Genomic DNA, 72,089 nt, shown 5'->3' with positions numbered 1-72,089 from the left:
ATCTCAAGTTTCCTTCATGATCTCATCCAGGTCCATGGTTTCATCTATCTACTATAGGCTGATACTACCAAATCTGCATCTTCAGCCCAGAGTTTTTTTCTAAGTTCCAGAAGTGCTCTACTGGACAGCTTCACTTGGATGTCCACAAGTGGTCCAAAATAAACAAGTCTTAAATAGAATTATTATTTACCCTAAATTTGTTCTCCTTTGCACTCCTTAATTTAGTGAATGGTACCTAGTCATCATAGCCTTAAACCTTGGCATCATCCTTGATGTCTCTGTCCTTCAAAATCTCATATCCAGTTGGTCACCAAACTGTATTTATTTGCTCCTAGGCATTTCTCGGATGGGTCTTCTCTCTATTCCTACAGCCAGTGCCTTAATTCAATCTTATAATTTCTTTTTGGATTCATTAGTCATACCTCCCTGATTCTGGTCTTGGTTTCTTTCAGTCAGGTCCATGCAACAAAAAGTGACCTTTCCAAAGTAGAACACAAGTGTGTCACTTCCATGTTTAATATCTTTTTCTTTTTGTGATACGTGGGCCTCTCACTGTTGTGGCCTCTCCCGTTGTGGAGCACAGGCTCCAGACGCGCAGGCTTAGCGGCCATGGCTCACGGGCCCAGCCGCTCCGCGGCATGTGGGATCTTCCCAGACCAGGGGACGAACCTGTGTCCCCTGCATCGGCAGGTGGACTCTCAACCACTGTGCCACCAGGGAAGCCCCATGTTTAATCTTTTGATAGTTCTCCATAGACTTCCAGATAAAATTCAAACTCCACATCATGGCCCATAATGCCCCAATCTGCCCACCTCCTCTCTCTCCTCACACTGAATTACTCAGTTCCTTGGATGCCCCACAGTGTCTCAAACATCCTGGTATTTATACATGCTGCTCCTTCTGCTGATCTTGCCCCCTCCTTTCTATTAATGCCCCTTCATGGCATTCTTTAATACTCATATCAGACACTGCTCTATCTAAACAACTTCCCTGATATTCCCCTTCTCCAAGGTGAGATTAGATGCCCCTCCTTGGTCCATCCATAAAATATTCCATATATATTCTTTTTTTTTAATAAATTAATTTTATTTGTTTATTTTTGTCTGTGTTTGGTCTTTGTTGCTGCATGTGGGTTTTCTCTAGTTGTGGCGAGCGGGGGCTACTCGTGGCGGTGCGCAGGCTTCTCATTGCGGTGGCTTCTCTTGCTGCGTAGCATGGGCTCCAGGCGCACGGGCTTCAGTAGTTGTGGCACATGGGCTCAGTAGTTGTGGCTCATGGGCTCTAGAGCACAGGCTCGGTAGTTGTGGTGCAGGGCTTGAACCCGTGTCCCCTGCATTGGCAGGCAGATTCTTAACCACCACGCCACCAGGGAAGTCCCATATATATTCTTTGTGGAACATTCATCTTGATTTTTAAGAAGTATCTGTTTATGTCTTTCCCATCACTAGATTGTGAATCCCTCCCCACACTCTCTACTAGCTAACCTCTTTCCTTGCTTAATTTTTCTTCAAGCACTTATTACCATCTGTCATACAGTACATTTTACTTGTTTCTCTCTACTCCGATAAGGTAAGCTACATGAAGGTGGGGACATTTGTCTGTTTTATTCAGTGCAATATCCTTGACACCTAGAACAGTACTGGCACAGAACAAAAGTACTTAGTAGTCATTTGTTATATAAACAAATAAATCTTTGCCCTGAGCACTTAGAGCCAGTATCTAGCACATGGTATTGGTTGTTACATTCCACTGCAACCTTGTTTACTCATCTGTGCCCCCTATGAGGGGTATTAGATTTTTAAGGACAGTCTCGTGGAAACTATATTTCCTAATTAGGTTCCTAGGTTCTCGCATGATCATAATAGTGGTTTTTATTGTGATAAAATATACATAAAATTTAACATTTAATCATTTTAAAGTGTACAGTTCAGTGGCATTAGGTACATTCACACTGCTGAGCAAACATCGCCACTATCCATCTCCAGAACTTTTTCATCTTCAACTGAAACTCCGTACCCATTAAACAATAACTCCCTATTCCCCCTCTCCCTCAAGCCAATGGTAACTACCATTATACTTTCTGTCTCTGTGAATTTGACTACTCCAGGTAACTCATACATATGGAATCATACAATATTTGTCCTTTTGTGTCTGGCTTGTTTCATTTATCATATCTTCAAGGGTTGTCAATGTTGTAGCCTGTAACAGAATTTCCTTTAAGGCTGAATAATATTTCATTGTATGTATATACTACATTTTGTTCATCCATTCATCTATGGATGGGCAATTGAGGTGCTTCCACCTTTGGGCTATTGTGAATAATGCTGTTTGAGTCCTTGCTTTAACTTCTTTTGGATATATGCCCAGGAGTGGAACCACTGGATCATATGGTAATTATATGCTTAATTTTTTTTTGAGGAACTGCTATACTGCTTTCCACAGCAACTGCACAATTCTACATTCCCACCAGCATTATAGAAGGGTTCCAATTTCTCCACATCCTCACCAACACTTGCTATTTCTGTTATTTTGTTTTATAATAGCCATCCTAATGGGTGTGAGGGGTTATCTCATTGTTGTTTTTATTTGCATTTCCCTAATGATTAGTGATGTTGGGCATCTTTTCATGTGCTTATTGGCCATTTGTATATCTTCTTTGGGGAGGATACATATTCAAGTCCTATGCCAATTTTTAAAATTGGGTTGTTTGTTTTGTTGAGTTCCAGGATTAAGAGTTTGACTGTATGTTTATATTTGAAGTTCAAATTTATATCCAGTTTGGGACTTCCCTCGTGGTGCTGTGGTTAAAAATCCTCCTGTCAATGCAGGGGACACGGGTTCTAGCCCTGGTCTAGGAAGATCCCACATGCCGTAGAGCAACTAAGCCCATGTGTCACAGCTGCTGAGCCTGCGCTCTAGAGCCCACGAGCCACAACTACTGAGCCCATGTGCCACAACTACTGAAGCCCGCATGCCTAGAGCTCGTGCTCTGCAACAAGACAAGCTGCCACAATGAGAAGCCCACACACCGCAACGAAGAGAAGCCCCCGCTGGCTGCTACTAGAGAAAGTCTGTGCACAGCAATGAAGACCCAACGAAGCAAATAAAATAAAATAAAATATTTTTTAAAAATTTATATCCAGTTTGCCTGGATGTAAAATCTTTAGCTCACATTTTCTTTCTTTGGGTATTTTATTTATTTTTAAAATAAATTTATTTATTTATTTATTTTTGGCCGCTTGGGTCTTTGTTGCTGTGCGCGGGCTTTCTCTAGTTGTGGAGGGTGGGGGCTACTCTTCATTGTGGTGCGCGGGCTTCTCATTGCAGTGACTTCTCTTGTTGTGGAGCACGGGCTCTAGGCACGCGGGCTTCAGTAGTTGCGGCACATGGGCTCAGTAGTTGTGGCTCGCGGGCTCTAGAGTGCAGGCTCAGCAGCTGTGGTGCACGGGCTTAGCTGCTCTACGGCATGTGGGATCTTCCCAGACCAGGGCTCGAACCTGTGTCCCCTACATCGGCAGGTGGATGAGCCACCAAGGAAGACTCTTTGGGTATTTTAAATATATTATGCCATTGTTTTTCAGCATAAACTATTGCTATTAAAAAGTTTTATGACAATCTAATGTTATTTCATATAGAAGTGACTTGGTCATTTTTGGCTAGAAGCCCAAAGAATTTTCTTCTTTCTTTTTATTGTCCAATAGGTTTAATGAAATATATCTCGATATTTATTAGCTGTTCTGGGTCTACTTTCTCAGATACATATAGTGTGCCTTCTCAATATACAATTTCAATATACAATCCTTTTTATTTTAGGAACATTTTCTTGAATTGTACTTTTTGTAATTTGTCACACTGCATGGTTTTCCCTTCTTGAACTCCTATTATATGTATGTAGAATCTTCACTGATTTTATTTATTTATGTATAAACTTTCCCTCAAATCCTCCACATCCTCACCAATGCTTGGTATTGTCAGGATTTCAAATTTTAGCCACTCTAATAGGTGTATAGTAATATCTTGATGTGGTTTTAATTTGCATTTTCCTAATGACTTATGTTGTGTGTATCTTTTCATGCGCTTTCGTCATCTGTATCCTGGTTTTTTTTTTTTTTACATCTTCATTGGAGTATAATTGCTTTACAATGGTGTGTTCGTTTCTGCTTTATAACAAAGTGAATCAGTTATACATATACATATGTTCCCATATCTCTTCCCTCTTGCGTCTCCCTCCCTCCCACCCTCCCTATCCCACCCCTCTAGGTGGTCACAAAGCACCGAGCTGATCGCCCTGTGCTATGCGGCTGCTTCCCAGTAGCTATCTATTTTACGTTTGGTAGTGTGTCCATGCCACTCTCTCACTTTGTCACAGCTTACCCTTCCCCCTCCCTATGTCCTCAAGTCCATTCTCTAGTAGGTCTGTGTCTTTATTACTGTCTTACCCCTAGGTTCTTCATGACATTTTTTCTTAAATTCCATATATATGTGTTAGCATACAGTATTTGTCTTTCTCTTTCTGACTTACTTCACTCTGTTGTATCCTTTTTTTTGATGAAGTATCTGATCAAATCTTTTGCTCATCTTTTTAAGTTGGATTTTTTTTTTTTTTTCGGGTATGCGGGCCTCTCACTGTTGTGGCCTCTCCCGTTGTGGAGCACAGGCTCCGGACGCGCAGGCTCAGCGGCCATGGCTCACAGGCCCAGCTGCTCCGCGGCATGTGGGATCTTCCCGGACCGGGGCACGAACCCGTGTCCCCTGCATCAGCAGGCGGACTCTCAACCACTGCGCCACCAGGGACTCCTCAACCTTGTTCTTTTTAAAGTTGTTCTGGATATTCTAGGTTTTGTGCATTTCCAAATGAATTTTAGAATCGGTCAATTTTTATTTAAAAGAAAGCTTTGGGGGATTTTTTTATGGGATTGCTTTTAAGATATTGATCAGTTTGGTAAGACCTGACATCTTAACAACACAGTCTTCCAATCCATGGACGCAGTAAATCACTTTATTTATTTAGGTCTTCTTTAGTTTCTCTCAGCAATGTTTTGTAGTTTTCAGTATACCTGTATTTCATATATTTGGGTAGATTTATCCCTAAGGATTTCATGGTTTTTGATGCTATTGTAAATGGTAATTTAAAATTGTTCATTGATAGTATATAATAATACAATTGATTTTTGTATATTGATCTTGTATCCTTCAACCTTGTTAAACTCACTTATTAGCTCTGGTAGCTGTTTTTATATATTCCAATGGATTGTCTACACAGATAATAATGTCATCTGTGAGTAAAAATAGTTTTACTTCTTTACAATCTGTATGACTTTTATTTCCTTTCTTGCCTTATCTTATTGGTTAGAATCTCCAGTAGCATGTTGAATAGAAGCGGTAAGAGTAGACATTGTTGTCTTGTTCCCTAATCTTAGGGGAAAAGTATTCAGCCTTTCACCATTAAGTCGTGTTAGCTGTCGGGTTTTTGTAGACACTTTTTATCAGGTTGAGGAAGTTCATTTTTATTATGTTGAGAATTTTTATCAGGAATGGATGTTGAATTTTGTCAAATGTGCTTTCTGTTGAGATGATTATATGGTTTTTCTTTTAGTTTGTTAATATGATAAATTGCATTAATTGATTTTTTACTGTTAATCCAGCCTTGCATTCCTGGGATAAATTCCACTTGGACATAATGTATTGTTTTTGTTTGTTTGTTTGAATTTACTTAATTTTGGCTGTGTTGGGTCTTCATTGCTGCATGCGGGCTTTCTCTAGTTGCTGTGAGTGGGGGCTACTCTTCCTTGCGGTGCGTGGGCTTCTCTTGTTGCAGTTCACGGGCTCTAGGCGCATGGGCTTCAGTAGTTGTGGCGTGCAGGCTCAGTAGTTGTGGCTCGTGGGCTCTAGAGCACAGGCCCAGTAGTTGTGGCGCACGGGCTTAGTTGCTCTGCGGCATGTGGGATCTTCCCGGACCAGGGCTCTAACCTGTGTCCCCTGCATTGGCAGGCAGATTCTTAACCACTGCACCCCCAGAGAAGTCCAATGTATTGTTTTTTAAAAAATATTTTTTTAGTACAATTTTACATTTATAGAATACCTGAGCGAACAGTATAGAAATTTCAGATACATACTCCACTTCACAACCCACCCTCTCGGTTTCCCCTATTATTACCATCTTGCATTAAAGTGACTCATTTGTTATAATTAACAAAACAATTTTTTGTTACAATTAATGAACCAGTATTGATATATTATCATTAACTAGTCCATAGTTTATATTAAGTTCACTCTATGTTATATAGTTCTATGGATTTTGAGAAATAAATAATGGTATGTGTCCATCATCACAGTTTCATACCTAATAGTTTAATTACCCTAAGAATGCCCTGTGCTTCACCTGTTCAGTCCTACCTTCCCTCCCCTCACATCCTGACAACTAATGATCTTTTACTATCTTTGTAATTTTGCCTTCTCCAAAATGTCATATAGTTTAAATCACATAACATGTAGTGTTTTTAGACTGGCTTTCTTTCACTTAGAAACATACATTTAAGGTTCCTCTGTGTCTTTCCATGGTTTGGTAATTCACTTCTTATGTACTGCCAAATAATATTCCATTGTATAAATATATTAGAGTTTGTTTATTCATTTACCTATTGAAAGAAACCTTGGTTACTTCCAGTTTGGGGAATTATGAATAAAGCTGCTATAAACATTCATGGGTAAATACCTAGCAGCATGCTTGCTGTCTGATAAAACTACGTTTAGCTTTGTAAGAAAATGCCAAGCTGTTTTTCAAAGGGGTTGTACTATACTGCATTCTCATCAGCAATGAATGAGGGTTACTGTTAATCTGCATCCTTTCCAGAAATTAGTGTTATCAGTATTTTGGATTTTAGTCATTCTAATAGGTATGTGGTATAATCACATTGTTGTTTTAATTTGCAATTCCCTAATGATACATGATGATGAGCAATTTTCATATTTTTATTGGACATCTGTACATCTTCTATGATGTCAGATTCAATTTGTTAAGACATTTTAAAGAATATTTACTTCTGTTTTCATGAAAGATATTAGTCTATAATTTTCTTTTATTGTCATGTCTGTCTGCTTTTGGTATCCTATTAATGTTGTCCTCATAGAGGTAGTTTTCCCTTTTCAGTGTTCTGGAAGAGTTTGTGTAGAACTGGCATTATTTCTTCCTTAAATGTTTGGTAGGATTCACCAATGAATCCATGTGGGTGTCCAGTTTTCTTTATGGGAATGTTTTTAACTGTAAGTTCAATTTCTTCTGTAAATATAAGGCTGTTCAAATTATTTATTTCTTTTGGAGTGATTTTTGATAGTTTGTATCTTTCATGGAATTTTGTTATAGATTTTACCCTTGGGGTTTTAAAAATTTTGCTATCTAGGTACTGTGTGTTTACATAGGCCATTTAAAAACTATGCTGCCAGGACTTCCCTGGTGGCACAGTGGTTGAGAGTCCGCCTGCCAATGCAGGGGTCTCGGGTTCGATCCCTGGTCTGGGAAGATCCCACATGCCGCGGAGCAACTAAGCCCATGCGCCACAACTACTGAGCCTGTGCTTTAGAGCCTGCGAGCCACAACTACTGAGCCCACGAGCCACAACTACTGAAGCCCGTGCACCTAGAGCCCGTGCTCCGCAATGAGAAGCCACCGCAATGAGAAGCCCGTGCACCGCAACAAAGAGTAGCCCCTGCTCACCGCAACTAGAGAAAGCCCACGCACAGCAATGAAGACCCAATGCAGCCAAAAATAAATAAATTTATGAAAAAAAAGAAAACTATACTGCCAGGTTCTTAGAATTTTCTAAGGTTTGATTTGGGAAACTAGAATGACAGTATAGCAATGTATAAACCAGTATGGTTAAGATGTCCCTAAGAAAATGTAGAAGTAGCTTTATTTGATTGCCACAGGGTCACATATTTTAATATAAGTGAAAAAATTGAAATATTGAAGTTAGAATATCCTTAAGTATAAAATTTGTTTCACAACTCTATTTTGAAGATTACAATGTGAAATTTTAATAAGATTACTGAAATTTTAAGTAATTTGCTTTTGTATGAATAACTAATAGTATTAATATTTAAGATAAGAATATTACTGATAGATTAAGCACTTTTGTTTATATGAATAAACCTCTTTTCTTTCTTACATTTGAGGGAATCATTCGACTCCTCTGGGCTTCAATTCATTCACTGGTAAAAATGAGGCAATCAGACTAGACATTTTGCTAAGATTTCTTCTAGAATGCTATTATTCCAATACTTAGGACTTACTGTGAAAAAAAAGTTTACGATGTTAACTGTGAAACAAAGTATTTACTTTTAAGGTGCTTTAATCTAATTATATTAATTTAAACATAAGTATACCCAGATGCCTAGTAAATAATTTGTAGATATTTTAAAATGAGTTTTTTCCAAATTTATTTACTTGTAAGCTGCCAATTGAAAGTAATACTGTTTGGGGAAGCGAAGAAATGGAGTCACAGATAAAATCTTTACACTCCATGTTCCAAAGGAAGATAAATGTTTTATTTAAAGCTATCTATCTGAAATCAAAGTCAGAGTGACACTTGCTTTAGTATCATTCCTACTGTTTATTAATCTTACTAACAAGAAAGGTAAAATTGAATGTTTTTGAAAAGACACCTTGGCATCATTGCAGCAGCTGTTTAAAGCACAGGATTAAATTATGGAATTTAAGCTCTTCACGAATTCTGGAAATCAAGCTTGTTTTGGGGAAGAACTTGATCAGAAACAAAGCAGTTTTACTGAACGTTATGTTGTCTGGGCACTCTTCACCAGCACACGGACACAATTTATTCTTTAATGGGAGCCATGCTCTAGTTCAGATATAAAAGTTTCACAGAGGAACTCTGTGGGGTATGTTTAAAAGGAAACCTTTAAAAATCATATTATAATTACAACATACTATAAAGATATAGATTTAGCCATTGTTTATCCTTTGCTCATTCTTGGAAGACTTTTAAAACTAAAAATTTTGATGAAAATGTTCTGGAAATCTTGAGTGTGGCTTACCATCCACTTTGTCTTTATATCCAAGAAGAAAATTATACATTTTAAATAAAGGTAAGTTCAGGTAAGTTTGGTGTTTTGGAACCTGTAGCTAATGCTTCTAGTGGTGCCCTGCAACTCTTTCCTAGAACCATCTTGGATTTCAGCCACAGCTGTGGTCGACAGTTCACCTCAATCTCAGACTCACCTTTTAGTGACAATAACTCACCTCAGATGAGTGCCCCATCTCTCCACTTACTGACAAAGTGTCCTTTTCTAGGTCATGGGAGCCCCCGAGGCCTAAATGCAAATGTATCCCCTAAATGTAGATGAGAAATGTCCTCAACCAATGGGTCCAGGGATAGTGGACATGTGATCTAGCCTCTAGTCCTTCTGGTGGACAGTTCTGAGAAGCACCTGCTCATTTCTAAAGAGGTGCTGGTCCTGGAATCAACTCCCAAGCATTCACAATGGCAATCTTGATAATATCCTTGTGTTACATTTTCTTCCCTCTCTCATTCTTCCTGCTCTCTTACTCCTGCTTCCTGGGATTAGTTCACAAATCATCTACTTGCACCCAAATGTTTGTCTCAAGGTCTGTTTTAGGAGGAATATAACATATGACTTTGGTATGAGAGCGATCCTTGAAAGCAGATCATTAGGATGGGATTCTGCAATGGAATCACTTACCTTATTGCTAGGATAAGCAGGATGGTGGTAATCCCTGGTCTGCATCACAATGCCTAGGAATCTCACCTGTGATGGAATGGGATAAGAAGAAATGGGTTATCCAGTAGTTCTGTCACTAGAATGGTTTGGGGGGCAAAGGATTGTGGAATTGGTTAGCATTTGTTATCTGCCTTGGAAGCCTTGAAAAAAGGAAGTAAGTAACAAACTCAGATCAGCCAACTATCATCTTAGGGCACAATGAAAGCCAAAAGGTCACCTTGGCAGTATTTAAAGAGACGATTATCTCCATAGCCATAGGACTTCTGTAGTGAAAATCAGGCTCAGAGGGCAATTGTAAGGGTGGCAGAGCTGCAAAGGAGATAAAATGTGCAACCTCCACAAGTCTCCTTTGCTAGTGTCACAGCCCTGGTATCAGAGGAGACTGAGACTTGCGATGAGAAAATTTGGGTGGATATGCTTGAGGAGCTTGAATTCCTGGTTTTCTCTGAACCTTCCACACCAGCCAAAGCAGCTTTCTCCCTCTCTAGAGGAGAGCAGCCTCCCCTTACCTGGAGACCACACACAGTGTTCACCTAAAGTAGATGTTTTGTAAGATGACTCTTACTACCTCAAGATTGAACTTGTTTCCTCCCATTGCCATGAGAAGAATAACTAATGTCAAGTTTAGCTGAGAGAGAAAATATAGTTCTTGATCTGGGAAGAGATAGCTTTACTGAAAGAATTTTAGGAACTGGCTAATCATTACTGGCAGGAATTTAAAGAATATGTGTGGGAATAGATCTTGAATGTGCTGGACCAGAGTGGCAGAATATTAGACTGGATAGAGGAGAGTTTATTGACATGGGAGCACTCTCTTATGACTCAAGATTTAACATCCTGGCAAGGACACTTGGTGTTAACAGGCTGTTGGGATGGCTTCTTGAATCTTCATGGCCTACACCAAATGAGATGGAGACGCTGGAATTGCCTTGTCAAAGTAATGAAGAAGAGGTCAGTGGCTCAGAGAGGTGGGAATGTTAGAATGGATTTATGTCATGTGTCAAGAGAACCAACCTATTATTTTCCCAGGAAGAGCCCAGAGAACATTCTCTTTACTAAGGCAGTAAAGATTGTACTAATGAGAATGGCAACGATATATTTGAGAAAATTAGTGGTATCTAGACCAGGATTCACAGTAGGAAATGATGCCACAGAATTGGGCTCTCTTATATTAATTGAGATGATAGAATTCTATAATGGCAGGAGGCAGGTAGTGGTATTCCAACCATCACTGGCAAAGTAGCAGCAAGGCTGAAGTGGCAACCAAGGTTCCTTGGTGTTCAGGGAGTACAGTGTAGCTCATGTTCAAGGTAGAAGGCAGTAGACTAGGGTGCAGTTTTATCCAAAAAAGCAAGAGCCAGAGAGCAAAAAGTTGATGTCAACTGCTATAATGCAGAAGTGTTACCCTGTGACTATCATTTCATCAATTGAAAAGGGGGCCAATGCCCTTTGAAAAATGCTACTTATGCCACTACAAGCATATAGAATAAATATCTGCCCACTCTTTCTCTAAAGTACCATAAGCCACTTATTAAAGTAACTGTACAATGCAATCCTTTCAAAGGTAGTTGGGTAAGAGCACGCTGAATAGACTTGATATCGAGTGATCTAAAATGTCATCACTGTCCCTCAGTTAAAGTGGGAGGATGGAAGATTTGGACCCCTGTGGATTTTAGGGGTCCAATGGTCTGGAGGATGCTGGGACATGCCTCCAAGTGAAGGACAAGTTATTGAACTTGCACCCTCTACCATTAAGAAAAAGGTACAGTGTTGGGGACTTTGACTTTTGAAGCTAAATGCTGCTCTCATCCATTTATGGGGAGAGTTAGAGGGCTGCTAGTTTCAAGTGGGGCCCAGGGCAAGAGAGAGGACTCTGCTGCAGGCTCAGGCTGTGATATGAGCTGCCCTCCTGCTCAGACTATATGACTGATTATCCATTGATGCTACAAGTATCTCTGGTAGAACATTGTATAACATCTCTGGCAAGCTCCAACAGAAGATTAACAGTACAGACATTAGGTTCTGGAACAAAGGCCTGCCTCATCATTGTTTGAAAAGCAACCCTTGGTATGCCTCTGTGCCTGGCAGAAAGTGAGAATCTGCTTATATATGACATCAAGTTATTAATTGGAGCTGCCCGTCATGAGCTAGGTGTTATCAGGTTCATCATATCATAGGGCCAGACAGTAACAGTAAAAATCCATTATTTTGATGGAAATGATACATTTGGGATCAAGCCTGAGCCTGTCCAGAGGGCACATGTAAGTTACATGGACAAGTAGACTAGATTCCCGTATCATTTACCTCTCATGGACTAATGCATCTCCTTCAACCTACTCCTATGATCCAGGGGGAATCCCCTATGGTCAGTTTTATCAGTATTTATTGCTACAATAATGCTATGTAATAAATAACCAAAAAACCTTTGAGACTCAACAGTGAGCATTTATTATTCAGGCATCTAGGGCCAGCTGGGAATTGGTTAGGCAGATTTTCTGATCTTGGCTGGGCTCGCTCACATCTTGGGTTTGGCTGCTATGTGACTAGAACAGCTTAGCTCTGCTCCACACACCTCTCATTCTCCATCAGACTATCCCAGTCATGTTTCTATATCAGAGGCACAAGAGAAGGCAAGACCAATTACTCAAGTATTTTTCAAGCTTCTGCTTGGATCAAATTTGCTAACATTCCATTGACCCAAAGAAAATCACACGGCTAAGTTCAGAGTCCAAAGGTGAGGCAGAATAACTCCACGCAGAGTGGGAAGGCATTGAAAATCTTATGGGAAATGGCATGGAGACAGGGAGAAGTGAAGAAGTAAGGCTATTTCTGCAATATTAACATACCAGATGACAGAGAAGGAAAATGTGGGTCTTGTTCATGGGTAGACCAGCTTGCTATCTCGGTGTGAGCCAGAAATGGCTGGCTTCCACACTGTCTCCTCTCAGAGGTGCCTGGAAGGATCAGTGGTAAGGGAAAAATGAAAAATCTTCCTGATAGAGCTTCAAACAGTACACTTGGTCATTCAGAGTGATGGAGAAAGATGTGGCCTGAGTTAAGGATAAACACAGTCTTGATTATGGAAAAGTTTGTAGGTTTTTGTATCATGGAATGTCAATAAAAGAGCACTAACCTGAGGAGGCAAAGATGAGGTGGACAGGATGATTCTTCAGTAGGTTTATACCAGCCTTGCTCTTCACCACTCCAGGCTTACACAACAACCCGTAAGTGAAGTAATCATGGTGGCAGAGATAGAGGCTAGGCATAGACCTGAGAGCTTGAGCTTTGTCTAAGGCTGATTTAGTTATGTCACTGTTGAACATGTGATCTGTCAGCAGCAGAAACCAATGACTCGTAACACTCCTTCAGGAGATAAATCAGCCACATGGGAGCAAGTTGTTTAATTTCCTCCACCTTGGAGGAGGAAGCAATTCTTTTCTATTGTAATTAATCTGTATTCTTAATTCAGGCTTGTTTTCCCTTCCATCAGTACCTCAGTCATCATTACTATCTGATAGTCTACAGAATGCCCCCCAAAAATGCTTATTACAAATAAGGTATCTTGAATTATATTACCTCAGATTGAGGAACTATTTTGTAGTAAATGAAGAGCAACATGAATTACTGGATCCATGATCCTATCATATGGAGCATTATCCAGAAGCAGTCAATCTAACACAACAGTGAAATGGACTATTACAGCATCTGCTTAGACACCAGCTGAGAGATACAGCCTGCAGGGCTGGGGTGCTGTTTTCTAGGAAGTGATACATGCACTATACCAAAGGCCAGTATGTAATTCCATGTCCCCAACTGCTAGAATTTATGGGTCTAGGAGCCAAGAGGATAGAAATAGAACTGGCCCTTCCTACCACCATTCTCAGTAACCTACTTGCAGAATTGTGCTTCCCATCCCCCCTACCACCTTTGGCTCTGCTGAATTGGAGGTCCTGTTTCCTAGACAGGGGAAGAGGAAAAAGCTAGAACATTTCTATCAAGAAGCACAGTAAGATTTCTACAGAACTGAAGCTACTGCTGCCAAACTGATTCTGTTGGGCTGCTCATGTCTGTGGGACAACAGGCAAAAAAAGGGAGTTAATATGTTGGTTAACATGGAGAGCTAGGATTACAATTACAAAATGAAACAAGGAGGATGTGTCTGGAACTCAGGCGATTCATTGGGGTGATTCTTGATGCTTCTATGCCTGGTGTGAACAGCAAACAGACAAATGTGATAATCACAGCCTAAAAGGGGCAAAGTAACCAAGGCCCATCTCTGAAGGGATGAAGGTCTGGGTCACTCAACCAAACTAGACCTGCTGAATTTCTGGAAGAGAGCAAGGAAAGTCCCAAATGGGTGATGCAGGAAAGAGATGATGGATATGAGTTCTGGTCTTGAGTTCAGTTGTAGCACAAGGAACTACAGCTTGTCTCACTAATCCTCCTGTGTAGTCTTCTACAGACTGTGGCTGGTCATCATTTTGAAGATCTGGTAATGGAGTAGACTTAACACTGGACTCAATTCTGAATAGGCAAGGGGTATACAGCAGCAAACACCTCTTTTGCCCCACATCACATCCCTTTGTCAACTTCTGCTATCAGCTCACTCTGAACCACACTGAAACTACTTTCAGTTCAATTTCTATTTGACGATAAATATAATAAGAATATCTGACTTTGATAGTATATGAACTAATGGCCAAGTTGTGAAAAGCTTAACATGCTAATAAATACTACCAATAAGTTCCAGATCCACAATAAATATGATATATAAGCTTCCAGCTGTCACAGAAAATTTCAATCCAGTATTACTTTCTGCCAGAAATTTCTTTAACAACTCTTAAGATACAAATGTACATACTTTTCATGCTAAATACTTTTCGTGCTAAAATATTCACAAAAATTGAATAATTCATTTAGCCAAATTCACTTTTTTGTTTTGCATTGAGTCTATTTTTGATCGCTAAACTCACATTGACTTCATTTTAGATGCTCATTGCATCCCTCAAATATTGAGTACTTTATTTAGGCTATTCTATTTTTCAGTTCAGGGTCCTTTATTTTGGTAACAAGACATACTGCCAGCTTATTATAAATGCTTTATTTATTTATTTTTTAACATAGAGGAAGCTTGGTGGTGGATATGTAGCCATTTGATGTTTTTATGACTAAGAGTTAAAGTTCAGGTTCTCTTTCTTATAGAATGTAAATATGCACCAACACATGTATATATAATTGTTATCAACATTAAGCCTAGTCACTAAAAGAAGATTCGCTGTCTGAACTTTCTTCTATATTTTTTTCACCTTCACCATCAGGCACTGGAGCATCTGGCCTCCTAAAAGATAAGGAAAAAAAATTTAATGTTTTTTCCAGTTGAAAAAAAGCACTAACTGTAAATTAGGTTCATCTTAGAATACTGCTGCTAATAAATCTGCCAAATCTGCATCCTTAACCGACAGTCTCCCGCTCTCCGCCACAGCGTGCTTCTTGCTGGCTTCTCCAGCACCATGGGGATTCAGTGCTATTCCTGTACAGGCCACGGCACTGTTTTCTCCTGCCAGTCCTTACACAGTGTGCTACTTCAGCACTTTCTGCTTCTCATTACCATGGAGACCCAACTACAGACAGAGATGCGATCTGAAGAGGCTGGCATGACCAGTGCTAAATCCTTGCAGCCTCCAAGTGTCCACAAGGTACAGAGAAAGGAAAGCTAGAAGTGGAAAGAAAAAGAAAATCTTCATGTTCAGGAAAGCTGCAGGGAGCAGTTTTAAAATGGAAGAGAGTTCAAGAATGGCCATTAAGAAACACAGGCAATACGGAAATTTTGCAGGGGAAGTGAGTGCCTGTCAAAGAAGGTTCTTAACGTCTGCTGAATGTTTTCACTTACATGTTTTATCATCAGAGAAAGAATATAAGAATGAGTTGGTATAAATAATGTCTTGAAGGTTCCCTAAGCACAACAAGAAAATGTGAGAATGGTTAAACTCCAGCTTTGCATAGATGTGCTATAATAAACTACATGAAATTTAATGGTGTCATTAAAACAGTCAACTAGATAGGCTCCATGGAGTTTGTCAGTAAATCATTTAATCAGTATGGCAGCACTAACACTCAGGCCCTATTCAATCTATCCAAGGAAGTAAATTAAGCCAATAAAGTATACTTGGGGAAACTAAGAGGGAAAGGAAGAATAATATACCTGCTCTGTTTTAATAAAAAAGCTGCAAGACTTATTTCTCCCTCAGGCTCCTTGATTCTTATTAAAGATTTAGGACACCAACAAATGAAATTCTTCTTTGCCACAAATATAATTACTATTACTAAAGTAAGAAAATGTAGTCTCCTATTTACCTTTAGTTACAAATTATGGCTGAGTTTTGACGTATACTTTTTAACATCACATCTGCCATGCTACGAAACAGAAGAAATGCTGGCAATGCTCCCTAGCAATGGGTCAAACATAACCCCGTCTGCTCTGCTGCACAATTTTAGATTACGCCTACGAGGAAGTCACCTGTCCTCAGTACAATAAAACTTTAAAGCCGGGTACAGCATTTATAGGTTTTGTTTGTATGTATGTACGTACATACTTACTTATTTATTTATTTTGGCTGCACCAGGTCTTAGTTGTGGCACGCGGGATCTTAGTTGCAGCACGTGGACTTCTCAGTTGTGGCATGCGGACTCTTTTTTTTTTATAAATTTATTTATTTATTTATTATTTTATTTTTGGCTGTGTTGGGTCTTCAGTGCTGTATGCGGGCTTTCTCAGTTACGGCGAGTGGGGGTTACTCTTCGTTGCGGTGTGCAGGCTTCTTATCTCAGTGCTTCTCTTGTTACGGAGCACCAGCTCTAGGCACGCAGGCTTCAGTAGTGGTTCACGGGCTCTAGAGCACAGGCTCAGTAGTTGTGGTGCACGGGCTTAGCTGGTCTGTGACATGTGGGATCTTCCCGGACCAGGGCTCGAACCCATGTTCCCTGCATTGGCAGGCAGATTCTTAACCACTGCGCCACCAGGGAAGCCCCGGCATGCGGGCTCTTAGTTGCAGCATGCATGTGGGATCTAGTTCTCCCACCAGGGATTGAACCTGGGCCCCCTGCATTGGGAGCACAGAGTTGTGTACCCACTGGACCACCAGGGAAGTCCCAGCATTTATAGGTTTTGACTGATGCTCCATCTGCCTAAAATACTAACACAGAACCACAGTCTTCATCATTCTCCATAGAAGCAAGAACTCTGAAAGTAGTGGGCATGAATACTGGGCACATAGTCCCCAGCAAACTTCTCTTTGCTATATACATGATTCCTTACTGTGTTCATTTTACTAAAAAGGAAAACATTACCAGAGGAAATTATTTGAATACTACTTCAAAATTATATTAGTATCTAAGGCAACTCAAACAAATAAAACAATGTACATAACTCCCCTAACATAAATGCTACTTAAGAAAATGATAAAAGCAGCTTAGGCCTAGAACGGAGTGAGATTATAAAATTAATTTTTGTGTGCAACCACTTTTTAATATATGTGATGCTATATAGCATAGTGGTTAAGAACCCAGACTCTGGAGCTAGATTGCTTGGGTTTAAATCCTAGCCTTACTATGTACTTGTTGAGCAACTCTGGGGAAGCTATTTAAGCACACTGTGAACCCAACTCACCGATGGGATCGTTGTGATGATTAAGATGAATTATTAAATGTAAAGTATACTAGTAATATGCGGCACATAGTAAGTATATTAAATAAAGATTATCTATTATTATTATTCTCATCTGTCATGCACCTACTACTTGCCAAGAACTGTGTTAGGTGCTGGAGGTACAGAGATGAATAACAAGCACTTACTGCTCTGAGGAAGCTGGTAATTTAGTGGGGGAGACAGAAATGCAAACAAATTATTGTTATACAGGTGACACACAAAAATATAGTTGTACTAACTACACTTGTTTGAAAAGAAAAGGTAATTCACTCTACTAGGGTCGGTCACAGAAGACTCCAGAGAGGTGGAGACACTTGTGAAGGGGTGTGGGATGGGTATGAATTTGGCAGAAACAGAGAATGTGGGAGTAAGTGGGGATGAGAGTATCCTGAGTAAAGAAAAAAATGGGAGTGGTGCAGCACAGTACATTTGGGACCTGTAAGTTTTTCAGTAGCTAGGGTGTAAAGTAACTGGGGTACAACAGCAGATGAGATTAGGTCATGCAGGGGCAATAGGTGGAGGGTGGGGAAAATTTATATGAAATGTAAGCTTTCACTGAAATTACACAACTAAGTTTGGGAATCTTAAGTAGTCATTTTGGGTTTTTTTTGTTTTTGTTGTTTTTTGCAGTATGTGGGCCTCTCACTGTTGTGGCCTCTCCCGTTGCGGAGCACAGGCTCTGGACACGCAGGCTCAGTGGCCATGGCGCACGGGCCCAGCCGCTCCATGGCATGTGGGATCTTCCCGGACCGGGGCATGAACCTGTGTCCCCTGCATCGGCAGGCGGACTCTCAACCACTGCGCCACCAGGGAAGCCCTCGTTTTTTTTGAAGTATAGTTTATGTACAGTATTATATAAGTTACAGGTGTACAACAGAGTGATGCACAATTTTTAAAGGTTATACTCCATTTATAGCTATTGTAAAATATTGGCTATATACCCTGTGCTGTACAATATATCCTTGTAGCTTATTTATATTATATGTAATAGTTTGTACCTTTTAATCCCCTACCTCTATATTGTCCCTCCCCCTTCTCTCTCTCCACTGGTAACTACTAGTTTGTTCTCTATAACTGTGTTTGCTTCTTTATTGTTATACTCACTAGTTTGTTGTGTTTTTTAGATTCCAGGTATAAGTGATATCATACAGTATTTGTCATTCTCTGCCTGACTTATTTCACTTATAGCATAATACCCTCCAAGTCCATCTAAATGGCAAAATTTCATTCTTTTGTACGGCTTAGTAGTATTCCATTGGACATATATACCACATCTTCTTTAACCATTCTTCTGTTGATGGACACTTAAGTAGTCACTTATTTTTTAATTGAGGTATAATCCACATACCATAAAATTCACCATTTAAAATTGTACAAATTAGTATATTCACAAGGTTGTGAAAACATTACCACTATCTAATTTCAGAACATTTTCATTACTCCAAAAAGAAACCCAAAACCAATTAGCAGACACTCTCCATTTCCTTATACCCTCATCCTCTGACAACCATGGATCAACTTTTCTGTGTCTATGGATTTGCCTATTCAGGACATTTCGTATAAATAGGATCAAGGATATTCAGCCTTTGTGTCTGGCTTCTTTCACTTAGCATAATGTTTTCAAGGTTCACCCGTGTTGTAGCATTTATCAGTACTTCATTCCTTTTTATGGCTGAATATTATTCCATTGCATGGATATACCACATTTTGCTTATCCATTCATCAGCTGATGAACATTTAGGTTATTTCTACTTTTTGGATGTTATGAATAATGCTGCTAGGAACATCCATGTACAAGTTTTTTTTTTTTTTTTGGCGGTACACGGGCCTCTCACTGCTGTGGCCTCTCCCGTTGCACAGCACAGGTGCCAGACATGCAGGCTCAGCGGCCATGGCTCACAGGCCCGGCCGCTCCATGGCATATGGGATCCTCCCGGACCGGGGCATGAACCCGTGTCTCCTGCATCGGCAGGTGGACTCTCAACCACTGCGCCACCAGGGAAGCCGTGTGTACAAGTTTTTGTGTGAATGTATGTTTTCAATACTCAAGTATAAACCTAGGAGTGGAACTGCTGGGTCATATGGTAGCTCCATGTTCAACTTTTGAACTGTCAAACTTTAACTGTCAAACTTTTTACCACAGTGGATGCACCATTTTACATTTCCACCAGCAGAATATGAGGGTTAAAATTTCTCCATATCCTTGTCAACACTTGTTATTCTCTGTCCTCATTCATTTTTTTCTTTTATTGTGGTATGATAGACATAACATAAAATTTACCATCTTAACCATTTTAAAGTGTACAGTTCAGTAGTGTTGAGTATACTCACAGTGTTGTGCAATCATCACCACTATCCACCTACAGAATTCTTTTCATCTTGCAAAACTGAAACTCTGTACCAATTAAATGATAACTCCTCATTTCTCTTTCCTTCCAGCCCCTGACAACCACTCCATTACTTTCTGTCTCTATGAATTTGTCTGAGTACCTCATATAAGTGGAATCATGTAATATTTGTCTTTTTGTGACTGGCTTATTTCATTTATCATGTCTTCAAGATTCATCCATGTTGCAGCATGTATCAGAATTTCCTTCCAGTTTAAGGATGACTAATACTCCATTGTATGCACATACTACGTTTTGTTTACCCATTCACTTGTGGATGGACATTTGGGTTGTTTCCACCTTTGGGCAATTGTGGAAAATGCTGCTATGAACACGAGTATACAAGTATCTGTTTGAGTCCCTGCTTTCACTTCTTTTGGGTATATAACCAGAAGTGGAATTGCTGAATCATATGGTAATTCTATGCTTAATTTTTGGAGAAATTGCCATACTGTTTTCCATAGCAGTTACATCATTTTACACTCCCACCCACAGTGCACAAGGTTCATATTCTCACCAATACTTTTGTTTGCCCTCACTCATTTTAAAATAAATTTAGGGCTTCCCTGGTGGCACAGTGGTTAAGAATCCGTCTGCCAATGCAGGGAACACGGGTTCGACCCCTGGTCCGGGAAGATCCCACATGCCGTGGAGCAACTAAGCCCGTGTGCCACAACTACTGAGCCTGTGCACCACAACTACTGAAGCCCACACACCTAGAGTCCGTGCTCTGCAACAAGAGAAGCCACCACAATGAGAAGCCCATGCACCACGATGAAGAGCAGCCCCCACTCACCGCAACTAGAGAAAGCCCGTGCACAGCAACGAAGACCCAAAGCAGCCAAAAATAAATAAATAAAAGAAATTTAAAGCTGTTTTGAATTGGAATTGCTATGAAAACAAAAGAAAAGCTACACACTAGAGTTCCTTTTGTACATAAAAGAGAAAAACTTCAAAAATCATGAGACTCAAATGAGGTAATACATGAAAGCATTTTATAACTTATAAAAGCTTTACAGGGCTTCCCTGGTGGCTCAGTGGTTGAGAGTCCGCCTGCCAATGCAGGGGACACGGGTTCGAGCCCTGGTCTGGGAAGATCCCACATGCCACGGAGCAACTGGGCCCGTGAGCCACAATTACTGAGCCTGCGCGTCTGGAGCCTGTGCTCCGCAACAACAGAGGCCGCGATAGTGAGAGGCCTGCGCACCGCGATGAAGAGTGACCCCCGCCTGCCACAACTAGAGAAAGCCCTTGCACAGAAACGAAGACCCAACATGGCCATAAATAAATACATTAAAAAAAAAAAAGCTTTACAAATGTTAATGTAATTATAGAACTCACAACATCATTTCCAGACTGGATATTCATATTCTTAAGGGGAACAGAAATTTGGCTTTTTATATTATGATCAGAATTGCTCTTGCTTGACCATATATATATATATATATATATATATAATATATATATATGAAACGTTTGTTGTAAATTTCTTCATAGAAAGACGTTTTAAAGATATGTTTAAAAAGGTTGCTACTTTAAACTACTGGCTACACTTCATTACTAAAATCTGAAAATGAAGACTGCATAATCCTCTCAATAGTTTAAACATATAAATGAATCACTAAAAAAGAGTACATCAGCAAAATGCAGAAAAATATATAAAGTCATAAGTATATTCATGATTTATCATGTATATTTTTCTAAAATCTCAACCTTTAGTAGTTACAATAGAAAACACTAGCTTGGTAGCTACATTTTAATAAGCATACTTATATAATTTGTGGCATCCAGATTATCAATAAAAGTCTTAGTAAAAGCAAAATTTTTTAAAGTTTAACTTTAAACTCTTTACTAAGTTTAATTTGTTTAAAAAGAAGTATTTTCAAAGAAGTTACTAGGTTGACCTGAACTAAAAGTGAGCCAAAATTTAGAAAGGAAAGGAAAGAAGGAAGTACTAACCATATACAAATCAGTACTTTTTAGCATACCAGATGCTGTGTGCATTTTATTTGTCACCTTTCTCCCCTTTACGGGAATAAATAAGACTATCAACCACAATCCCTATTGCCCTCATCCCTTCCTTATACTCTTTCTTTGTTACAGTCACATAATCCAGGCCCGGCAGGTCAGAAGAATCTCTTTACCTGGAAAGAGATCAATTCAAGGGAGTGCTCATAACCCAAGCACGACAATCAGAATGCTTCCCCAGAAATGAGCCTTGGATTATGGAAAAGGGGCTCTCTTTCCTTTCAGTTGGCAAAAACTAGCAATATTATAGCTATTTACAATATAAAGCAAATATTATTTGCTAATTCCTTGTTTTCCAGGAGGAAAGGAAGCTCCTCAGCAGGAGAGAAGTGGATGATTATGCCAAGGAGTAAAGGTGGACAGAGGTGCCAGGTGAGAGAGAACACCAGCCAGCCAGTACTGATGGCGCTGCGCCCCTGATTCTGTCCTACTTAGACTTCTTAGGTTTGTGAGTCAATAACTTTCCTTTTTGCTTAAGCTAGTTTGAGTTAGTTTTTCTGATCCTGTACATAAAATGAGTCTTAAAATACAAATATCATTGGTCTGATTTGTTTTCATTAAAGAGATATTTATATTCGTGTTTAAAACCACAGCCACTTTAAGGACACCAAACATCATAAACATTCTTTGGAAAAACATTTATTTATGTAGGTAAATAGTTTAAAGATATTTTTAATTTTCTTTAAATTTAAAACAGTTGAATGTAAAGCAGATTAAGTGGCAAAAACATTGTTAGTAAAACTACTGCTGAGTAGGAGGATTGTGGGGAGAGGGTGCAATAGTTATCATTCAAATCACTTTTCAATATCAACTAGAGCACATACAAAGTTTTAACGTCACATTATACTTGTCAATTAGTGTTGTTCTCAGAGCTTTATGCAATGGCAATAAGTTGTCTTAAGGAAACAGCAAAACACTGAATTCCTGAACTGAGATTGCAGTGACTACATAAAGACATTTGGGGTAGTTAAAAAAAAAAAAAGACAATTTTGACTTTGATGTTACATAGTAACCAGTAAGACTTACTTCAGCATTACATTTACTCAAACTACACATACTTTGGTCTTTCCATTTCTGAATGCCCATCAAGACAGGTATGTCCCGCCCTTTGTGGGAGTCTGTGGCAGATTGCCACAGCCAGAGAAACAATGTAATGTCTAATAGCATAAAGAAAAAGAAAGCCAGCCATCCTAGGTAAGATGGGTTTCTGCTGTTTATCTTGGGGTTCTTTACTTCCAACAACTCTCTACCTCTTGCTTGCTAGACACTGGAAGACCACAACTGCTTTTTTTAAATATATTTATTTTAGTTTTGTCTGCGTTGGGTCTTTTGTTGCTGCGTGCGGGCTTTTTCTCTAGTTACAGCAAGCAGGGGCTACTCTTCGTTGTGGTGCATGGGCTTCTCATTGCAATGGCTTCTCGTTGCGGAGCACGGGCTCTAGGCGTGTGGGCTTCAGTAGTTGTGGCACGCGGGCTCTAGAGCACAGGCTCAGTAGTTGTGGTGCATGGGCTTAGTTGCTCCGTGGCATGTGGGATCTTCCCAGACCAGCGCTCGAACCTGTGTCCCCTGCACTGGCAGGCAGGTTCTTAACCACTGAGCCACCAGGGAAGACCCATAACTGCTTTTTAACACCACCTCTTTGATATTTTTATTGTTTCTTATTCTTGTAATCAAGGTCTCCAACAGTGGACTAATCACAATTTTCTGACATTGTTTTTTTTCTGTCCTATACTTTCTAGTCAGTCTGCCAGCCAGTGGTCAAGGTAATTACCCTGAATGGAATCCCAGCTCAGCAAAAACTAAAAAAATGGAACGAGTAAAAAAACCTATTTTGGGGCACTTCCCTGGTGGTCCAGTGGTTAAGACTCCACGCTCCTAATGCAGGGGGCCCAGGTTGAATCCCAGGTCAGGGAACTAGATCCCGCATGTTGCAACTAAAACATCCCGCATGCTGCAAATAAAGATCCTCCATGCCACAACTAAAGATCCTGCATGCTGCAAAGAAGATCCCCCATGCCACAACTAAGACCCGGTACAGCCAAATAAATAAATAAAATAAATATTAAAGACAAAAAAACCCTATTTTTGGAATTGTTCAGTCGGGGAATTGAGATCAATTCTATCCGTAACCAGCCAAAACCCAACCTTTAATCCATTATATTGTTCTGTAGCAGGAGACAGACGACGATCATTAGCAGATAGGGTATTCCATTAGAGGGCAGGAAAATCTGCTGGATATGCCTTAAATATAATTAAATAAAGTTTTCTTGCTTTCCAGTATCTGTTTGGTTAACACTAATGAATCTCCTCTTGTCTCAGTGACAAGTAGGCTGAGGTGGTTACTTCTATTTCTGGCAACCATAGTCATGGTCATTCCACAGGCTGGGAGGAAGGTATAAATGTACTTTGAATAGATAAGTCCAGGACAAATGCCAGCTGAGCTGGTTCTGTTTAAAGCCTGCAAAGTAACTTGCTTTCTTTAGCCAAATCAGTGTGCTACAAACTGCACCCTCCTACTATTAAGAGTGTGACCAGTTAAATTTCAATTTCAGAAGTCTGTTCTTTATTTCTATTTTTTTGTTTTTTATATTTATTTTATTTATTTATTTTTGGCTGTGTTGGGTCTTCGTTGCTGCGTGCAGGCTTTCTCTAGTTGCGGTGAGCGGGGGCTACTCTGTTGCAGTGCGTGGGATTCTCATTGTGGTGGCTTCTCTTGCTGCAGAGCACGGGCTCTAGGTGCACAGGCTTCAGTAGTTGTGGCACACGGGGTCAGTAGTTGTGGCTCGTGGGCTCTAGAGTGCAGCCTCAGTAGTTGTGGTGCATGGGCTTGGTGGCTCCACGGCATGTGGGATCTTCCTGGACCAGGGCTCGAACCCGTGTCCCCTGCATTGGCAGGAGGAATGTTAACCACTGCACCACCAGGGAAGCCCCAGAAGTCTGTTCTTTACTACAAAGTTTAAAATATAGATTTTTCAGTTTGGGAAAACAGAGAGCATAACTCAAAAGGATAATTACTCTGTGTACGTTAAATACGTCTTTGTTGAGAACACAGTGGTACACAGGCAACGACAGGACTCTAAACAAGTTGGGATCCAAAAGCCTGGTAAATACAATTGTTTAGAACTTGCTACAGATTCCCTCCGTTAAAACATTCATAAATCACAACTAACATTTACTGAACATTTACTGCTTGTCCAGAGCTGTGCTAAGTGCTTACATCATTCTCTTACTCAGTCTGAACAACTCTATAAAGGGTGAACTCTTCTATTTCCCATTTACTGACAAGGAAACTGATGAACAGATTGATTAGGTAATTAGTGCAGGATCATATAGCTAGAAAGTGGCAGGGCAGAATCTGGACCCCAGCAAGTAGACTATTTCTAAAGTCTGCCTTAGCCTGAGCCTTAACCATCATGAATTTCGTCTCTTGATGGACAGGTCCAGAGGCTAGTCTATGTTGGAGTAGTAAAAGTAGTAATTACTAGGTAATAATAGTAACCTTAGTTATGGGACATAAATGTAAGCATAGAACAGGATAAGGAGAAACATTTTTTTTTTCTGGTAAGAAAAATCTAGGCATTGATTGAAAATATTTATAAGGCATGATTTACCTGTTCTATATTTCTAAAACAGATAAAAGTTAAAATTTTCCGTTTTCTTTCCCCTTAAACTCTTTTGAATATGATGGTGAAAAAGAGACTCTTTCACATATCTTTTGATTTCACAGCATTTTTTTTTTACTAATTTTTACAAGCTAAAAAGAATTAATTCTTGGTTATATAAGCACTACTGTTATTTTCAAAAACTTGGATTCGTAAGAATATTAAATAATCACTCAGAAGTATCAAACAAATACTATTTATTTGGTAATTATCAGGGATTTTCTTCAGGTTTATAGACTTTCTAAATTTCAGTGATAGTCACTTTTGAAGGAAAATAGCCAGGGTCTCTTCTCCCTTATCATGTAAACTGTTTTGGTTCAAAATTACGTACTCTCCCTAGGTTCATCAGAACCATTTTTTTTTCAATCCCATATATATGTGTTAGCATACGCTATTTGTTTTTCTCTTTCTGACTTACTTCACTCTGTATGACAGACTCTAGGTCCATCCACCTCAGGAATCAAGATGCAGACGTAGAGAATGGACTTGAGGACACGGGGAGGGGGAAGGGTAAGCTGGGACGAAGTGAGAGAGTGGCATGGACATGTATACACTACCAAATGTAAAATAGATAGCTAGTGGGAAGCAGCTGCATAGGACAGGGAGATCAGCTTGGTGCTTTGTGACCACCTAGAGGGGTGGGATAGAGAGGGTGGGAGGGAGACACAAGAGGGAGGGAATATGGGGATATATATATACATATAGCTGATTCACTTTGTTATAAAGCAGAAACTAACACAACATTGTAAAGCAATTATACTCCAATAAAGATGTTAAAAAATAAACAAAAAAAAAACATAGCAAAATTACGTACTGTCAGCTTCCAAACTGTTATATACACAAGCCAACTGAATAACAATGTATTTTCTGATCAGTATTTATTTCTATATTAACCTCAGTTTTGCTCTTTGCTCAGTGCAAACAGATCTAGACTATTTCTTCTTACAGTAATATGAATCTGTCTTACTACCTAAAGCTAACAGGAAAAGTGTATGTTTATACTTAAAAGACAAAAGAACAGTCTTTACTGAAAGCTCTTGGCTGAGGCTAAATATGTACATAAGATTCTAAATAAAAGTACACTCTTTCCTTGGATGGCACATTTTCTTCTTCTTTATCATCTCAGACTTTCCCCTCAAAGCGAGGCTCCTTAACTTTTATGTAAACATGATTCCCAAAGTGCCAGAATTCCTCCTTAACAAGGTGATTGATTCCACTTATATCTAGCTAAATGTAGTGGGAGCTGGTTTTCTAGTGGTAGTGGTGATAGGTTATAGTGAGTCACCCTATTCCAACCAGCGCCCCTTGTGACCAATGGCATGTACCTATGAGGTAATGCGTCAGAATTCAGGCTCCAGGCTGTGGTTGAGGCTGAGCTTTTCTGTTAAGACAATGTTAACTGTTACTGGAATTCTACCCTAAAACTTGGCACCACTTTGCAACTGAATGTTTCTCAACGTTTACAGACAATGACATGCCCTCAAACTTGCTAAGTGAGATACATCAAGGAAGTATTGGGAGTCCTGGGGATTCTCCCCTTGGTTGTCATCCATGGACTTCTTTTTTTCTTTTTTAATATTTATTTATTTATTTATGGCTGTGTTGGGTCTTAGTTGTGGCATGCAGGATCTTTTGTTGCAGCATGCAGGCTTCTCTCTAGTTGTGGTGTGCAGGCTCCAGAGCGCGCAGGCTCAGTAGTTGAGGTGCATGGACTCAGTAGTTGTGGCAGGCTCCAGAGCACGTGGGCTCTGTAGTTGTGGCACAGAGGCTCTCTAGTTGTGGTGCTTGGGCTCAGTAGTTGTGGCACGTGGGCTTAGCTGCCCCACAGCATGTGGGATCTTAGTTACCTGACCAGGGATCTAACCCCCATCCCCTGAATTGGAAGTCGGATTCTTAACCACTGGATCGCCAGGAAGTCCCATCCATGGACTTCTTAAGATGGCGATACCTAAATGGACTCTTTAAGAATATGAAGTCAGCCTGGCCACTTAAGATGGGGGAAGGAAGTGCCATGGGGAGGAATACAAACATTCAAAGACACCAGGATAATGATACATTCAGAGAAACGCCAGTAGTTTGCTACAGCTGCAGGAGATAGGGAAGTATGGATGAATGGCAAGAAATGAAGCTAGAGTCTTGATGATAAAAGCATTTATTTGCAATTCTAAGATGTTAGGCTATATGTTAAAGGCAGTGGAGAATCACAGAAAGATTTGTATGTATGAACAGATGAACTATATGAAGAGATCCACTAAGTTTTTAGTGACAGATTGAAAGAGAATAGGAAAACCAACCAGGAGTTATTATAATAATTCAGGTGAAAAACGATGAGGGCTTGAACTAAACAGAAATGGCATGGAGGCATGTGATCAGATGTGAGAGATTAAAAAAGAGAAAATCAGTGACTGACATGTTAAGGGGTAGAGAGAAGGGCTGAATCAAGGGTGACTTTCAAGTTGCTAGTGTGGGTAGATGGTTGAAGTAAAGGATAATGAAGTAGGTTTAGGCTGGGTGGGGGATGAAGTGAAGCCAGTAGGGGGTAAAGGGACTGGATTATAGCACTTATAGGGCTGCTTATAGGCCCTATAGCTTATAGGGCTGTTAGTTTTCCATTTATTACATTCTCTCTAAAGAGAAAAATCATAATTTTAAAGGTCATTTTAGCTCTCTGTTAGTATAGAAGGTCTACTGTGTATTTCCAGAAGCAAAAAAGAGGTCACAGTCAATGTTAAATATATTCCAATAAGTACCAAAATGGATTGGACCCATATGTTCAATTCACATTAAAGTATATGTCACAATCCATCTGCTTTTAAAGTGTGTCAGAAACAATTTCCAGAGCAAATGCCAAATATCCTGGAGATGCTTTAGTTCAAATTACCAATTATACCATTGTACTTGAACTGTTTGCTACTGAAATACATACTAAATGGAGATACATGTGGGAAATCTGTTCTTGCAGACTTCTAAAAAATTCTTAAATTTCATATTTTGAAAGATAAAATATGAGGAAAAGATTGTATATATGAGGGGAAAACTGCATACATTTTCTTGAAGGGCTGAGAGCCAAGAAAAATTCCAAAGTATACTGCTAGTACAGTATGAATGCCTGCATAGCTACCATAGCTAAATACATTGGGGTGAACTAAAATCCCAAACTGGAAAGGCTCTTTACAAGTGTCTAGATACTTGCAAAGGAGACTAGTTCTGAATAATCCATTACGATATATTTTACTCAGGATGAGCTATGTAGCCAGGTTTGTCTGGATGGAGTAAATTACTGTCAAATTTCTAAGCCACAAATTTTCAGCATTTCTCAAAATTTTTTTTATAAAACTCACACAAAACAATATCTAGTTTCTAATAACCATTACTGTGGACTTAGAGTTACTCTATTTATTTCCCCATCTGGCTCAACCTAGATCATGTAGAGTAAATTTCCTATACACTAAGGTCTTAAATAAAAAACTATAGATAATTCAAGAAAGAGAGAGAGAGAGAGAGAGATGGAGGGAAGGAGGGAGGAAGGGAGGAAAAAAGCATGGGAAGAAAAAGAGCACTGCTTCTTGCAGACACTACGGCTGTGCAACAACTGTCATCAAATTCTATCCCTTTTGCATATACAGATTCATCATCAATCTATTGAAACTACTCCTAAAATGTCTTAAGGCTAGTTTTAGTAGCATAGCATAGATTTTTCACTTTTTAAACATAGCAGAGACACTGTTTATGAAGGTGGTCTCCTCAACCGTAAAACACTGTATAGGAAAAACATATAGAGCTTGAAATATTTTTATTATCACTGATAAACTCATCATCTTGGCAGTAATATCATTATATTAGAAGAATTACTTACTCAAGAAGATCTGGGTCTAGTCCTTCTGATATCATTTTGTTTCTTATTGCCATGACTGGAACACCCTAAGCAAAGAACACAAGATAATAATTCAATTATTAAATATACCTCCTTCATAAAAACAGACAAATAAACCAATGGAACAGAATCAAAAGCCCAGAAATAAACCCAAGCAACAAATATTTGACAAGGGAGCCAAGAATACTCAATGGAGAAAACAGTCTCTTCAATAAATGGTGCTGGGAAAATTGGATATTCACACATAAAAGAATAAAACTTGACCCCTATATCTTGTACCACTCATAAAAATTAACTTGAAATGGATTAAATACTTAAATGTAAGACCTGAAACTATGAAACTCCTAGAAGAAAACATAGAAAGAAAGCTCCTTGACATGGGTCTAGTAATGATATTATGGAAATCATACCTAAAGCATAAGAGACAAAGTAAAAAATAAACAAGTGAGACTACATCAAGCTACATGTAGCTACAAAGCTACACAGTAAAAGAAACCATCAACAGAGTGGGAAAACTGGGCTTCCCTGGTGGTGCAGTGGTTAAGAATCCACCTGCCAGTGCAGGTGACACGGGTTTGAGCCCTGGTATGGAAGATCCCACATGCCGTGGAGCAACTAAGCCCATGCGCCACAACTCCTGAGCCTGTGCACCTAGAGCCTGTGCTCTGCAACAAGAGAAGCCACCGCGATCAGAAGCCCACGCACAGCAACGAAGAGTAGCCCCCACCCGCCGCAACTAGAGAAAGCCCGTGCGCAGCAACAAAGACCCAATGCAGCCAAAACTAAAATAAATAAATTTATTTTAAAAAAAAAGTGGGAAGACAACCTATGAAATGGGAAAAAATATTTGCAAACCATATATCTGGTAAGAGGTTAATATCCAAAATATATAAAGAACTCATACAACTCGAGCAAAAAACCAAATAATTCAATTAAAAAATGGGCAAAGAACCTGAATAGACATTTTTCCAAAGATGATATACGAATGGCCAAAAGATACATGAAAAGATGCTCAACATCACTAGTCACTAGGGAAATGTGAATTAAAATCACAATGAGATATCACCTCATGCCTGTTAGAATGGCCATGATCAAAAGACAAGAGATAACAAACGCTGGCATGGATGTGGAGAATAGAAAACCCTGTGCATTGTTTGTGAGATTGTAAATTGGTACAGCCACTGTGGAAAACAGTATGAAGTTTTCTCAAAAAATTAAAAATAGAACTACCATATAATTCAGCAATTCCAGTTTTGGGAGTATATCCAAAAAACCCAGAAACACCAACTTGAAAAGATGTCTGCATTCCCATATTCATAGCAGCACTATTTACAATAGCCGAGACATGGAAATAACCTAGGTGTCCACTGAAGGATGAATGGATAAAGAGTGTATATATACACAATGGAATATTATTCAGCCATAAAAAACAGGAAAATCCTACTGTTTGTGACAACATGGGTGGATCTTGAAGGCATAATGCTAGGTGAAATAAGTCAGACAGAGAAAGACAAATACTGTTTGATCTCACTTATATATGGAATCTGAAAACAAAACAAAACAAAAAAACCAAACTCATAGAAAAAGAGATCAGACTTGTGGTTGCCAGAGGCAGAGGGTGGGGGTAGGAGGAACTGGAGGAAGATGGTCAAAAGGTACAAACTTAGTTATAAAATAAGTAAGTACTGGGGATGTAATGTACAACATGATGACTATAGATAACTTTTCCTTGTATCATACAGCAGTGTTAACAGAGTAGATCCTGAGAGTTCTCATCACAGGTGAATTTTTTTTTCTTTTCTTTTTATTGTATCTATATGAGGTGATGGATGTTAACTAAACCTACTGTGGTAATCATTTCACAATATATGTGAATCAAACCATCATGCTGTACACCTTAAACTTTTCAGTGATGTATGTCAATTATTTCTCAATAAAACTGGAAAAAAATAGAAGCCAGGAAAAAAAGCCTCCTTTTAGATGGTTCATTATTTAAAATAGCTCTATTTTGCTTTTATATTAGTATGTGCATAGCACTTGAATAATCTAATAAGATACATTTTAACTGACTTAATAGAATTAGTGCTATCTAGTACCACATAAGCCCAGATTAAATCATTTGAGCTTATCTATTACCAATTCTGCTGGATAGAAGCCAGATATCATATTCTCACTCCTCTTATATCACCAAAAGAAAGAAAACATTGATAAGTCAAATGATTAAGGCCTTGGCTGGGATGGTGTCATGAATACTTAACAATATGAATAAATGTCTTTTCAAATAAAGATTTCAGAGCTTTCTACTCTTAAGTATAGCTATGTCAATGTTCTTTTCATAAGTAAATGGTCCAATTTCACTTGGACACATTATGCAAAAAGGTCAAATAGAATTCAAGAACTCTCTTGGGATTATATTACACATCTTCTCTATACCAATACAAACACCATGTAATGATAATCCTAGAAGTGTATAAGTCACAAAAACATTGAGAACATGTGAATTTCAAAGTTCAGGATAAGAACATCAAAACAGTAAGAAGAGGATATGTCAGAAATAAATACAAATTTACTTGAAAAGAGGACAAATTTGATGTATAAATAAACATTTATTGAAAGCTCACTTATAAAGCTTTAAGGGGAGAAGATGCAATCAAGTCTCTTTGTCAACTCCTCCTCTTCCCTAAAAGATGAGGAAACACTAATCAGATGTGTTAAATTTGAGGACCTTGATTATACCACCTGCAAAAGTAAGTGGGGTCACCATGCTTTAAAAGGCTGTATACATGACTGGGACCCTCTCCCTCATATCTTTTCATCCCACGTGCAGAAAGGGTAAGCTGAGCCAGAGTCCACATGGGAAAAAGCTCAATCACCTCTCTACGCTGTTACATACTCTTCTCTTTGGCCCTCCCTTGTCACTAGCCAGTTGTGACATTCAGTTTTGAACCTAAGGTACAGAAGAGGCCTTAGGAGCTCTGATGCTCCCGTCCAATTTCGCAGAGCCCTACCCTGAAGTTTCTGCACTAACCCAGCTAAGGTTCCCTTGCTTTCTTCTGCAGTTATCCATTGTCTGTTTTCTGGTCTCAGGGATATTACAGGGTTAGAAATAAATTTACTGGGGTTAGTGGTAGAATTCTGATATCACAATCCCACACCTCAATATTTAACACCACAATGGCAGCACAGTGCTTTATGCTGAGAAAATAACAACATAATCAGCCCCTGCCCTCAGAGAGTACAGTCTAATAGACCTGTTAAAAAGATGATCACAATACAGTCATAACATTGATAACAGAGACCTGCATAATGGGCAAGGTTAGACCCAAGGAAAGGCAGACTGAGTTGAGGACCAGCAAAGAATTTGCTGAGGTGAGTCTTGAAGAGGGGATAAGAGCTTATTTAAAATAAAAACCACAGGGCTTCCCTGGTGGCACAGTGGTTGAGAGTCTGCCTGCTGATGCAGGGGACACGGGTTCGTGCCCCAGTCTGGGAAGATCCCACATGCCGCGGAGCAGCTGGGCCTGTGAGCCATGGCCGCTGAGTCTGTGCATCTGGAGCCTGTGCTCCACAACGGGAGAGGCCACAACATTGAGAGGCCCATGTACCGCAAAAAAAAAAACCCACAAAGGCTCAGAAATATACATATAAATTTTCAAATAATCTATCCATATATAAACTTGTTTCAAAAATATTTTAAAGAATAAATATATACTTGTCCAGCTATTTCCCTCCAAAATGCTGATTTTATCTTACATTTCATCTAATAAATCTGTGTTGAGATACAGGCAAGTATATGTAAAAAATGAGTCAAATGGATTATAAATTCAATATGCAGAGCTTTCAAAATTAATGACCATGTATCTCTCATAGAAATGTTACAGATCTTGCCAAATTAAGTTCAGATTATTAATTCAATCCTCATTTTAAAAATCAGAAAATGTATAAAAATTTAATCCTCACAAAAAAAAAAAAAGCCCCAAAAAGACTGTTGTAGAAAGAGTTATAAGATGCCTTCTACAACCATAATCTCTGATTTTGGCTATGGAGGAGAAAAAATCAAAGTTCTCTACAGCTTGCTAGGTTACAGGAGGTTGGGAAAGCAAAGGCTTTTTTGTTTTTCAAATTCACGGGTTACCCGGAAGACTCTCTCCTGAAAGAGGCAAGGCTGTCATTTACAGGCCCATCTATGCATTCATTTTCATAACTGTTATGTTTTATATTATAAATTGGTAAAATATGTTAAGACTCCGATAATAAGACACTTTATTTTTTTAACATCTTTATTGGAGTACAATTGCTTTACAATGGTGTGTTAGTTTCTGCTGTATAAGAAAGTAAATCAGCTATGTGTATACATATATCCCCATATCCCCTCCCTCTTGCGTCTGCCTCCCACCCTCCCTGTGCTATGCGGCTACTTCCCACTAGCTATATATTTTACATTTGGTAGTGTATATATGTCAATGCTACCCTCTCACTTTGTTCCAGCTTACCCTTCCCCCTCCCCACGTCCTCAAGTTCGTTCTCTATGTCTGCGAACAACAGACACTTTAAATGCAACCTAAATACTAGATGGATGAAAATAAATGCATCATCATAGAATTCTCTTGAAAACCATACTTCTGAAAGCAATACTGTTTCATGGGGCAATCTTTAAGGTATCCTGAAAAGTGAAATATGGTAGGTTAAGAAGACAAAGAAGCTAGAAGATAAAACTTTGGATCTTTCATTAGCTTATGAGGTTTAAGGATAAATGAAAGATAGAAAAAAAGCAATTACTTGCTTTGGGGCATCCAGCATGAACAGACTCTTACATTTGGAATAAAGTAAGCACAAGATCACAATTTGCACCACTTTAAAAATATATTATCTGGAGCTAAGACATGAGAGAAAGATTTTGAAATAAAATGTACTTAATAATAACGTCGTAATAAAAATTATTTAATTTTAATAGTAGAGGAGAAAGCTGACTACTTGAACTACAAGGTTGGAAATTTTTACTTGATAATTAAATGTCACTCAACTCTTTAGTATAACAGGGAAAGTTAGGAGTTTGAAACATTTCATTAAAAAAACTCTGAAGTGCTAGCGAGAAATGGGAAAAAGAGCAGAGTTAAGGTCATACTTTAAAAAGACCTCTCAGGGCTTTTCTGGTGGTACAGTGGTTGAGAGTCTGCCTGCCAATGCAGGGGACACGGGTTCGTGCCCCAGTCCGGGAAGATCCCACATGCTGCGGAGCGGCTGGGCCCGTGAGCCATGGCCGCTGAGCCTGCGCATCCAGAGCCTGTGCTCCGCAACGGGAGAGGTCACTAAAAAAAAGACCTCTCAGTTTTTATTAACTATGGTTTGATGGTATAAGGTCTTTCGACAAACTCAACTATGTGATTTATTTATTATACTTTAGCATAATCCACAGGATATCATTGGAAAGGTTATATAAATAAGTTATAAAGCCGAGAAAACAGAAGGGAGGAGAAGTGAGGATTGAAAAAAGTTTCCTAAAATATAGCAGAGAAAGTGGTATGGGGTTGGAGAGGCGGAGGCAGTAGGTGGCAAGGGAGAACTGGGGAAAAGGGAAGTTGGTGAAATTTGATAAGCTTCCTATTTTATCATTAGTTTCATGGAATTGATTACAGTGTAAGAATAAGAGAAGCCTGAATCTGTAACCTCCATATTTTATCCTTAGTTTCTTGAAGCTGGTTACATCACAAGAATACAGATACTACTAAAGTTTGGTGAGTCTTTAGTCATTTCTGTATATGAATATAGATAAAGGAAAATACATATAACTATAATATCTTACCCTATTAAAGACTTTACTATTATCATCACCTTAATACAAATCTGATTAAAAGCTCGATACAAAAATAATTTGGCCTATGTTCCAAAGGACACATTCCAAAGAGATTTGCTGCTATGTTTCCAGAGATGTTGCTTAGAAAATTTGTTGTTTTGCTATATTCTTCCTTAGAGGTTAAGAAACGGAGTCTGGTTTGTTAAACATCAAAAAGAAGTGTCCAGTTTCTGATCTCCAAGAGACAAAGCTACTGGTGGTCTAAGGAGGACATGAGAGACCTCAAAACTGAAGTCTACTGAACTGTGGGATTATTTTTGGCAAGTGATAATGGCAGTTTGTCCAACATAAGTAATGAAGAAGAGAGAAGGCAGCCATAAGTCTGATGTTCCAAAAAATCATGTCTGTATTTGCGTCACTGGAGAAAGTGTGTAAAGAAGCCACACTAAAGAAATTACGATGGCAACACTAATAGTTAAACACTACTTTCTTATATCACAAAAACTGTTGGAGACTTATAGGACTGCCAATATTTACATTTATTTGTTATTATGTTAATGAAAGCCAAGATACTAAATTCCTTTATAAATCATGTTGAAATTCTCCTAAAGTTTTAGATTAGAAGGGGAAAAAAACCCTCTTTCTCAATCTAATAGAAATGACTTCCCTTTTTAAAAATAATAATACTCCGGAGGTTCCTTAAAAAACTAAAAATAGAACTACCATACAACCCAGCAATCCCACTACTGGGCATATACCCTGAGAAAACCATAATTCAAAAAGAGTCACGTACCACAATGTTCACTGCAGCTCTACCTACAATAGCCAGGACATGGAAGCAACCTAAGTGTCCATTGACAGATGAATGGATAAAGAAGATGTGGCACATATATACAATGGAATATTACTCAGCCTTAAAAGGAAACAAAATTGAGTTACTTGCAGTGAGGTGGATGGACCTAGGGTCTCATACAGAGTGAAGTAAGTCAGAAAGAGAAAAACAAATACCGTATCTTAACATATATGTATGGAATCTAAAAAAAAAAAAAAGGCTCTGAAGAACCTAGGGGCAGGATGGGAATAAAGATGCAGACCTACTAGAGAATGGACTTGAGGACACGAGGAGGGGGAAGGGTAAGCTGGGACAAAGTGAGAGAGTGGCATGGATACATATACATTACCAAATGTAAAACCGATAGCTAGTGGGAAGCAGCTGCATAGCACAGGGAGATCAGCTCGGTGCTTTGTGACCACCTAGAGGGGTGGGATAGGGAGGGTGAGAGGGAGGGAGATGCAAGAGGGAAGAGATATGGGGATATATGTATACGTATAGCTGATTCACTTTGTTATACAGCAGAAACTAACAGGCCATGGTAAAGCAATTATACTCCAATAAAGACGTTTAAAAAAAAAAGATGTGGCACATATATACAATGGAATATTACTCAGCCATAAAAAGAAACAAGGGATTCCCTGGTGGTGCAGTGGTTAACAATCTGCCTGCCAATGCAGGGGACACGGGTTCGAGTCCTGGTCCAGGAAGATCCCACATGCCACGGAGCAACTAAGCCCGTGTGCCACTACTGAGCCTGAGCTCTAGAGCCTGCGAGCCACAACTACTGAGCCTGTGTGCCACAACTACTGAAGCCCACGCACCTAGAGCCCGTGCTCCGCAACGAGAAGCCACCACGATGAGAAGCATGCTCACCACAACGAAGAGTAGCCCCTGCTCGCGGCAACTAGAGAAAGCCCGCGCACAGCAACGAAGACCCAACATAGCCAAAAATAAAAATAAAAATAATTTAAAAAAAAGAAACGAAATTGAATTATTTGTAGTGAGGTGGATGGACCTAGAGTCTGTCATACAGAGTGAAGTAAGTCAGAAAGAGAAAAACAAATACCGTATGCTAACACATATATATGGAATCTAAAAACAAAAAAAAGGTTCTGAAGAACGTAGGGGCAGGACAGGAATAAAGACGCAGATGTAGAGAATGGACTTGAGGACACTGGGAGGGGAAAGGGTAAGCTGGAATGAAGTGAGAGAGTGGCATGGACATATATATGCTACCAAAGTAAAACAGATAGCTAGTGAGAAGCAGTCACATAGCACAGGGAGATCAGCTCTGGGCTTTGTGACCACCTAGAGGGGTGGGATAGGGAGGGTGGGAGGGAGGCGCAAGAGGGAGGGGATATGGGGACATATGTACACATACAGCTGATTCACTCTGTTATAAAGCAGAACCTAACACACCATTGTAAAGCAATTGTACTCCAATAAAGATGTTAAAAAAATAATACTCCTTATATGTTCAAGTTTTTTCCTCTCAGTTTATGAGCTTGAATCACAATACAGTTATGAAAGACGGAAAATATGAAGTTTTTTTCCCTACTTAGGTAAACAATAAAGAAAAGATCTATTGAGTTGGTAGGTGGATAGTACTTTTTTTATTTGAAGGAGAAAGAATGAGTAGGAATTGAAAAGATGTTCTGGGCTGGAAAAAAGCAGCCAGTCCTCCAATCAGGCTTCGTTTAAATTTTAACTTAGTGAAATGGACTCAACCATTTCTTTGCCTTCTGATTTTCAACAGTGCTATATTTAAAATACCTATATTGCATTTTATGAATCATATTAGTAAGGTGTTATATTTAGAATAAAATCTTCAGGTGAAATAATCTATATAATAGATAATAAATGTTTACTGAACAATCATAACAAAAACAATCACATGTTCAATTATCTCCTTCTGGAAGCTTTCCATGAAGGGATACAAAATTAATTTAAATAAACCTCTTAATCACTGTAAAGTGGACGATGGCTACCTAAAAAAGAGGGAAGCTTTATTTCTAATGACTTGTACAGATTTAGAAAATGCTATACTCTGATATTACAATATCAGATACTGTTGCCACCAAGGTCATTAATTTGAACCTAAATATGTGGGCAAAAAAGAAGCTCACAAATCTTGTCTAGCACTATATACAGTGGTTTCTATGGCGCTAACAGTAAATTATTCCTTTTTCAATGATTATCTCAAGAGATTAGTATCCCAGTGAGAAAGTATTTCTCACTGACTGCCCATCAGATATCTTTAAAGATGTAAGAACAAATCACATGATAAAATGGACAAAAATGACACTGGCCATGATGATCAGGGCCCAGGCAGTTACTATTACTTTATTCATAAAATAAATACATGTTAGCAGTTCCATCTGTGCCTTTTAGAAATGGGAACTAAAGTTAACCTAAATGCTTATCAAGAAAAACCCTTAAAGAAATTATTTCAAAAAGTGAGGGATCTATTGTCATGAGACAATTCAAAATACAGCTGTATCAATTTCCCCATGTGTTCATTTTTCCCCTGGATATTACTTTAACATGATAAATATTAGGTGTAATGACCAAGAAAGTGCATGGTGTTTTCTTTGTAGCTACTCAAATATTTGTTAATTTCACAGTAATTTGGTGCTGTGGAAGACCCATTTTCCTCCCTTCATTATAAATCAAAGATAATATCTAAAATTTAAAGTCTTGCTATGATAGGTTAATTAATGCTAGAACTCCATTATAAACACGTCAGTTACACTATAGCTTTGCTATCCCTCATTTCACTCAAATGATATTTGTTCTCTGAAATATGTATTAACAGAATTTTCTAAATTTAATTATACTTTTACTTTCCAGCAATAAAAACTTTAAAAGAATTTCTATAGCAAATCATTTTGGAATTTGCTACTTAAATTAAAAGTATCAATATAATAAATTCAGATGGAATCTTGCTCAGTTTTGAAAACATTATTATTTTATGTGTCTATTAAAGAGGACTTAATGAAATATCTGCAAATATGGTAATAAAAGCTATACATAATAGAATTCTTAGTATTTAACTACAAGGATGATTCTACTGATCAAGACCACAGAATATTCATTTTTGAAGTAGTTTTCTGACAGTGGTAATGTGTCTGAACTGGTGTGTTATGAGTCTTTCATTAAATGTTCTTAAGGATCCATAGGGACCTACTCAAAGAGAGATGACCAAGACTGGGCATTACATGTGGGTTCAGAACCACAATGAAGGGCAATGAATCAATGGGTCATCAGCACATGGTCTAACCAATAAACTGAATAAAAGTCATTTGTGAACTTGGGCTAGGAAAAGAACAAGAAAAGTTAGGATGCTGCCGTACATTATGAAAAACTTTGGTAAGATATATTTATGTCTGGAGATTTTTTTTAAATTGCAGTATTAAGATAAATACAAAAGATGTAGATATCCTCCGGTAGAGGAATAGATAATTTTCATTCATTTTCTCCCAATAAAATTCAATATTTTGAAATGTACTTTTTTTTTAAACATACAGTTAACATATTAGCATTTTCTCCAAACTGTAAAATAATACTTACCAAAAGATTAACTTACAAATGATGTTGTGATCCATTCAAGACAAATTATCTTCTGTACCAGGCCTCCACCCCATTACGAATGCTTTCACTGAGATCCTTGTCAGAATATGGTGCTAAAATGTCTTCCTCAAGTTGATGGTCTTTAAAACCTCTCAGATACTTCTCTCCCACCTGAGGTGAGCCCACTTCCTTACTATAGCTCATTTGCTTCTCTGGTCTTTACTTTTTCTCCCATTAATTTACACAATCTTAGACGGACTAATTTATAGTTAAGGTGAGAATCACAATATTTCTAAAAAGAGTAAATCTAATGAAGTAACTACTTAATTTACATTACTATTATTCCTCCTCACCAATCTGTAAAACTTTTATGTGAGGGCCCTTATTTCTGGCAAAGGTGGTCAGTAGGAAAAAAAAATAGAAGGGCACTGAACAATCAAAGTTGGGTAACTAAATTTTATAGTCGGTTTCAGAGTAAAAGAACTATACTGCACATTTCAGCAAGTATAAAAACTGTCATCGTTAGCAATCTTCAAAAGCTTCCTTATAAACTTTAATAGCGATGTACTGTTCCTTTTGTTACAACTTCTATCATAAGAGTTAAGGAGTTGTTTAAATTAGTTGGAATGAAAGATATGAAGTCAAAAGAAAAAAATATTTTTCTGCTAAATCCCCTGGTCTTTACTGGTTTCCATTTTATGTATCATTTAAATGAAATTCCTATTAAATTCAAAACTACCTTAAGCTTACCCTCTAAAAGTTCTCTCCCCTGTATTTGATTGCTTACTTCTACTCCTTTTTCTTTCTTTTGTGGGGAGAAGTGCATAGAGTTATGATGTTATAATGAATTTAAGGCAGATGAAGTAAATTTTTTTGGCACTTAGCAAAATAAACTGAAATAAATAATTAAATGTTTCAGCTTGAAAGGACTGCTTCAGTTAAACTGTCCCACACATTATCTAAATTACTTTATATATGATACTGATGATTCAAAAATATGATATGGAGAATAAATTCCTAAAGAAATATAATCTCTTCATACACAGTTTTAAGAAAAACTGATTTGACAAATTTAGCATCCTAAATTTATTACCTTATGAATTATTTTTAAAAGAAGATTATTTTGTGCCCGAATTCTCTTATGTTGCACTTACTCCTCCTTTAAATTTTGTTTTATTTAAATTAATTTAAATGATCTGATAGATTACTAAATATCAAAGAATTCATACAGCAACCAAATATCCCCCTACAACTCTAAGAGAGACTGGCATCTGTGTACACTGGCTTGTTGATGTATGACCATTCATCAAATATGACTGAGAATTCTAAACCCTCCTAAAGTTCACAGTTCAAAATATGTATATATTTTCCAGAGGTTATAAGCACCATAAATAAAAACAGTTATGGTTAAACAACTAGTTCCTATAAACAAATTATTCAAATCAATACTTGCATGGCAGGACTTCCCTTATGATCCAGTGGTTAAGAATCTGCTTTCCAATGCAGGGGACGCAGGTTTGATCCCTGGTCGGGTAACCAAGATCCCACATGCCACATGCGGCCCGTATGCCACAACTACTGAGCCCGTGTGCTCTACAGCCCGTGCACCACAACTAGAGGGAAGCCTGCATGCTGCAACAAAGAGCCCATGCGCCGCAACAAAGACCCGACGCAGCCAAAAAAAAAAAAGAGGTGCAAAGAAACAAAAAAAATTACTTTCATGGCAATTGAATGCCACACAAGGATAGCTATAATGGAAAATATGCAAGCATTAAAATATTCTGAGCTGTATGATTATAGCAAAAGTGGTATTAGTGAAGAAAAATGTGAGGAACAGATAAGCATCAAACCAGGTGCATATAATATTACCAAATGGATACTGACAACCATCTAACTTTGTAGGGTCTGCCCACTATGTGTTTTCCCTTCAGTGTTCTAAGGAAAACAAGAAATCAGGAAAACAAATACACCAGGAAAGCAAGAAATTTAAAACCTGAATTTAGCAATATTATTGTTTACTGTTCTCTAACAAAAATATATGAGAAAAATAAAATAAGGAATAAACAAAAGGGTAAGTACGTCATAAAGCAATACTTCTTAACCTTAAATGTGTATATGGTATGACTGGTTCTGGCCTCCCTAACTTTCAATTTCAAGGGAACTTGGGAAGGATTCAAAAGGAAGCCATAATACTGAAAAATCATAATCTGGAAAACTGGCATAATAATTCTTTACACATGGTTTCCTTAGAGGTTAGTTCACTGACTTTAGCAGAGAATAAGTAACTTGGGTAGTTTTTGTTTTGTTTTTTGTTTGTTTTTTGCCAAAGATACAATAAAAAGTACCCGTTTCTAGGTTTTCCAGATACTCAGGCTATGGCAAAGCATAGGCTGTTACCTCAGGGGCTCTCAATTGGCAGCTAACTGTCACTGTTTTCTGCCTTAGGGCAGAAAATATCTATCCAATCCTTCTTGCATTTGATGCAAGATAGAATGTAGAGGAAGCAGGATAACTGTGGTCACTTGAGCTCCACTTATGCCAACTCAAAGTTACTACTCATGCAGTTTACCATTCTGCTAAGCTTTGCTTCTCTCTCTTATAGTCAAATGGAAATGGAAGTGGGAAGGATAAAGTATTTTCCCTTTTCAATTTTCAAAGCTGGCTAAATTATACAACTAATTAAGCAGACATATGTTTACCTGTATCTTTTCTTTATCTACATTCGTATGTGTGGGAAATCAATCATTGTACATGCTAGCTTTTACCTTCAATGAACAGTGTGATGCTAAAATACCAGAGGAAATTGTCTGCCCCCAAACCTTTATGTAATCAAAAAATACTGACCTTGATACTGGTTAGTAAACTTTAGCTATTATAAACAAAACACATATTAAAATACCTACAGAATTAAAAATTAAAATTAAAAATAGCATATAATTGTTAAACTAAATCTGCACCAGTGTTTTCCATAGCTCTGACTATATATGAACCAGTAGCTCCTCCTTTTGACTATACTGCCAATCACTGATGAGGAACCTACCCTGGAACTCTCTAGACCATGGGAAGTCACATGTGGGTCATGTCCCAAACAAGGTTTTAAAGCCTTTAATTACTCTTAAAAAACTGTACCTTATCTAAAGAGTACTCTACTTCATACTTGATTAGTTTCCCCAGGTCCAAGGTATGTAATTTCTTGATGAACATCTTTAATAATCAGTTGAAGATTCTTTCCTTAGGTAATGGAACTCACATTTCCCCAGGCCAACATCCATTGCTGGCAACAGATGCATCAGAACCACCAGAACCAAGATTATTCAATTCACATTTTAAGCCAGCCAAAGAAAATAGAGCTTTTAAAAAAAACTAAGTGTCCAAAGAGACTGTTTTGGCAAATATGGTTTCAAAAAATACAAGTCATTAGCTTCTTAATGTGGAAGTCGAATTTTCCCAATGCACAATTTATTACTGGCAAAGGATTCACCAAGCTCTGCCAGTAAAAAGGGGAGAATTGTTGGAAAAGTGATCCACGCACACAATTCCAGTTAAGTTATAAATGCAATATATAATTTAGTAAAGACTTGTGCTGCACTATTATGACAACAAACATTAAATCAGAATCAATTACCTGCCATATTTGGAACACAACATTATTACTCACTGAAAAATCTTCTGTAAAACTTGCTTTAAAAGGAAAAAAAAAAAAAAACCAGTTAAATGCCAGCAGGTGTTCCAGGAACATTCATTAATAATGAGATCCAAATTTGGAGATCAATTAATGGATCATAAATGTAAAAAACTTTAGATATCATTTTATGTTTGAGGGGACTGAGACCTTAAGAGCCAATATGGTCTGAATATGGTCACACAGGATTGCATGACAAAGCTAAGAAACTATATAGCATGTTGCATCCCAGAAGTATGAAGTAAAGATCTTGGTGTGTACCCTGAGGCATTCAAATTGTCTCATAGGTAACTACTTCCTGGAACTGTAATCATTTTGTACCTCACATTTTGTACCTCACAGAAGGTAGTAATCCAGGGGTGACAGAAAAAGGTACAGAGACCAAAAAGAAGGGCACAGCTTATTTCTCTGTGCATTGGTACTTGTGACATTTGAAAGATTTTGTTGGCTTCTGTTTAAAGGAGTTTATATTAAGCAGTTTTAATTACCTAGTCTCTAAAGTAGATTTACAGGTATGTGACAAGTGAGGAAAAGCAAATATAAAAGCAATACATTCCAGGAGATATCTAGGACCCAGGAAGAGGAAGTTTTCAGGGCATCTTACAAAGAAAGCCAAAAAAGACTGTAGTTCATCCTGATACCCAGAAAGCCCGAGTTTTTTTTTTTTTTTTAAAACATCAGGGTTTGTAAGTTACAGGACTTTCTATGTCTTCCTATCTGAAGTGAGTGATCACTACATGGGTAGTCAGCAAATTCAAACTTTTATACAAGTGGAGAAGCTGAAAGTGCTTGAGAAACACACTCACTGTCTTATGAGAGAGAATGACATAGTTCTAAATAACAATTCAGGAAGGAAGGAAGAGAAAAGATTACAAGAGGGTTGAGGACTTAGTAAGTATTAAGATGCTGAGTGGAAGAATATTATATTTTGGAAAAAGATGAGAAACTAAGCATATGTGGAATTACAGGTATAAGAAAGACTCTGCTTATGGAGCAGCAACTCATATTTTTAAATGACAAAAATATGAAGGCAATTAAAAATGAAAGAAATCCTATCACTGTCCTTAGTAGCGGAGAGAATTTGTGGCACTGTTAATTCCCTTTTGGGTACAGAATGGTTATTTGGGGGATCTTAGGAGTAGATTTTTATATTGTTGGTATATAGTGATTTTTTCAGAAAGACAGGTTTTCTGGAGACCATGCTATCTTTCCTTTTATTGATACAAACAATTCCCTAAATTCCAGAATGTAGGCTTCTAAAATTCAGCTTTGATAACATGCATCCATAGTAATGGTATGGTGGGTCATAAACTACTTGAGATCATACCAATAGACAAAACAGAACTCATTTGATGAATTATGCTGATACGGTCTTTCTCCACGTTAATAACTAAAACTAAATTTTTAGTGGTGGGTAAGCAAGAGAAACCTTAGTCACCCTCTAAGGTTAAGAAAAATTGGGCATTTTAATGAAAATCTACAATCTTTCTGGGTAAGTGAAACACGTTCTAGTATTGATAAGGCAATTTCTAATAAAGCTACCCTCTAGAATTAGCTGGGGTTAGGCTCTTACATCAAATTTGTTTTTCTTTCTACCTATATCCCTCTGAACCCTGTTTGTTCTCAGTCACTCTCAAGGAACTGAATCACCTTGGAAGAATAAACAGCATAGAAGACTAACACACAAAAAAAGGAAGGCATTTTACTATCCTGGAGTATAGAGATACAAAACTATCTAGATTCTTCCCATGTCAATGACGGAAATTGGAAGATTCAATAATACAGATTGCAGTGGGTCTCTAATGACTCTACTTCTGTGAGGCATTTTCTGAAGCAGGGTAGTATCGTACTTTGCTCTTTAAAATTATAGTTTTGTAAAAATACAGATACAGGAAACACAACTAGCCATGCAGATGCTGCTGAATCAATATTTTAGGTGATGACGTATGACACTAGAATGATTACACTCCTGGAAAAGTGTTAAGTAGTTCAGAAGAACCAAAATTTTATGCTTAGCAAGACCCATAGGTATGATCAAGGGGCTTTAAACTGAAATCAAAGGATAAAAACATTCCTCAATTAAAACTGTAAGACTATGAACAATAATAACACCATAGGGGAGAAAAGCAGAGTAAAAGAACTATCAGGTACTGATTAAAAGAAGAGATATAAACAAATAGAAAAAAAAATCCAATAGCTTACAAAAAAGTGTGTGTGTGTCTATTCGTATATAGCAAACCTGAAATTTCAACATAAGTAAATCTCAGGGATTAACACTTAGGAATCCATGAATGGGAACTGGCATTTGAAAGGAGTATCTTACAATGTTTTATAATGGAAGGCAGAAGATACCTTTAAACCAATACATACACATGTATATGGAAATTCTTGAACAAGGGATAAAGGAATCCCTAAATGAGGTTAAAAGAAGGCAATAGTTGTACTAACAGAAGGAACATACTATTTGGCCACCTGAACAGATGGAGGATTTAGGTCAAGTTTTCCTAAAACATGTTGCAAACAAGCACAGGGATAAGATACCACAATGATGGGTGGAGACATTAGCTCTTTACCTGTACTGGCAGCTTAATTTTGTTCAAATCAGAGCATCTGATAAATTCCTAAGTTACCCTGTTGAAAATTTCATCCTCCAACAAATAGAGGAAGCAACGAGGGGAACTGATTTAACGATTTCATACTTAAATTAAAAAAAAAAGCCAGAACTGAATGATGATGCAGAAGTGATAGGAAGTCTAGTAGTGACTATGCCAATGAAAGACAATCCTGGGCATTGTCAAACATGTTGCTACATCTCTGGTTGGATATTTTGACAGTCACTCATGATATCCTTAGGAAACAGGACAAACAGTGGATTTATAGATGGCTTAATAACTATCATCGAAAGAATAAAGATTGGTAGGTTCACATCAACCTTGAGGGAGACCTCTACTTGGTCTATTCTTGGTTTGGTTCTACAAAATATTTTAAATCGGTAACTTGAAGAAATAGGAGCACATTTGTACATTTCTGGAGGACGCAAAGTTGAGAAAGAGAGTTATAATATGCAGGATAAAATAGTACATTCAACAAATATTGGGACTTCCCTGGCAGTCTAGTGCAGTGGGCACCGGTTTGATCCCTGGTCAGGGAAGTAAGATCCCTGCATGCCGTACAGCTCGGCCAAAAAACCCTCAAACAACCAAAAAACAAACAAACAAACAAAAAACCACCAATAAAAAAACAAATATTGATTGAGCACCTTTTTAGGTAAGGTGTTAAAGTGAATACAAAGATCGATCAAGATATAGTTCTTCCACTCATTTCCTTTTCAACACAAGTAGATAAAAATATTTTAAAATTATCAAAGAACAAGATATGAAGTGAGAAAAAATACAGATAAAGTGGTTGGACAGATAGATGAAGGGAGATATCACTTCTGGCTTTATGTGTTGGTGGGTTCAGAATCTGGGATAATTTAGTGAAAGTGTTCACAGGAACATGTCAGATGAGTAGAATTTGGACATGTAGTGGTCAAGAGAAGGGGGATCTAGATTCAGAGGTGGGAAAGCATGGAGCTTATATTGAGAAAGTTTTGTGGTTTTGTTTGAAGAATGAAATGTAGGACAGGGAGCAGTAGGAAACAAAAGTTGGGTAATAAGATTCTGGAATACAGGTTGGCACGATGAACTAAAAACAATAAAATTAAATTTAACTTGGATGAACTTATAATTTCAAAGCAAAGATGTTGGTCCCTGCTTTCTTCTTGAAAATTATTACCCCCAAACAATAAGGCAAAAAGAAATAACACGAACTCCAATTTTAATGACTAAGAGGCATACACGAACCACAATACATGGAAATTAAAAGCAGATAAAAGAATGATGACTTAGCATAGCAAAGGAAGGCCAAGTCCATGTGCCTGAAGAGAAGGATACCACAAAGAAGCAGCACTTCCAGAACACTGGAAATGTTCAGGAATTAGAAACACCCGTACCAAAGGTAGAAGAGAGGCAAAGAACTAAAATCAAGGAAACTGGGCTAAAAACAAAAAAGTCTGAGGCAGAAAAAATTAAACCCCTGCTTATGGTGACACCAAGCAAAAAGGATGGGTGAAAGCTAAGTGCCAGATACTGCTATAGAATTAGATAGTTTAAAATATAAGAAATAAAACTAACAACTTTTTAAATGTTTTGAGATAAAAATTATTTGGTGTTATAAAACAGTGTAAAAGGGCTTTCCTGGTGGTGCAGTGGTTAAGAATCTGCTTGCCAATGCAGGGGACATGGGTTCGAGCCCTGGTCTGGGAACATCTCACATGCCACGGAGCAACTAAGTCCGTGCACCACAACTACTGAGCCTGCACTCTAGAGCCCGTGAGCCACAACTATTGAGCTCACGTGCCACAACTACCGAAGCCCACATGCCTAGAGCCTGTGCTCCGCAACAAGGGAAGCCACTGTAATGAGAAGCCCGCACACCGCAATGAAGAGTAGCCCCTGCTCGCCACAACTAGAGAAAATCTGCGCACAGCAACGGAGACCCAACGCAGCCAAAAGTAAATTAAATAAATAAATTTATTTAAAAAAAACACAAAAAACAGTGTAAAATATTTTTAAACAGTTCTTAATCAGAGAGCATTTCTCAAAGCACGTATGCTCTAGCTCTGAGTCCCAACTGCAAAGATTCTCATTTAGTAGGGTGGGAACTAGAAACCTATATCTTGAACAACTTTTTTACTCTAAAAACCACTGAGCTAGTGTAAAAAAGAAATCTATCACCAAAACCTATCAAAAGTTAAAACAGTATAGAGAAAAATACCGTCATTTTCATTCATAGGTAAATACTATGTGCCAGGTATGGTTCTAGGAACTGGGAATAGGGCAGTAAACAAAAAGGTGTATATTCTAGGAGCAGTAGAGACACAAACAATGTACGTAAAATATGTAGTGTTTTGCATATAATTAGATGGTTATATGAAGAAAAATATAGTAGGGAAGGAATAAAAGGAATGGGACTAGAAAGAAGGTAATATTTCTGCAAATATTTGAAGGAAGAGAGGGAGCAAACCATAAAGATATTTGGGAAAAGTGTTTCAGGCAGAGAGAACTGATGCAAAGGCCCGGAGACACGCGACTGTCCATATATTTATTCAAGGAACATCAAGGAGGACAGTAGAGCTGGAGCAGAGTGAGTGAAGATATGAGATTAGAAAGGTAATTAGGGAACTAAATTGTATAGCATCTCACGGGCCTCTGAAGGACTTTGGCTTTTATTCCTAGTGAGATGGTAAGCTACATGATTAGAAGAATAAATATGTAAAGAATCATTTACATATATACATGCAAACATATGATATATATTATATATGAAATTCTGAAAAGCAATGAAATTTGTCTAAGTAATTAATAACAAAGATAAAAATGTCAAGCGGTGTCTGTGAACCTTAGTTGGCTAAATAAATCTAGACAATACCTAATATGGTACCTAGGGTAAGTGTTTAATATTTGTGGAATAAAAGGACAGTGGATTAATACTGAAAAGAAAAATGAGGATTTTTCAAATTCTTGTAAAGTCAGAGGCAATGTATTAAGAATATAAAAATTATCCTAAGATGTGGTCTTCTATCAAATATTTCAAGGCAGTCAGAGATATCAAGTAGATTTTCCCATTTCCTTTTATATAGGCAAGAAGAGACTAAATAAAAAGCCTTTCAGAGTTATTCTGAAACTTTTCATCTTTTGTTTGAAAGTGTCAAAGACATATTTTTTAACAGTCCATATTTTAAGCTTAGCTTAAGCTTTCCTGGGTTTTAGTTTTAAAAATTCATTTATCATGATTCACACTCAAACTAGCTCTATTTTATTTTTATTAGTTTAAAAAATTTATATTTTCAACCCAAAGTCTGTTTTTTTCCCCAAAGCCTAAAGCCCAGAGCTTTGACTGTCAGTTAAGAATTTTGAAAGTGACACAGCTACTTCTGACAGCTAGAGAAAGTGAATGTACTTTCTTCTCCCCATTGTCACCAATGTAGCTTCTAAATAAGCCAATCTATTCTTTCTGGTTGTCAGACAGTCTTAGTTTTTAAATTATTTTGGTGATAAATAATGCCAAGAACAGCAAAACTGTTCTTTAATATCAGTCCTTCTTTTGCCTGATAACAGAATTTTACAGAAGCATTAATTTTCTGATCAACTGAAAAACGGACAGCTAGTTCCTTCAACTACTGTAATAGGACTTTCTACAGGAATGAAATGAACTTCTGCTGTTATAGGAGAGCAAATATTGTGTTGTACTTTTTTGCACACCATGTAATGATTTCTTAGAAAAAATACACATTCTCAAGTCATAATATTAAAAGCATTACCTTACATGGCCAAGTGACTTATGCTCTTTTCTATGAACGAAACTATTGACAGGTGAAATTCAGAATAAAAATACACAAAAAACCATTTGTATTAGCATACAGGAAATTAAGCTAAAGCCATACGATTTACTAAGTGAATAGTCCACTTTCATTCCTCTATCTGATACATCCAAGATTTGCAAAGATTACGTAAAGCAAAAAATTTACATAAATCTATACTAAACTATGTTAATTTGAAGTGTGAGGTCAGTTTTAATTAGAAAGATTCGACTTCTGCTTACTCTTTATCAGGGCATTCATTAAACACAGAAAAGAAGTAAGAGAGTAGAAAACTTGGTCACTCGGTTTAGCAGTTTTCTCAGATTGAAAAAATAACAATGAAACCTCCAGGGTTAAGAATTTCAGAGGAGGCTGCTAGACAGAGAAGACAGACCAAATTAGCTTACCACTTGAACCATTTTGAGATATCTGGCATATCTTGGATCCTTGGCTACAGTTAAGATATTTTCTGGTGTTACTTCACTTTCCTGTGGTCCAGAGTCTTGTAAACTGTTCGGCTGTAGAGAGTATTGCGTATAAAACTTTAGACAATTCACAAAAGGGGTCCGTCGTGTTACTTAAAAGGGATGTTTCTTTTTATAATTCTAAAGCAATCAATATCAGAAAAAAATCATATTTCTAAATTTACCAATAATTTAATTATGGGATATATGTTTCCAAATATTTACAAATACTTAAATATGATTTCAGAGGAAGTTACACTTAATATCAACACTATATTGTTCCGTAAAGATATAAATACATTCATGGCATTAAAAAATTAGAATTCTGCTTTACTTGTCCCAAGTGCTGATAAAAAACATGAATTATTGATGGACCTATTATTTTAATAAAACTTTTATTAAAGCTAATAAAGCTATTTGATTTGTCAATTGTTCAACTGTAGCAGACAGAAAATTGATTTTCTGGGTATCTATACCATCTACACAGTTATATTCCTCATTCATTGAATAATCTTGTTCTAAGTGGATATGGCTATTCTAACATCTTTAAAGGCAATGCCTGGAGAACTTGTGGAAGAGAAACCCATTTCTCAGATAAAATTATGTTTTTATATATTTCAGCTACTGATGAAATTATTAACATTATAAAAACTACTACTTATAATGAAGAATACTGGGGAATGGTCTTTATGGACAAAAATGTTTTTATCATATAGGCAGTTCTCAACTTTGCGTGGTACAACGTTAACTGAAACTTGTCCATATTGGAACCCTATCTTCACTTTAGTGCAAAGCTATGACTGTCTATATACAGTTCTTGATTTTTCTATCAACCTAAACATTTAGAGTAAGTCTAGTTAGTGAATTCTGACTCACTATCTGTATGTTAGCATTAAGAGTAAGTTCCTTAACTGAATAAAATCAATTTTATGTCTACCTATCTATGCTGAAATGTAAATAAATCAAAAAAACTTTAAGTATTCAGTTTTTAGAATATGAATTATATGTTAAGTTTTTTCCTCAGATAATTCAAATATAAATTAAATCTCTTTTAAATGCTGAAGCAAATAAAACATCCAAAAATTCTTTAGGTTACTCCTGTTATATGACAGTGTCAAGTGTACAAAAGTGTGCACGCACGTGTGTGTGTATATATATGTATATGTACACATTCATCTGTAAAATACATAATTACAAACTGTCCAAAACATTTAATTAAATAAAAAATTCAAACAAGACCCAAATATGCTTTTAAAAAAATAGGAACAATAAACTCATAGAGTAGCACAATGGAGCAAATGATAATTACATATAAGACCAATGGATTTTAAAACTCAGCCTTTAACTTTGGCCTAATAACTAAGACCTCAACAAGGTTTAATTATATCAGGTCTTACACCTTTGCTATTTGAATGACTCAAATCCTCTCTCATATTTCTCAACTGTCCTTCATTTTATTCTCAAATTAATCTCAATCTGCACAATTGGATGTTCTATTGTAATGATAAGATCTGAACCATGAAATTAAAGTTGCAGAAAAATCAGCATGCAAACCTTGGGTCTTTGACTCATATATATCAATAGACTGGAGATTATAATGAATGGATGATTAAAAAAAAAGTTCACCATAATCCTTTATCTGATAAGTGAGTTGACTGTAATGTCAATGGAAATTCTGTGTTAAGCAATACTTCAGTCCATTTCAAAATATTTTACATAAAATATACCAACTAAAAACAATGGAGAAGAAATTAAAAAGTTGATTTCAACATTAAGAACACGCTGAACATGCTGATTTTATTAATCCAATCAAGACACAATTTTAGGACATTTTTAAAACTCAGGAAGCCAACAACACTTCATAAATTCTCCAAATGAATTAATATACTATTTTTAAATAAAACTGCCAGAATATCAGGTCATTCTGAATTTTAGATAATTCAGTTGTGATTACTCATAATCAATTTTTTGAGACCTTAAATAGGCAAGACCAACACAGCTGCCTAAGTTTTAAAATACATATTATAGATGGCATGCACAATAACACCTGGAAAAATTAATATTAAAAGTTAGATACCATTTTAGAAATTTATAGAAACATATGACAGTTAGTATCCTCCAAAGAGTAATTACTAGGTAGGGTGGAAACATTTAATATTTTTTACACATGCCTTGTTCTAGAGAAAGAATGGTCCATCTTTAACTGAAAAAACCTTGTGAAGTTAAACTCCTCTAAACATCTGGATTTACTCTTGTATATTATATATATTCCAGTGGCCATCATAATGGAATTTGTTATATTAAGTGGATGTTAACTTTTCTAATATCTAATTATTAAGTAAATGGTCATCTAATTCAATCCCCAAATACATAATATCTCTAAATATATGGCTCATCCCACAGGGCCTTGCACCACATGTACTCAATATGTTTAACAAGTTCAACACAGGTGCTGGAGACAGGGCAATGTAGCATATAAGAGCTAGGATTCTTGACACCAGATTGCCTGGGTTAAAACTCCAGCTCTTACAGTTTGACCTTCAGCAAGTTACTTAACCTCTGTGTACCTCATTTGACGTATCTGTAGACATAGGGCTGTTGTGAGAATTGACTTAATTTATAAAAAGCACTTAGCACACCTCACACAGTAAAAACCTTTACCATGTTTAGTTATTATCATCATGGTCAACACCATCATGATCTAAAAAATATCCTGTGAAAAGTACCTCCAGGTACAAATGCAGAATTCCATATAGATAGGAAGTCTGCTTGTTTGGTACTACTTGTTAGACCACCATTTTAGTGATTATTTTATTTTGGATTTTAATACCTCACTGAGATACACTAGAGATTATCTGTTCTTAAACAATAAAGAATTTTTATTTCTTGAAATAAAAAGTCATATAAAATTTAAATTTATACAGAGCATAAATGAACATTAAGACATTAAGAAACAAACACAAAGCATGGGTCTTATTAGGATGTTGATTTAAACAAATCAACTCCCAAAACACACTTTTTAAGACAACTGGTATTTCTTAGATCAGGATCTCTCAAATTTCAAGTCTACAAATCACAGGAATCTTGTTAAAATGCAGATTCTGGGGCTTCCCTGGTGGCGCAGTGGTTGAGAGTCCGCCTGCCGATGCAGGGGACACAGGTTTGTGCCCCGGTCTGGGAAGATCCCACATGCTGCGGAGCAGCTGGGCCCGTGAACCATGGCTGCTGAGCCTGCGCGTCCGGAGCCTGTGCTCCGCAACGGAAAAAAAAAAAAAAAAAGAAAAACAAACAAAAAAAAATGCAGATTCTGATTCCTTAAGTGTGGGGTAGAACCTGAAATCCCACATTTCTAACAGGCCCTCAGGTGATTCTGAGGCTGCTGGCCCATGGAGCAGACTTCAGGCAACAAGGAGTTAGATATTACCAGGGAATTATTGTTAATTATATTGTATGTGATAAAGGCATTGTGGTTACACAAAAAAATTTCAGAACTTTTCACAAGGAATTATACAGGGGTGAAATAACATGATGCCTGGAATTCACTTCAGTAAGTGACAAAAAAAGATGAAGCATTTGCAACAAAATCTTAACTGGTGAATCCAGGTAATGGGCATCTGGGTATTCATTGTACTATCTATTTTTGTTCATGTTTGAAAGTTTTTATAATAAAACATTTAAAAGATACATTTCTTATAAGAACTAAGAAAAAAACTTCCATAGTGAACTTGAAGAAAACAATTATATTCAAAATTTTTCCTAGTTCTGTATAGGTTTTCTTTTTTTTATAGGCAAGAAAAATATTAACTTCAGGAAGCCCTTCAAAATAACAAACGAAAAGCTAATAACTTCATTTCAAACTTCATTTTCTATCTTAAGGTTTAAAATATTACTATTCAAAGTATTACATTTTTATTTAACTTCTTTCTTCAAACTTGCTGATTAGGTCTATTTGGTTCAACCAAGATATCTGCTCATGTTTCCCGGAACTTAAATACTTACCTGTGATTGCTCTGAAGTGGTTTCAGAATGTGTTTCATTTGTGATCCTAGTGACACTTACAGGAGATACTTCAAATGTGACATCATCTAGCCCTGGGATAGATGACAACTGAGAAAAGAAAATTAATGTTGGTATATGAGGATAATATTAGGTTCTTAAACACTAAGTTTCTAAGTAAGTGTGTGTGTGTGTGTGTGTGTGTGTGTGTGTGTGTTTTAAATAGCTGTCTTAAGTTTTTAAGCCTATAGAAATAGGTTTATAAAATCTCACCTTTGGTTGAAATTCTCCATGCCATAAACTACTTAAAAGTGAAAGGCATTCACAAATAAAATATTTTTGAAGAATTTCTCACCAATCTAATTTAGCATATCACCATTCTTTCTCAGGAATTATTTTTAAAATCTAAGGAATCCTAGTGTAAGGAATGAGAGCATGGGATTTGGAGTCAGATTGTCTAGGTCTAAGTCACAAAATATGCGACCTTGTGTAAATCGTCCTAGGCCTCAATTTTCTTACCTGTAAAGTGGGGATAAGAAAACCTAGCTCACAAAGTTGTAAAAAGATTTTTATTAAACATATTTTGTTACCCCTCCCCTCAAAATGTGCTTTGTAGCACATTTTAAGTTTGAATAATCTGGGAAATGAGAAAACTCTTGCCACATTTTAATGTATGATATAGCTTATTCCTTTTTTTTTCTTTAGTAACATCACTGAATGTTACTAAAATGCATTATTTTTCATACACAAAAAATGAGCATGTTGTCAGTGGTTAAGCATTTCAGGTTGGATTTGCAAGATCCATGCAAACCCTCTTTTCTGATTTCATCCTGATATCAATGATATACATTTGTCAAATGTTTGGCTAACTTTGAGGATTAACTCTATGGCCATGGAAAAAATTAAGGTTAATCTGTCCATATGGCAACTTAACTTGTGACCTTGAACTCTAACTTAAGAATTCCACAAACATTAAAATAATACACATATTCATTATAAAGAATAATGAAAAACCAATGGTAATAAGACCTGAAGAAGCAATATTCATTGAGAACTGTTGACTGATGACAGTATTTAGCACAGTGGCTATGGCCCAAATAGTTTTAAGTGGGTATGGCTACTAAGAGACTATCTTGAACATGTTCAAGGCCAAGTATCCTAAATTACAATCTAAAGAAATGTTCTGAGGGAAATACAGTGGCTGAAGTCCACAGGAAGATGCAGAAAGTACAAGCTAGACATTCTGATCCTTATGTTAAAAGATATTAGTCATTTCACTTCCTTATAAACATTCAATACGTATTTTTTCAGATCAAACTTTTGGATAAAAGGACAAAGTCACATATGTATAGCTGATTCACTTTGTTATAAAGCAGAAACTAACACACCATTGTAAAGCAATTATACTCCAATAAAGATGTTAAAGAAAAAAAGGACAAAGTCACAAAAATATACTAGTATCTCCATTATTTTATATAGAAAAGGACACAAAACCTGCAAGCTTCAAATCAAACAACGCTTCTATTTTTGCTGTTATAAGATAAAAAGTTATCTTTTGTAATTTCTGACATCAAAATTGGTATTCTTTAGCATTTAATATATTTACAAATGGAAAATAGGTGATATTTTCTCCAAATTTTGCTCTGGAGACATGTAAAGTTTTACATAATTTTTCCTGTGTTATCAATGATTACTATTAAGATAATTGTGAGTTTTCCATCAAATGAAGTAAACTATGTAACAGTTCAATTTGTTAACACGTTACTCATTATGCTTTTGATTCAAATAATGAAAGAAACCTTGACCCATGTGTACATTTAAACAGACTCGGTTAGTGGTTCATAATGAAGATCATTTCCTTTGCAATTATAATAAATTAAACAAAAGAAAACACTGCACCACTTCATGGATGCAGGAGCTAAATTGAATTCATCTCTAAACGCAATTAAAGTTAAGTGTGACTGAGAAAGCTGGTATATGTAGAGCAAAGTTTATCCTATAAATTATTCAGAAATACAAACCTTTGCATCTAAAATATTGAGAGTTGTTTCAATTTGCTGGATACGAAGAGAAAGGTCTGCCAGTTTCTGGAAAAGAAAGATTAGAAACAAAAGAATGAAGTCCAAAGAAAAAAAAAAAAGAATAAAGTCTGATTAAAAATAAACCGTTAACAAGGATAACCAACGGCAGATTTGAAAATAATAAAAACTATGGTTTAAATATTTGTGATTTTCTAACATACTACTCTCTTATTTATATGAGTAAGGATGGGAACTCAAGTATTCTATTAACTTCATCAGCATGCTTCATGGTTATTTTATAAAGCTGTGTTCACAGAAAAGAAAAAGTTACATTTTCAGCCTTATCAAACTCATTATCAGAGCCATAATCAATCACTGGGACCAGAATGTAAACTCCTCTGAGGACAAAGATTTTTATTCACTGTTATACCCCTAGTGCCAGAACAGTACTGGACACTTAACAGAAGCCTAATAATTATGTTGTTGTTGAAAGAAGAAATTCTTCACAGAACACAAGAATAAAAATTAGCCCAAAACAGAATGGAACAGTATCTGCCTTTATAAATTACTTAAACACATAAATATATACAATTAGTCCCAAATACAAACTTTTCAAGTTTGAAAAGTAAAAAAGGATGAAACTGTAAGATGAGTAGTTAATGTTGGAAAGAATTAAAACAAAGAGAAAAAAATAAGAAAGAATACTAAAAAAGCAAAAGGAATCAACCTACCATCAAAATCTAAGATAAACCAGAACCAAGAACTTACCATGCTCTAGTTATTCTGTACAATTAAATTAGCCATATATATACTCCCACACAAATAAAAGTAACATCATAAAATATGATCCATAAGAACATTTATTTAGAACTCCCTCATCCTAAACATTATTAGTGACACAGCCTACAAGCAGTTGGCCAGTTTACTAGTTGGCAGATGTGCAGCATTCTGACTGCTTTCTGGGATATTATCAAGATCTTGACTAACTCATAAGCAGAATTTTAACACCCCAAGAAATGATCATTTTGCCCATATTTAGAGGGGGAGAAAACTGAAAGCAACCATAGAGTAGTTAGTACTTCTTCACAAGACACTTATTTTTTAGATGAGCATTCTTGATATCTACAAAGATATAATTTAAAAATAAAACATTAGAATCTAGTTTTAATGGCATCTGAAGTTAAGTTTAACCCTGATTTCTAGGATTTGTTTACATAAGGCTTTGATACAAATATAAACACAGGCTTATAAAACATCATATGGATAAATTCCGCTGCAAATTATACGTTTTCCTGAAAATCACGGAAATTAAATTTTGACAAATCAGTCATTTAATTCACTGCAGAAGCTTAGTAACTGCAGAAATCCCACAGCAAGTTAATTTGTAAAGTGAATGATAATTTCTAACTTATTTTAAAATGCATACATTGTTTTGATTAAAATAAGTGAACACAGAAAAAGAAAAAATGAAATAAAAATTCATTTTTGTTTTAATATATTTATATAAATATGCACTTTTAAGCAATCATCATCACTGTAAACATTTGAGCATTACCTTAGTATGCTACACTGTATATGCAAGTATCATTTGAAATCTCACAGCAAGTCTATGAAGTAGAAACTATTATGATGCCAATTTTTTTTGATGTGGACCACTTTTTAAAAAATAAATTTATTTATTTATTTCATTTTTGGCTGTGTTGGGTCTTTGTTGCTGAGCGGGGGCTATTCTTCGTTGCGGTGCTTAGGCTTCTCACTGTGGTGGCTTTTCTTGTTACGGAGCACAGACTCTAGGCACGCGGGCTTCAGTAGTTGCAGCATGCAGGCTCAGTGGTTGTGGCTTGTGGGCTCTAGAGCGCAGCCTTGGTAGTTGTGGCGCACGGGCTTAGCTGCTCAGCGGCATGTGGGATATTCCCGGACCGGGGCTCAAACCCGTTTCCCCTGCATTGGCAGGCAGATTCTTAACCACTGCGCCACCAGGGAAGTCCCTGTGAACCACTTTTTAAAGTCTTTATTGAACTTGTTACAATATTGCTTCTGTTTTATGTTTTTTTGCTGTGAGGCATTAGGGATCTTAGCCCCCCGACCAGGGATTGAACCTGCACCCCTGCATTGGAAGGCAAAGTCTTAACCACTGGACCTCCAGGGAAGTCCCTATGATGCCAATTTTATTTTTTAATTAATTAATTAATTTTTATTGGAGTATAATTTCTTTACAATGTTGTTAGTTTCTGCTGTACAATAAAGTGACTCAGCTATATGTATATATATATATTCCCTCCTTCCCCCTCATCCCACCCGTCTAGGTCATCACAGAGCACCAGGCTGAGGTCCCTGTGATACACAGCAGGTTCTCACTAGCTATCTATTTTACACATAGTAGTGTATTTTTGTCAAAACTAATCTTCCAATTCATCCCACCCTCCCCTTCCCCCACCGGTGTCCACATATCTGTTCTCTACATCTGCATCTCTATTCCTGCCCTGCAAATAGGTTCATCTGTACCAGTTTTCTAGATTCCACATATATGTGTTAATATACGATATTTGTTTTTCTTTCTGACTTACTTCACTCTGTATGACAGACTCTAGGTCCATCCACATCTCTATAAACCTAGTTTCATTCGTTTTTATGGCTGAGTAATGTTCCATTTTATATATGTACCACATCTCCTTTATCCATTCATCTATCGATGGACATTTAGGTTGTTTCCATGTCCTGGCTATTGTAAATAGTGCTGCAATGAACACTGGGGTACAAGTGACTTTTTGAATCATGGTTTTCTCAGGGTATATGCCCAGTAGTGGGATTGCTGGGTCGTATGGTAGTTCTATTTTGTTTTTTAAGGAACCTCCATACTGTTCTCCATAGTGGCTGTATCAATTTACATTCCCACCAACAGTGCAGGAGGGTTCCCTTTTCTCCACACCCTCTCCAGCATTTATTGTTTGTAGATTTTTTGACGATGGCCATTCTGACCAGTATGAGGTGATACCTCATTGTAGTTCTGATTTGCATTTCTCTTTTAAAGATGAGAAAACTGAGTCTTTATACAAGTAAAATAATCTGAACTCAAACACTCGAACTCCAGATACTAAATATTTTTGAAAGTGTTTCAGCTTGTTAAAGCATGATGCCATAGACTCTGGGTGTTGATGTGTCAGTGCAGACTGTAACAAACTGAGTGTAATAAATGTGCCAGGCTGGTGGGGCATGCTGATAATGGGGAATGTTGTGCACGAGGGTTGGGAGTGGGAGTCAAGGAATAAATGGGAACTCTATACTTTCTGCTCCATTTTGCTGTGAACCTAAAATTGCTCTAAAAAATAAAGTTTAATTTTTTTAAAAAGATGGAAAATTCCTGAGTATTGCATAGATATAATTTTTGTTATTCAAAGCTAATAAATGATCAACCTGCTTCTCACTAAAACTAAGATGCTATTGTGCTGAATACTAGGAATCAAATTTTTCTGATCAAATTTCCTAAAATAGATGCTGTTTATCTGGAATTACTTAAAAAGATAGGTATTAAAATTTTTTTCAGGATTAGATCATAAATTGTCTTTAAATGGATACTCAAATGTTCACACAAGATAGGCTAAGGATTGAAATACTAGTCTTGGAAAATAAGGGAATAAGGATGAAAATGTTTATTCAGAAAACTACTTCTTGATAAGGAAGATTAAAGAGGCTTGGGGAAAAAAAAGTTATACTTTCCAGAGCAGTAATTCCCAATTTTTTCTGGATGCAAATTCATCTGGTATGTCAATCTTTTGCTTTGGCACTCATTTTACCTACTTTCATCTACTATTATCAAAACCTCACCAAAATGAAATGACCTGGTTTTTTAATAAAACAAGATTATATGAATGATTTATTCATGCAAGACACTGATCTAAGCATCAATATATTTTAATTAGTTATAATTTATCTGAATATTCTTGATATCTAATCTAGAAACAACGGTAATTGTGAAGTCTAAAGAAATCTGAAACAACTGTAATTTAATAAAAAAAAATCTGTGCTTTCTATTGGTGAGAGTCATAGGTCCTAATACTACTGTGATTTCTGTTGACCAAATTTAAAGAAAATGTGAAATTTAAGTTAAAGGTAAAAATATATATATACATGATTTTTTTCCCCCATCCAAGTTCATGTACCCCAAATTCAGAACAACTATGTAAATGATTTTCTGAAAATCAGATCAACAAAAGGCTTTTCCTCTTGGCTAGGGAAGATCTTTGCTGTGGATAAATCATGTTTTTTAAATTATCCATAAAGGTATTATCTATTTTCTCTAGAGCTGGTTTTTGAGAGTCTAAAATATTAAATATGCTACCTGTTATACAACTTAATGCTTTAATAAAGGATATATTACTATATCACGATTTTGAATTTTTAAGTATGTAATTGGTATCTTTTGTAATCCTACACATTTTATTTTATGCATTTAAAAACATTAATTTCATTTCACTAGACTGCCAAAGGACCCATGGCACATTTAAGAACCTCTGCTTTTCAAAGATTATTCAGCATAATAAATGTTTTTGAGTCTGTTCCCATGTAATTATTGCTATAACACACATAAATATGTACTTTTTAGAAAGCCACTATCACTTGACAAAATACACCTGGCTTCATTTAGGGGCTGCTGAAGCTCATTTCTAAGATGTTTATGTTTTCTGCATTTTCCTTCTAAACCCCTAGGCCACCATAAAGTAGGTTTCTCAACCTTGGCTCTATTGATGTTTTGGGCTGGATAATTCTTTGTTGTGAAGGACTATCCTGTACACTACAGGATGTTTGCAGAATCTCTGACCTCTACCCACTAAATGCCACAAAAACTCCCCAACTGTGACAAGTAAAAACATCTCTAGGCATTGCCAAATGTCCCCTGGTTGAGAACTACTACTCTGAAGTGTAGATGACTATGGATATATTATAAGTAACATGATCAATAACAGTAACTGTCCCCACCTCTGAAAGTTTCAGCAGAGAAGAAATAGAAAGGTAACAATCTTACCAATCCATTTAACCATCCATCCTCTTTATAAGGGTTTAAAGCAAACCTGAAATACCTTGATTTGGGACAAGAGGGGAAAATACAAGGTACCTAGTTTGTCAGATAAGTTGAAAACTTCTTGATGCATCCATCATCCGCCTATTCCTAAGGCAGTGCATTTTATTGAAGAGAAAAAAAGAAGACAAAGGAAGAAATATGGAGTTAACAGTTGAACATGGAAAAAAAAAACACCGTTGGGCTTCCCCGGTGGCACAGTGGTTGAGAGTCCGCCTGCCGATGCAGGGGACGCGGGTTCGTGCCCCGGTCTGGGAGGTTCCCACAAGCCGTGGAGCGGCTGGGCCCGTGAGCCATGGCCGCTGAGCCTGCGTGTCCGGAGCCTGTGCTCCGCAGCGGGAGAGGCCATGGCAGTGGGAAGCCCGCGTACCGCAAAAAACAAAACAAACAAACAAAAAAAACACTGTGGTATTTCAGGTTTGTAAAATATCCAATTTGCATATCCAGTTCTTTAAAAGAGAAACAGTATTTTAAATTAATGGATCTCTTGGTATACCACTTTCGGTTGAATATGTCCTGGAAACCAGAGAGAGAAGCAATCCACGGTTTTACTAAGCTTCATCTGACACTTAAACCCAGCAGTTGTAAAAGTTATAAAAGCAGTTGGAAAAGTTGTAGCAGAAAATAGGGTTTTAAGCAAAACATTATTTGGTTGAAGGTTAAGTCTGATGGTGGGCTTAAAAATTGGATGTAGGGCTTCCCTGGTGGCGCAGTGGTTGAGAGTCCGCCTGCCAATGCAGGGGACACAGGTTCGTGCCCCGGTCCGGGAAGATCCCACATGCCGCGGAGTGGCTGGGCCTGTGAGCCATGGCCACTGAGCCTGTGCATCCTGAGCCTGTGCTCCGCAACAGGAGAGGCCACCACAGTGAGAGGCCCGCGTACCGCAAAAAAAAGAAAAAAAAAAAATTGGATGTAGATTTTTTTTAGGTCGTATGAAAATTCTCAGCACTTTTTGCCTGTACTTAAAAGAATTTTTAAAAAAGAAACATTTTAGAATATTTAAAAAATGACTAAAACCCCAGTATTCTAGGCATGTTACAAGTCTGAGTCAAAGTAACACACCTGACTGCCCTGTTTTTTGATACTGAGTACTTTTAAGATTCACAGTAAGGTTAAACTTCTGCTCAGTCTTACCTGTGCTATGCATAGACCTTGTGTCGTCCTCCACCTTCCTCCATTTAAAATTTGCAGTCCCAGTGGACTTCCACAAGATTTTGCTGATAAGGGCCAGAATAGAAATGCTTACTGGAGACTTGTGAGGGAAGAAGAGATGACCCTAAGTAACTCTGCCAATTGGGTCTGATTCAACTACTTTCCTTTCTCCGTCTTCTAACTTTTCTCCTACCTTGGTTCTAGTCATTTAGAAGAGTTACAAAGTGGCTCAGTATCCAGAAAGTTTTTAAAAAGCTACGTTCTTCACTTTTCTCTTTCTCAGAGAACTTTAAAACCGGTATTAGTGATGAAGAGCCCTAGCAATTGGTTTCAAATTTAATTCCCATTTGAATTTAGCTGTGACTGAAGTTACTGTTTGGGTTTGGTTCAAACCAGATTATGTGAAAAAACCAAAACCAAAACAAACAAACAAACAAAAACCCCCCAAATCAACCCCGCCCTCAAAAAAAAAAAAAACCCAAACCCACCCAAAACAAACCAAAACCTACCAGGTTTTCTTTTTCCTCCAGTTCACTTCCAGTTCAAAAAGTAATAACTGAGGTTCATTTTTTACTAAGGGAAACAAGAGTTGTTTTGGTTCTTGTTTAAGGCTTTAACTAAACAAGGCCCACAGGTCTAACAGGTGCTATAAACAAGTAACAACCCATTTTGGAAAACTACATTGATCTTAACTAGGGAGAAAACGACACTTCATGTTTGAATAACTACATTATATCCTTGGAATTTATCATTATCAAAAAGACATATCAAATAGACATGGCATAGTAAAGAAGAGAATACAAATCTAAAAACTAAATTTTAAAATAGCTTTAAAGAAGACACTGCAGTCTCTCCCTTGAAAATGATGTAAATATGCATCATATTCAGATCAGATGGTGCAACAGAACAGAAGACTGAGACAGTTTTGTTTTTATCAGTTAATAGATCAGAGTTGGAATCCCAGCTCTTTTAATTTCTAGCTGTGTGACTGGGCAAGTTAGAGCAGCTACTGCAGCCATAAATACTATACACTCAAATACATGGTGAGTGAATGAATAAATGACTAAGCAAATGATTTAAGCCTCTCTACATCTCAGTTTCTGTATTTCTAAAAAAGAGATAACTGGACCTCTCTCAAAGAGCTGGTCTGTGATGATTAAATACATGTAAAGCACTTAGTACAATGCCTCGCACAGAATAAGCACACAATAAATATTAGTTATTGTCATCACACCAAGTATTGATAAAAAGTCTACAACTGACATAAACATCCAAACTGTTACAATATGAATTCTAAATGAGTTACAGTCAACCCTAGATTATCAACCATGAAGGAGAAAAAGGCATAAGCTACCTTTAAATTTCATGAATTTTTGGTCAACAAAATTTTTTCTAGAGTTCTAGGAAGAAATAGGAAATAGTGATATAGTCAAGACAGCCAACCGTTTTGGGGGGTAGTGGAGAGAAGAATAGAAAGAGGGAAAGAGTGAATCATGAGGCTTTGATAGTGCATAAGCAATCAATAAACAAAAGACAATTATTATATTTGATCTAGTCTTCAGCACATAACACTCACTCCCGAGGCACTGAAAACTGTTAGGCCCTACAAAGGTGCGGGGCTATCCCTACCTCAGGGCAGCTCTATGAAGCTGCTTTCACAGATGTGTTTGTTGGTTGTTTTGTTGGTGCTTACTTTTTAAACTGGAGATGAGAAGTATGGGGATGGAGTATTCGCCCTTCTCTGCTAACAATCCTGGAACAGTCTCTCTCCAGATACTTCTCCACCCTACCGTGGTATACAAAGTGAAGGGCTAAATCCTTGGCTTTCTGCTTTTCAGTCAGTCAATTCTTTATGCCATTTACAGAGGCAGCAGTCCAAGATAAAACTCAGGGAAGCAAGCACCTAGACTCTGAGCCTGTTAGATAAAAAATATTGACTTGAGCCCCTTACTCTATCAATCATCATTATCACATTTCAATTTCTTTTGTCTTAATGAGAAGGCAGAAGTTATTTTGATAACTAAACAAAAACAACAGCTGGAACCTTATACAAGTTAAAATAGTTTTCCTGTCTCCATGCAGTTTTTATTAATATATCTAACAAAAACTATACGCTAAGGCTTTACCTCATATTATTTATAAGACAGAATGAACTGAATATTGTTTGACTCAATTGTGAATTATCTCATTTCCCCCCATTCTCCCTATTTTTTTGGGGGGTGTGTTATTTGCTTTATTTTATTTTATTATAAATTTATTTTATTTATTCACTTCTGGCTGCATTGGGTCTTCGTTGCTGAACGCCGGCTTTCTCTAGTTGCGGCGAGCAGGGTCTACTCTTCGTTGCGGTGCACGGGCTTCTCGTTGAGGTGGCTTCTCTTGTGGAGCACGGGCTCTAGGCACGTGGGTTTCAGTAGTTGTGACTCGCGGGCTCTAGAGCGCAGGCTCAGTAGTTGTGAAGCACGGGCTTAGCTGCTCCACAGCATGTGGGATCTTCCCGGACCAGTGATGGAACCCATGTCCCCTGCATTGGCAGGAGGATTCTTAACCACTGTGCCACCAGGGAAGTCCTATTTGCTTCGTTTTAAAAAATTAATCACAGGCCATCATCAAAAATTCTAGAAACAATAAATGCTGGAGAGGGTGTGGAGAAAAGGGAACACTCTTGCACTGTTGGTGGGAATGTAAATTGATACAGCCACTATGGAGAACAGTATGGAGGTTCCTTAAAAAACTAAAGATAGAACTACCATACAACCCAGCAATCCCACTATTGGGCATATACCCTGAGAAAACCATAATTCAAAAAGAGTCACGTACAGGGCTTCCCTGGTGGCACAGTGGTTGAGAGTCCGCCTGCCGATGCAGGGGACACGGGTTCGTGCCCCGGTCTGGGAAGATCCCACATGCCGCAGAGTGGCTGGGCCCGTGAGCCATGGCCGCTGAGCCTGCGCATCCAGAGCCTGTGCTCCACAACGGGAGAGGCCCCAACAGTGAGAGGCCCGTGTACCGCAAAAAAAAAAAAAAAGTCATGTACCAAAATGTTCATTGCAGCTCTATTTACAATAGTTAAGATATGGAAGCAACCTAAGTGTCCATCAACAGATGAATGGATAAAGAAGATGTGGCACATCTGTACAATGGAATATTACTCAGCCATAAAAAGAAATGAAATTGAGTTATTTGTAGTGAGGTAGATGGACCTAGAGTCTGTCATACAGAGTGAAGTAAGTCAGAAAGAGAAAAACAAATACTGCATGCTACCACATATATATGGAATGTAAGAAAAAAAAAAAAAGGTCATGAAGAACCTAGGGGTAAGATGGGAATAAAGACGCAGACCTACTAGAGAATGGACTTGAGGACATGGGGAGGGGGAAGGGTAAGCTGGGACAAAGTGAGAGAGTGCAATGGACATATATACACTACCAAATGTAAAATAGATAGCTAGTGGGAAGCAGCTGCATAGCACAGGGAGATCAGCTCCATGCTTTGTGACCACCTAGAGGGGTGGGGTAGGGAGGGTGGCAGGGAGGGAGACGCAAGAGGAAAGAGATATGGAAACATATGTATATGTATAACTAATTCACTTTGTTATAAAGCAGAAACTAACACACCATTGTAAAGCAATTATACTCCAATAAAGATGTTAAAAAAAAGACAAAAAAAGGAAATAAAAGGTATACATATAAAAAAAATTAATCACAGGACTTTTATAGTAGCTTAACAAGCATAAGTTAACAATAATTAAACTGACAAAAATTGGTATTCACTAGTTAACTTCTTGGGAACATTCCTATATTGTGCCAATCAAAATGCATCTGGAATGGAGATACATCATACATTGTACAAAAAACTAGGAGACTGGCTAGGACTGGGAAGTCTCTGGGTATTCTCTGGGTATTTCCTGTAGCAGGCCTTGACTTCTGAGTGAAATCATTTTAATTTCTGTATAAAGCATCCTTGAAAGGGTATTTAGCTTTAAGTGGTCACTATCATACCAGTGTGGGGCTTTTCTCTAGTCTATGGACAGAGCACAGTCAATGGTCTTCTTTAGTATTCAAGTACGTATATGTATCCTGTTCCTAGTACACAATAATGTCCCCAATGACAACAATCTTGACTCCCACACTTTTTAGGCAGCAACCACCCCTCTCTGAACAGTCTCTATTCAAGGACTTGATTGTGAAGGATACTCAGTCACATGGCAAACAGTAACTTCAGCACTCAGGAAGTTCACGACACCAAAATGGAGCCCTAAGGTTTAACATGATCCTCAAGTGGTAAAGAAGACTGATAAAGAACAACACCTTTTCGTTTCAGATGACTGTTGTTCTATTTCCTTGTCCCCTTTCTCCTTTCTTAAACCCAATTTCAACCCATGCTTCCCATTTTCCTCCCCACTCTCTTTTTTAGCTTTTTATAAGACAGGAGTCCCTGGATCTTGTACCTCACCTGTAACGGGGTTACTTAATCCTTACTTCACAAGTCATTTGCAGAAAGTTTTTTTTTTTTTTAATTTCCATAATGATATTTGATGCCCCAGTTATGTTTCTAGGCTACCTCCCCATCATCTCTTGGATCAAGCAATGTAAACTAATTTTGATATAAACTGAAACAATGTATACTTAAAATGTAATCTTTGGGGTAAGAGAAACATAACCAATTTCAAAATAAAAAATGTCTTTAACTGTGAAATCTTAGAATTCCTTTTGCTTTCTTTAACCACAATAAACCTTCCTGAACTATTTTACAAAGCTTCTAGAAAATTAATTCAGCAGAGATGGGCTGTAGAAATGATGCTAAGAGAATCAAAGAGGATTTAAGGCAATGTTAACATAATAACTGGTTGACAAGAGGTTATGGTACATGAATACATAGACTGTAATTCTTGTTTTACTCATTTGTTACCTTCAGAAGTGCAAGGTGACATCTGGGCTACTCATTAAACGAGTATCACAGGACCTACCTCCTCACAAACTGTAGAAAATCGGTTGAGAAACTGTACAGTGTGCACCACAAACTGGTTTAGAAATGCCACCGTTCTTTTCTGTTGAATAGCTGGCACCTGTGTCACGTAAAAATAAACATGATCCATACAGGAGGAACGTACACCGTGCTATCCCCTGGATATTAATAATAACGGGGCGTTTTGCTGTGTGAGATGAGTTACTGAAAGTACTGCCAAGAGTCATTAACTTGTTTTCCTAAACTGTAGGGGTGGGGTGTCCGAAGGTGACAGAGGCTGCAAAGTTTGAGAATGGGCTCTGGATTCACAGGTGTGAACTTTCGCAGGTAAAGGCAACACACAGAAACACACGAAAAACTCAAGGGCCGAATAAAAGAGGTAGGGTTAGAGATCGGAACCGGCCCGTGTCGCCAGCGCTTCACCCTTGACGATAGGGACTTGTGACCCGAGAAGCGTAGGCTGGGAGAGGCAAATTACCCCCACCCCCGTTAGACAGCTCGGGAGGGACCCCTTTTTAATGTGGACTGTGGGATTCTCCCTCCCGAGAGAGGTGAAAGACAGGCCCAGGCCAGGGTTGAGCAAAAAGAGACACGGCGGGGCGGTGAGGGGCAGGGGTGTCTCTCTGGAAACCCGGCGTCCCTTCCCCATCCTCCTCCCAGGTCGCCGAAGTCCAACTCCTTCTTTTACAAACCTTAGTCAGGTCTATGCCTGACCCCATGAGAGGAAGCCCATCCTCATCCATCTCCTCAGCGGGCAGGGGACCCAGGGCTCACCCACAGACCCCTCCCCGACCCGGCCCCCCCAACCCGGTAATAGCGTCCGAAAGCCTCCCCTAATCCCCGCCTCCCGGGCCCTTCCCGCCGGAAGGAAACGCCTCCCGCAGCCAATCACTCGGCGGCTCCCGGGGAGCCCGCCCCTTCGCACGGCAGTCTGGGATTGATAGTTCTAGCTCCGGATTGTGACGTTGAACGAGGGGCGTCGGGTGCAGCAAGGGTGCAATTCTACCAAAATCTTAAAAAGCCTCTCCCCCTGCCACCACCCCAAAAAAGTAAAGCATCCCGTCTGTTTGAAGTTATACCTGCTTAGTCTCTTCTACTATATACGCAACTAATTCATTCGTTAATCAAAAGAAATATATATACATATATATGTATATATATATATATATATATATATTTTTTTTAACCGATTAAGTGCCAGATACTCTGCTAGTCCCTGTGGTGAATACAGACTGAATCAGATTGAGCATATGTATCTATCTAAAGAGCTACAGAAACATTATCCTCAGTCGGACAATTGACAAAAATGTTTTTTCTAAGTGGTTTAGGTTCTTAAAAAAAAAAAGACAAATGCAATGCTATAAGATGTAATTTCTAGTTAATAGAAAAGTGGGAGTGTCTGCCTCCTAGGAACCTTGATCATTACCTTTCATCAGTCATCCATAGCTCCTGACAACAGCGCCACTCACAACTTAACTGAATTTCCAGGGCTGTTAAAAACAATCTATAGCTAGAAGTCTTGGTCAACTGCCAGAAATCCTCTGAAATATATCCTCCCTTCCTCCAGGCTCTCTCTCATTGGATTTCACTTACAATAGTGAATTTTGGAGACAAAACAAGTAAATTGTAATGAATACTGATTTCAAAGGGCAGAGACTTTAAATGCCACCTGCATATATCCATTAAATTTTAAAAGTTTTAAGAATTTTTTAATAGTTATCTTTCTTTTCATAGCAGATAACTAGAAAATCACTAATTTTATCATGAATCAGTTCTTGGGGGTGGGGGGGGTGGGGAATGATGATCATTGGCTTCTTATGGGTTTTTTCCTGCTCTGCTTCAGGATGAACAGTTAGAGGGGTATAGTGTTGGTTCATAATAGTGGGAAAATAAATTTAAATGTCCCCTATCCCTGCTACACCCATCCCTCAGGAGTGATACAAATCATCGACTGGGACTTGGTTAAGTGAAGGAATTCTAGCCTAGTTATTCATTCTAGGCTAGTTATAATCTAGCCTAGTTAAAAATCCATTGTTTTAGGCTCCTTCTTTTAATTGTGCCTTTCCTAACTTCACTCTCAAAGTTGGGTTGTAGGCTTATGTCCTCTAGACAGCAGACAGGATTCCTCCCTAAAAAGTGGACTACCTCAAGAGAAGAGATCTGAAGATATTTACAGTTAGGGGGTCCCCAATAAAACAGCATATAACCTAATGACTAAGGAAGCCTGTTTTCTTTAAGGGGGGGTGGGGAAGTGTCCTTCTGCTGCATTGTACCCAGGGACTTTAATTTATGGAGATGACTGAGTGATGACAGAGAGGTAATTGCCATTGAAAGAATGTGTTACTCACATTTTCCAAGAGAAGGGGACCTACCATGCCACACAAGGCCATAGGGGAAACACCAGATTTTGGTTAGGAGGCAGACAGAAGCAGGAACCAGGGGAAAGCCTAGGCCAGATCCTCTACTGGAATTTCTTTGGGAAAGGCAAGTCGGGGCAGGAGAAACAGGTGAAAATTGGCTGGTATGAATGATTCCAGTGGGCTTTGGGGCATAGGAGTTGTCCCTGTTGTCTGTACCTGGCTCTGGGTTGATTTAGGGCAGTGGAAATATTGTCTTGATGTAGAAGAGTTTAGATAAGGAGGTGGTTGGGGGTAATGGGCTGGATTGGTTGGTTTGCATATGAAAAACATGCTTCCAAGTAAATTGTTTGACTATCTTTGGGAATTAGCTAGCCCTGGGAGAGGCAGTCTTTCCCAGGGTCTGTAAGTCCACAAATGCCAGAGCTTCAGGGATACAGAAATTAAGAAAATATAGTTAATATAACTGTTCCTGTGATGAATAGATGCTAAAAAGACAATTACAGAATCCAAGAAAACACAGAACACTCACCCTTCAGTATGTGACCTTACAGGTAACAGTTTCAGCAAGGCACCTCACTCCTAGGTGTAGAGTCTCATTCAGTTTCTCAAGAAGGGATCAGAGGGGAAGGAGTAGCTGCCTGGCTATGCAAACCAGGGGGAAGGTATTTGGGAGGGAGAGGCTAATTGTTCTAGGAGGGACAGTAGTCTTAAAGAAGGATCTTATTTCCCTGTCCAGGGATTGAACCTAGCTGCCAGTCCACCAGGGGCTAGAGGCTAGAAGCAAAGTTCCCTGATTCTTACCCCTTTGGAAAGCAAAAATGTTTCAAGGAGGCAAAAACTGCAAAACAGGTACAAAGTTTATTATTAGAGACACAACACACAGAGAAACTATTTAACTCAGAAGCAAGGGAGGAATACGCACCCAGAAAGAGTGTGGGTGTCCCCCCCTAATGAGGAGGAGTGCAGTAAAGAGGTGATTTAAGTCACTTATATAGGACAGTCCTTCCAGGTCTTTGTTTATCTTTGGCCAGTTACGGTATTTCTTTTTTCACAGGCAACTAGTCTTAGGACCCTCCCCAAGATGTCTGCACAACTTTTTGCTAAGATGGATCCCACTGCAGAGGCCTGTGGGTGCATGTCCACAAATATTATGGGGTGGCACCTCCTCCCTTTTTGACCCCCAAGGAGCCTTCCTGCACATGTGTAGACAGGGAAGTTTTCCTTGACTTCAGGAGTGGGCACCTTATCTCTTTACTTTAGCAGAGCTCAGCTTCTGCCACTAGCTTTGTCTTTGGAGTTTCTGGGTGAGAACAAAGCTTCAATTTTACTCCACTTGACAACCACCAGCTGTCTGGCCCAGAGGCCCATCTATCTCCTACCTCATAATCATTCCTCATCCAGACTCTCAATCTAACCTCTTGTTTTAATAACCCCTAAAACATGGTGCCCCGCTTTAGAGGGAACTGGTGCCCCTCCCAAATCCAAGTGTCTTCTAAACTGCCACTTCTTTTAATCCATATAAAGCTCCTTGCTTTCATCCCTCATTTGATACCTAGCACATTGTGACCATGTGGTACTGCCAACCTATTTGTAATTTCTTTGAGATCAGAGGCCAGTTTCCATTTCTTTATATTCCCTTATACCTATTACAGAGCCATGCACATGATAGAAGTATCTGCTTATTTTTAAGTTAAGAATTTATTATAGGGAATTCCCTGGCAATCCAGTGATCCAGTGGTTAGGACTCAGTGCTTTCACTGCTGGGGCCCAGGTTGGATTCCCTAGGGTGGGGGAACTAAGATCCTGCAAGCCTAGCAGTGTGGCTGGAAAAAAAAAAAAAAAAGAATCTGTTATAAGAGTGAAATATTTGTTTATGGAAAACATAAAGAAAAAAGCATAGGAAGGAAAAATGTCACCCATAATCACTCTTCTTGGAACTAACGATTACTATTTTTATGGAGCCAGGGTATTTTATCTTGAATTCACTGTCAGATTTTTTTCCCCATTGGTGGGGGTATTAATGAGGTGGGTGTCAGTCATTTGCTTTGTACATCTTCTGTAGTACTCTGTCCTTTTCATAGAATAACCTTCTCCATTTATTTAAAAAAAAAAAAAGCAAATGATGCCACTATCAGCTGCTTCCAATTAACCTCCTCTGGCAGTTTCGGTAAATGACTCAGCACCTGGACTCCTTAAAGAGGTCAGGTTATTTTGAATCACAACCTCATAAAATCACTTAATGCTACTCTGTAGGTTCAATATAAACATTTCTTCCTGTAGCCTTGTTTCTATGATTCAAAATGATCATGTTAGAACCTTTGCTATTACCTTTTAAAAAATGAGTGGGCCTGAGGG

The 72,089-nt window shown here is 37.8% G+C and overlaps 1 protein-coding gene across 1 annotated transcript; it reads right to left on the bottom strand.

Annotated features, from left to right (window-relative positions):
- Nucleotides 1-14,842: 14,842 nt before the first annotated feature.
- Nucleotides 14,843-68,221, bottom strand: WASHC3 (WASH complex subunit 3). The gene is made up of 7 exons (XM_065887712.1): nt 68,067-68,221; nt 67,376-67,474; nt 56,178-56,243; nt 54,160-54,267; nt 50,104-50,214; nt 29,395-29,459; nt 14,843-15,094 (listed from the first exon to the last, which is right to left on the bottom strand). The coding sequence occupies exons 1-7, from the start codon at nt 68,115-68,117 to the stop codon at nt 15,010-15,012; spliced, it is 585 nt and encodes a 194-aa protein (XP_065743784.1). The 5' UTR covers nt 68,118-68,221; the 3' UTR covers nt 14,843-15,009.
- Nucleotides 68,222-72,089: the final 3,868 nt, after the last annotated feature.

This window comes from Phocoena phocoena, chromosome 11, assembly GCF_963924675.1.
Source record: "Phocoena phocoena chromosome 11, mPhoPho1.1, whole genome shotgun sequence".
NCBI lineage: Eukaryota > Metazoa > Chordata > Mammalia > Artiodactyla > Phocoenidae > Phocoena > Phocoena phocoena.
This window is presented reverse-complemented; position numbering and strand designations above follow the sequence as displayed.

Coding starts and splice junctions, on each gene's coding strand:
- WASHC3 (XM_065887712.1), bottom strand. CDS start 68,117: ATGGATGAGGATGGGCTTCCTCTCATGGGGTCAGGCATAGACCTGACT. Junction 56,244..67,375: donor TTTCTACAGTTTGTGAGGAG/GTAGGTCCTGTG, acceptor TTTCTTTTCCAG/AAACTGGCAGACCTTTCTCT. Junction 29,460..50,103: donor ATCTCAAAATGGTTCAAGTG/GTAAGCTAATTT, acceptor TTCTTTGCTTAG/GGTGTTCCAGTCATGGCAAT.